Source organism: Primulina eburnea, chromosome 18 (genome assembly GCF_022965805.1).
Source record: "Primulina eburnea isolate SZY01 chromosome 18, ASM2296580v1, whole genome shotgun sequence".
Classification (NCBI taxonomy): Eukaryota; Viridiplantae; Streptophyta; class Magnoliopsida; order Lamiales; family Gesneriaceae; genus Primulina; species Primulina eburnea.
In genome coordinates, this window is record NC_133118.1 from 1,416,363 (window position 1) to 1,488,451 (window position 72,089).

Here is a 72,089-nt window from a genome sequence, read left to right on the forward strand (position 1 = left end):
TCAAAACCACGGCCTCGACCACGACCACGTCCACGTCCACGACCTCGACCTCGACCTCGACCAAAATCTTGTCTATGAATTTGATTTTGGTTCCGAGGTTTAAATTCATTTTTACTTACAGCATTTACTTCGGGAAATGCTGTTGATCCAGTGGGTCGGGAATGGTGATTTCTCATTAATAGCTCCTTGTTCTTTTCCGCCACAAGAAGACAGGCGATGAGCTCAGAATATCTCGCAAATCCACGTACTCTATATTGTTGCTGTAGAGTAATATTTGATGCATGAAATGTGGAAAATGTTTTTTCAAGCATCTCAGATTCTGTGACCTCATGTCCACAAAATTTTAATTGCGAGATTATTCTATACATCGTCGAATTGTAATCACTGACTTTTTTAAAATCTTGGAATCTCAGTGTATTACATTCATCCCGGGCGGTCGGAAGTATAACTTCCCTTATATGTTCAAATCTTTCTTTTAATCCCTTCCACAAAGCCATGGGATTTTTTTCAGTCAGATATTCACATTTCAATCCATCGTCGAGATGTCGACGCAAAAATATCATGGCTCTTGCCTTTTCTTGTGACGTGCATATGCCATTTTCTTTAATGGTCTCGCTTAGACCCAATGACTCAAGATGTTTAAAAATAAACACAACAATGTTTAAATAAAAGAAACTAGATTAAAAATACTAGACGAAACGAAATCTGCGAAGAACGATGCCCGGAAAATCACGAATCTTCAATTCCAAGCTTTTTCTCCACTATTTCTTCTCTTTGGCTGCTGCAATATCTCTCAATATGTCTGAATGAATCTCCAAAACGTCCAAAATCCCCTACCATATCATCCCCCTTTCGAAAATAAGGAATGGAATCACGCAGCATACTTTCCAAAAATACAAACGTGCCCGGGCGGACAAGAGTTTCCGCCCGGGCGGATGGTCTTCGCAGATTCATTTTTCCTTTCTTCTTTGGCGCGCCCGGGCGGACATGAATGTGCGCCCGGGCGGATATGTTTCGCAATAATTATTATTTTTTTCCTCAGACGTTGGCGCGCCCGGGCGGACATGAATGTGCGCCCGGGCGGATGGTCTTCGACTTTTTCTTTAAATTTTTCTTTTTATTCTCACTCACCTGCACTTTCACCAACTAAACTCATAAATAACCAGAAACAAAAAATAATGCTCAAATAACACCAAATGCATGAAATCTAAATGATAAATGCAACAAATGTGACATAACAAGATACGCAAAGACTCGTAAAATCCACCTCTATCAACCCCCCCAATACTAACCTTTTGCTCGCCTTCGAGCAAAACAGGTGACAAGACAGAAACGGACCGTGACACAAAGTAGCTCGACAGTGAATTCATAGCTATCAACTAGCCTCAGTGAAACTCAACATATTCCCTTATTGATCAATACAAAAGCATAGGTCCTCGCACTTCCTTTGGTCTAGAAATGGGTTCAAATAAAGCATGAACGTGTGTGTGTGTTTTGTTAGTCCTAGCAGCGCACATGATAGAGAGATCCATTTTCAACCATTGTAAGAGAATTAAATCAGCCTGTTAGTGTAAATCTTACTCTCCTATATTCCTCTGCAATTGGTATCCATCGGCAACTATTTTTCTATTTTTTTCTGAATTGGAATACAGCAATGAAAGGACTATATTAGAACTTTTCATTTCAGATTCACATTCATGCGTTTTTTCATTTTTAGCCAGGAATAGGATTTCATTCCTTTATTCGGCTCCACAACACCTTACATCTCCAACTTTAACCGGGAATAGGATTTCATTCCTTTATTCGGCTCCCCCTCACCTTACATCTCCAACTTGCTCTTTTTTTTTCTTTTTTTTTCGATTGCTGATAGATACTTCGATTCGAAAGAATATAGTTAAACTCAATCCACACCTTCAAACATCTTTGTTCCCCACTATAGTTTAAAATTTTCACCCTCTTATCATGCATGCGTTTAGTTCTAACATTCGTGGAAAGAAAGTTCAATACTCGAAATAAAACTTCATGTCTCTACCACAGAGAGTGTTAAATAAATGCGAGTGCACGATCAACAGGGCATGTCTCATCACTTCATAATCATCCTTGGCTAGCAAATACTATATCGAATACGGTCGGCTGACACACTAACAAATGCAAAACAACTAAACTACATGCCAACAAATATAACCAACAAAACACCCAAAATGAACAGATAAACCAGCACCCATCCACCCCCCAATACTAAAGTCGAGCATTGTCCCCAATGCAACAGACGATAGAAAAAGAGACAGATAGGCACAACAAAATGAATGGAATATGACATAGACATGCAACAGAAATAGAAATAAACTAAAATAAATAAACTGAACGAAACGAAATGCGATAAAGAAAAGAAGGGATAGAAGTGACTCCCCTCTCACTGATCCTCCTCCTCGTGCTCCTCCGGGGGAGCGATGCCAGCGTCTGGTATCGGTGCATCGGCATAATGAAACTGAAACGGCGGCGGGAAGGCTGGCATGGGTGGTGGGAGAAGGGCTGGATCGACACCAGTGTGGCTCAGGGATAGGCGCAGCATGGCATCAGTGGCTGTCTGATATGTCTGACTCACAGCCTGCCACTGCAACTGATGGTCAGCGAATGCAGCAAACTCATCCATCCTGTCCTGAAGAAGGCGACGTCGAGGTCGCGGGGCCGGTGGTGGGGGTTGCTGTGGCACGGGATCAAAAGTGTAACCGTCCCAGATGGGGCCAAACTGCGGTAAAGTCTTCCGCCGCACTGCTATTTTCTGGAGCCAACTAGCGTCATCGAGGGCCTTAGTCGGAGGCAACCACTCATCGTCATCCTGAAAAAGGACCCCAGCGCCTGCACATAGCTCTGTGATAATGTGGGGGAAGAACAATGCGACATTCGGGTTATGAATACTCAGATGGATCTGCGAATGGATTATCCTTCCCACATTTAGTGGCATCTGAGTGATCAATGCATAAAGTAGTAACCCTCGCTCCCTCTGGACTTCGCTCGTGTGCTCGACTGGCATCAAACGTGTGGCCAGAAATGCGTACCACAACGAAGCCGGGACAAGCAGATATTTCTCGGCAAAACAGGTGTGTGAGCCAGGTGTCTTCCACGGAGACCCCGGGTAACATATTCGCTGCATCATCAGGTCTAAATTCGGTTCTGCCGCCCATGCCACATAAACGGAGTCGTCTACCACCGGTGTCTCAAGCACCCTATTAATCTCCGCTGAACTAAATTCAACCAACTTTCCTCTCACAAACGCCTTACCATCACTCCTCTCAGCTGCATTGACATAGAATTCCCTTACCACTGGTACCACCGCGGCTTGCGGTTGGCTACAAAATTTTCCCCAGCTTCTATTCCGAATCTGATTGATGATATCTATGTATTGCTCAAACTGGAAACCCCTTTCGCGAAGCGGAGCTCTATGTATTTTCGCATTTTCGTAGCGTTCCCTCGCGGTATCATTAACAAATAACTGAGAGTTACGGGATGAAGATGAAGAGGCGGTGCGACTTACCCGAGCCTTTTTTGGTGCCATCGTTGATGATGTTTTCTGAAGCACAATAAGCCCGGAGTAGGAGACGGGTGGTCCGGAACTGGTGGTGGTCGGAAACAGCAGGGGTGGCCGGAGAAGCGGCGGTGGCGGCCTGAAAGTTTCGAAGGGTGCCGGAGATTTGAGTTCTTGACCGGAAAAATTCGCTTCTTGACACTCGGTGAAGGTGGAGGTGCACGATTATACCTGAAAATTGGTGAGAAGAGCTGAATTGAGTGAGATTGAGAGAGTAGGAGTGAAAAATCAAGGGGGGCGGCGGCTAGGGCATGAATGGGGGAAGAAAAAGAAGTCATGCAGGTGTTTATTCTGCGCGATTCGCCCGGGCGGATATAAGTTTCCGCCCGGGCGGAAAGTCTTCGAATTTTTTTTAAAATTTGAAAAAGGAGCGCGCCCGGGCGGATGTAAGTTTCCGCCCGGGCGGAAGGTTCTCGAATTTTTTATTTAAAAAGAGACGCGCCCATGCGGATGTAAGTGTCCGCTCGGGCGGAGACTTCACGGCTCCAAACCCCCCCCCCCCCCCCCCCCCCCTTTTTTTTTGTTAAAAATAAAATAAACTAATAAGAGCACAAACTAACAATTGAATTGAATTTAAGATAACGGAACGAGAAGTAGTTCTCAATTTATAGTCGAAAGCTGGACTGTAGGTCAGTTTTAATTCGGATTGTCTTGGAACCAGGTGATTCCAAGTTTTGGCTCAACTGTGCCACCCATGTAGTGCTTCAGGCGCTGGGCATTGACCGTAAATGTCTCATCCTTTCCGTCTTTCAATTATACAGCTCCCGATGGGTATACTTTCGAAATCACGAATGGACCAGACCATCGTGATTTTAACTTTTACGGAAAAAGTCGCAATCGGGAGTTGTAGAGTAGGACACTTTCACCTTCTTTGAATTCTCTCTCGATGATCCGCTTGTCATGGGCCTTCTTCGTCTTTTCCTTGTAGGTTAGTGCGAGATCATATGCTAGATTTCGGAATTCCTCCAACTGATCTAGTTGAAGCGAACGTCGTTCACCTGCATCAGTGAAGTTAAAGTTTAGTGATTTTGTTGCCCAATATGCCCGATGCTCTAACTCTACAGGTAAATGACATGCTTTACCAAACAACAATTTGTACGGTGTCGTGCCTATTGGTGTTTTGAAAGCAGTCCTATATGCCCAAAGAGCATCATCTAACCTCACCGACCAATCTTTCCTACCGACACCCACCACTTTTTCCAGAATTCGCTTGATCTCTCGATTAGACACCTCAACTTGACCACTCGTTTGGGGGTGATAGGGGGTAGAGATCTTGTGTATGACACCATATTTGCTCAAGAGTTTTTCAAATAATTTATTGCAAAAATGAGTGCCACCATCACTAATAATTGCTCGTGGTGTTCCAAATCGGTTAAAAATATTTTTCTTCAAAAATTTTAAGACCACCTGAGCATCATTAGTAGCGTATGCTTCTGCCTCTACCCACTTAGACACATAATCAACCGCCACCAAAATATACTTTTTCGTGAATGAACTGGGAAACGGTCCCATGAAGTCTATCCCCCACACATCAAAAACCTCACACTCAATGATGTTATTCAATGGCATTTCATGACGGTTAGAGATGTTACCTGTCCGCTGGCATTTATCACATGATAGCACATAAGAGCGGGCATCTTTAAAAAGGGTTGGCCAATAAAAGCCACATTCAAGTACCTCAGACGCCGTCTTTGTTGGTCCAAAATGACCACCTACCTCACGGTCATGGCAATGTTTGAGAATATTCCCAAACTCCTCCTCTGCAACACACCTTCTTATCATGGAATCTGCACATATTTTGAACAAGAAGGGTTCCTCCCAAAAATAATATTTCACGTCCGAAAAGAATTTCTTTCTTTGGTGAAATGTTAAATTTGGGGGGGGGGGGGGGGGGTGGGTGAGCCTGTAACAAGAAAATTTGCAAAATTTGCATACCATGGACAATTTTTCACCTCAAACAGTTGCTCGTCAGGAAACCAATCATTAATAGCCTGATCTACACAGTCATTACTGATAAATTCTAACCTAGACAAATGATCCGCCACCACATTCTCAACACCTTTCTTATCTTTTATTTCCAAATCAAACTTTTGCAACAGTAAAATCCACCGAAGTAGGCGTGGCTTTGCATCTTTTTTAGCAAGTAAATATCTCAGTGCTGAGTGATCTGTGTAAATAACGAATTTGGACAAAACAAGATATGCATGAAATTTGTCAAGCGCAAATACTACTGCAAGTAATTCCTTTTCAGTTGTCGCATAATTTAGTTGAGCCTCATCTAAGGTCTTACTTGCGTAATAAATTGTATGAAATACCTTGTTTTTCCGTTGTCCAAGCACAGCTCCCACCGCAGTATCACTGGCATCACACATGACCTCGAAGGGTAGGTCCCAATCTGGTGCCACCAAGACAGGAGCCGTCACCAAGCGCTCCTTCAACTTCTCGTATGCCTGTAAACAGTCAGAATTAAAATCAAAGGACACATCTTTCATGAGTAAGGAAGATAGAGGTTTGGAAATTTTAGAAAAATCTTTGATAAAACGCAGATAAAAACCGGCGTGGCCTAGAAAGCTTCTAACTCCCTTTATGGATGCCTGAGGTGGTAAGTTCTTGATAACTTCAACTTTCGCCTTATCCACCTCCATTCCATTCCCTGATATCTTGTGCCCCAATACTATTCCTTCTTGTACCATAAAATTGCATTTTTCTCAATTCAGCACCAAATTCGTCTCCTCACATCTATTCAAAACCACCTTCAAATTCTGCAAACAGTCATCAAAAGAAGAGCCAAAAATCGAGAAGTCATTCATAAAAATCTCAAGAAAGGTTTCTATCATGTCATGAAATATGGCGGTCATGCATCGTTGGAAAGTGGCAGGGGCGTTACACAAACCGAAGGGCATTCGTCTAAAAGCAAAAGTTCCATAAAGACAAGTGAACGTGGTTTTCTCTTGGTCCTCGGAAGCAATCATGATTTGGTTATACCCAGAATACCCATCCAAAAAGCAATAAAACTCATGACACGCTAACCTCTCAAGCATTTGATCAATAAAGAGAAGGGGAAAGTGGTCTTTACGGGTGGCATCATTTAATTTCCTATAATCAATGCACACATGCCATCCCGTAACAGTCCTAGTGGGTATTAATTCATTATTTTCATTTGTGATCACAGTAATCCCACCTTTTTTCGGCACACACTGAACAGAACTTACCCATGCACTATCAGATATAGGATAAATAATACCTGCATCAAGGAGTTTGATAGTTTCTGCCTTTACTACCTCTAGCATCTTTGGATTCAATCGTCTTTGAGGTTGCACGAGAGGTGAGTATTTTTCTTCCATCAAGATTTTATGCATGCATATCGATGGACTGATTCCCTTGATGTCTGCCACCTTCCAGGCGAATGCCCTTTTGTGCTCTTTGAGAACTTGCAACAATTTGTCCTCCATAGCATCTGTCGAAGCAGCAGAAATAATGACAGGTAAAGTGTTATTCTTACCTAAGTACACGTACTTGAGGTGTGGAGGCAACGGCTTTAGCTCAAGTGTCGGTGGCTCCTCGATGCTTGACCTTTGAGGGGTCAAATCTCTTCGTTCTCCTAGACCCTCCAGTCGCATCTTCGTTGGCTTTCTCCATGGATGGTTGGCGTTGAAGTGTGCCACTATTTCAGCTTTTTCTTTATCCAATTCATGTTCTCCCAATTCAGTAGTAATAGTGGCCTCCAAAGGGTCCCTAAGAGAAACCTGCACATAGTGAGACACAAGAGAGTCAAAAGTATCAATTCTAAAACAACTATCAGAATGGAGTGTGTGCTTAAGTGCATTAAAAACATCAAAAGTAATCTCTTCCTCGCCCACTCTCAATCTCAACTTCCCTTCTTGCACATCAATCAGTGCCTTGCCAGTCGCAAGGAATGGTCTCCCCAGAATCAAGGGCATCTCCATATCTAGCACCACGAAATCAGCAGGAAAAATAAACTTATCTACTTTCACTAGCACATCCTCAATAACTCCCCGTGGGTACTTGACAGATCTGTCTGCCAGCTGTAAAGACATCCTCGTTGGCTTTGGCTCTCTCAACCCAAGTTTCCTGAATACAGACAGACAAAGGCATAAGATTAATACTTGAACCAAGATCACACAAAGCTTTGTGAAAAACAACATCACCAATCATGCAAGGAATAGAGAAACTCCCTGGATCTTTTAGTTTCGGTGGGATTTTGTTTTGCACCAAAGCGGAGCAATTTTCAGTTAAGTTTACTGTCATGTAATCCTACAACTTCCTCTTATTAGCTAAAATGTCCTTCAAAAATTTAGCATAACTAGGCATTTGCATTAAAGCATCGGCAAAGGGAATATTGATATGCAATTTTTTAAATACCTCAAGAAACTTACCGTATTGTGCATCCAGTTTTGCTTTTTTCAATGCTGCAGGGAAAGGTGGAGGAATAACAATTTTTGATTGTGCAGTGGGTGCTAGTGTAGAGTTAGAAGACTTACCTTTAGATGTCGCAGTCTGTTCATCCGGTACTTGAATTTTTTCTTTTCCTCTTGACTCCAACACCTTCCCACTCTTCAACTCAATGGCCTTCACTTGCTCTTTTGGATTGGTCTCGGTGTTACTTGGCAAGGTGCCTGGCTCTCGACTTGCTATCATCTTCGCTAACTGACCAATCTGATTTTCAAGCCCCTTTATCGATGCATCCTGATTTTGAAGTCTAGTTTCCGTGGATGAAATAAACTTGGACATCATCTGCTCTAGGTTGGATCTTTCTTCTCTAGGAGGGTCAGATCTGTACATCGGTTGTTTGCCATATTGTTGTCCTCCTTGCGGTCGAGTCTGACTGTTTTGACCGCCCCATGAGAAGTTGGGATGTTGCCTCCACCCCGGATTGTATGTGTTCGAATAAGGGTCATTCCTTGGGCGGTTTTGGATCCCTACTTGATTTATTGGTGCCCCTTCTTGCACATAAAATGGATTGTCATCTTGACAGTCCTTCGCATAGTGTTCCCCTCCACATTTTTCACAGAATATCTCTTGAAGACGCATCGTCGTGCCACCCACATTCAAGTTGTCTAGTTTCCTGTTTAAAGCATCAAGTTGTGCAGTAATAGCAGAAAAATCAGTTACCTGGTGAACTCCTGCACTCCTCCGCTGGTTATTTCTCTCAGATTGAGGATGATAGCTGCTAGTAGCCATCTCCTCCAACAGCTCATATCCCTCTTCCGCAGTTTTTCTCAGCAAGTTCCCACAAGCAGCAGCATCTATCATAGTACGATTAGGAGTAAGTAAACCATAATAAAAGGTTTGAACAACTAACCCAAGTGGCAACTCGTGATGTGGGCATCTACGCAACAGGTCTTTGAAACGCTCCCATGCCTCATACAACGACTTCTGCTCGAATTGAGCAAATGTGGTGATTTCTGCCCGAAGCTTCATGGTTTTAGATGGAGGAAAATATTTGATGAGAAACGCTTTCGCCATATCCTCCCATGTGGTGATTGAACCTACAGGTAAACAATTCAACCAAGCTTTAGCTTTATCACGCAAGGAGAAAAGAAACAAACGCAATCTAACAGCATCATCAGAAACTCCATTGAATTTAAACGTATCGCAAATTTCAAGAAAGTCTGTGATGTGAGTATTTGGGTCATCTACTGCAGATCCTCCAAACTGGACTGTGTTCTGAATCATCTGAATTATAGCTGGTTTGATTTTGAACTTGTTTGTCCGCACCATAGGCTTCACAATGCTTGGGCGTGCACCCTCCAAAGAAGGTTGGGCATACTCTAGCATTGGTATGCGGCGCGGCATCTCCATCTGTCTATCTTCACGGCGTTCCTCCTCTTGATCATTCAACTGCCTCTCCATTAGTTCTTTTAGTCTCTGCTGATGTCTTCTCCTGCGGAAAGTTCTTTCAATTTCAGGATCAAACTCAAGCTCCACGTCAAGTGACTTTGGCATGCACTAGACAAGATATCTGTAATAAAATATGGAGTGTTAGCTCAAGAAAAATAAAATAACGCTAAAGAAAATAACTAAAAATAAAATTGTAGATTAACAGTCCCCGGCAGCGGCGCCAAAAACTTGATCGAGCAAAACTTGCACTATAGAATCCCCAATAAAAATATGATTGTGTATGCTCAAAATTAATCGCAAGTGCACGATGTCAAGTAATAGTATAATGTATATGAATACGAGTATCGTTCCACTGAGGACTGTATTTAACAATTATTCTTTTTAGTTATGAGATCTTTAGCGACGAAATTTGATTGGGTGTTTAATACTACTAAGCTCAAATAACTATGCAAACAAAATAATTAAATGAGTAATGAATGAGAATTATATCTAAAATGTTGAGTAAAAATTCAATGAGAAATTGTATTTGTTGGGAATATCGGTTCATCTACCCCTCGTTAATTAATTAATTTGTTTGATACTGATTTCATGCTTCCGACGGGATTTCTTATTCTATTGAACACACTCTATCGAGCTATGTCAAACTAATTCGACTCAATGAAGTTATTAAATGTCTTTAATTATTTATCAAGAGTGAATTGCATTTCTATCGATGAAATCCCCTAGTTTTCGACCCTTAGGACTATGACTATCGGCGCGTATCCAATTTCATATATCTATGCAAATTGTAGATCCACGGATTATACTACTCGTTCCTATCACAAGTTATTCTCTCGAACTCACTCGCGATATACAAACGTTGTTAAAGTTAGCTACGTTCTAACAACACGATAAAACAATAGTATAATCAAGAACAAATCAATAATCGAAATATATATTAACTAAATCAAAGTCTGGGGTAGGCTCCCCTTAAATCCCAACAAAGATTAAATTTTAGCCACTAGAATTCATAGTAAAAATAAACACAACAATGTTTAAATAAAAGAAACTAGATTAGAAATACTAGACGAAACGAAATCTGCGAAGAACGATGCACGGAAAATCACGAATCTTCAATTCCAAGCTTTTTCTCCACGATTTCTTCTCTTTGGCTGCTGCAATATCTCTCAATATGTCTGAATGAATCTCCAAAACGTCCAAAATCCCCTACCATATCATCCCCCTTTCGAAAATAAGGAATGGAATCGCGCAGCATACTTTCCAAAAATACAAACGCGCCCGGGCGGACAAGAGTTTCCGCCCGGGCGGATGGTCTTCGCAGATTCATTTTTCCTTTCTTCTTTGGCGCGCCCGGGCGAACATGAATGTGCGCCCGGGCGGATATGTTTCGCAACAATTATTATTTTTTTCCTCAGACGTTGGCGCGCCCGGGCGGACATGAATGTGCGCCCGGGCGGATGGTCTTCGACTTTTTCTTTAAATTTTTCTTTTTATTCCCACTCACCTGCATTTTCACCAACTAAACTCATAAATAACCAGAAACAAAAAATAATGCTCAAATAACACCAAATGCATGAAATCTAAATGATAAATGCAACAAATGTGACATAACAAGATACGCAAAGACACGTAAAATCCACCTCTATCAGGTCGAGACGTGGCCAAATTCAGTCTAAGATCGGGTCGGGAAATTTCAAACCCTTAGCTAGCCTCTCGTGGCCGATTACAGTTCATGTCACGAAAACGGTGGTTCGGGTCCGGGTCTGATTGATCATTGATTCCGAGTCCGGTTCGACATTTTTAATTTTTTTTAAAAAAAAATATATTTTTTAAAAGAATAAATAATTCATTATTTAAATACTTTGACTAATGTTTAGAAGCGTGATATTAGGTTTATTATATATCAGTGTCATCACTGGTCGATCTCATCTATATGTATAGGGTTATGGTCCGAGTCGAGTAAGATATCCATCTGATAAAATTAACCAATGAGACGGTTTCAAAACTTATAAATTGTTTTTAAAAAAATTTATCAAAAAAAATTTCAGAGTTTATTAACGAAGTCCAACGAACAATTAAAATAAACAAATACACACATTGAAGAAGAAACAATCGGTCACCCTACGCTGACTTCTTGGAACTATTGGGGCCGGATTCAATCCAAGTTCGGGTCGAGATTAATCATTGATTTCGAGTCCGGTTCGACATTTTTAATTTTTTTAAAAAATAATTATTCATTATTTAAGTACTTTGACTAATGTTTAGAAGTGTGATATTAGAGATAGAGAATACTTATCTTTCATTAAAATTTCGACGTGAGACAATGAATATTATTTTCCCATGTTTATGCATTGTCCTGTGTTGAAAACTCTAGAAAAGAAAAAGATTGTAAATCTATAAAAATGAGAAGTCCATCTTTTAAAATCTCAAAATTGCCCTTCCTAATTTTTTGCCTTAATAATAATTTTAAAACTGTTGTAAAAAAGTAAAAATTTATGGTAAAAAGTAAAAATCTCAAACTCTCAAAATTTACCAAACTACACACTTTATAATATTTTTCTCTCTACTCAATTGTGATTTTCTTCACAAATGAGAGATCTATTTATAGAATTTCTTTACAAATAATCCAAAAATAAATTCATCATTACATACATCATCATACACTAATTTTCAATATTCAACACCTAATTTTACCTAATTTTCAACATTCAAATATTCAATACACATATTTTAAATATTATATTTTCAACACTCCCCCTTGTGATGATAATCATGATACGATGATGTCTTCGTTACGTGTTTTTGTACTGCCTCGTTAAAAACCTTACTAGGAAAAACCCATTGGGATAAAAACCATAGTAAGGGAAAAAGAGTGCAGTCACGTAAACTCTCCCTCATGTTGACACGAACAATTCTTCACAAATTTCGTAGATTGCGCATCCCAATATTATATATGTGCTTTCTGAATATTGTCGTAGGAAGTGCCTTTGTGAAGAGATCTAATGAGTTTTCACTTGATTGAATGTGACGAACATCAATACATTTATTTTTCTCAAGCTCCTTGGTGAATACGAAGAACTTAGGAGGAATATGTTTAGTTCTGTCGCTTTTTATGTATCCTTCTTTCATTTGAGCAACACATGCAGCAATATCTTCATATAATATCACAGGCTTCTCGTCGAATGATAATCCGCATGAGATTTGGATATGTTGGGTCATTGATTTTAACCACATGCACTCACGGCTTGCTTCATGTAGTGCAATAATCTCGGCATGATTTGATGAAGTTGTTACGAGTGTTTGTTTCTGTGAACGCCAAGAAATTGCAGTGCCTCCACGAGTAAATACATATCCAGTTTGGGAACGTGCCTTGTGTGGATCAGATAAGTATCCAGCATCGGCATAACCAATTATACTTGGATTAGCATCTTTTGAATACAAAAGTCCCAAGTCTGTCGTTCCTCGTAGATAACGGAATATATGTTTAATTCTGTTCCAGTGTCTCTTTGTTGGATATGTGCTAAATCTTGCCAATAAATTTACGGCGAAAGATATATCAGGCCTTGTACAATTTGTAAGATACATAAGGGCACCGATAGCACTTAGATATGGTACTTCTGGACCAAGAATATCTTCATCATCTTCACATGAACGGAATAGATCCTTTTCTGTGTTTAATGATCTAACAACCATTGGAGTACATAAAGGATTTGATTTATTCATATTAAAACGTTTAAGGATCTTTTCTGTATAATTTTTCTGGTGAACAAACATTCCGCATTCTTTTTGTTCAATTTGTAAACCCAGACAATACTTGGTTTTTCCAAGATCTTTCATTTCAAATTCTTCCTTCAAGTATGACACAACTTCTTGAATTTCCTTATTCGTTCCAATGATGTTTAAATCATCAACATATACAGCAATAATTACGCATCCGGATGTTGTTTTCTTAATGAAAACACAAGGGCATATTGAATTATTTACATATCCCTTTTTCATCAAGTGATCACTTAGCCGATTATACCACATTCGGCCGGATTGCTTTAACCCATATAATGATCTTTGTAATTTCACAGAATAACATTCTCTGGGTTTTGAACTTTGTGCTTCAGGCATCTTAAATCCTTCAGGGATTTTCATATATATATTACTATCAAGTGATCCATATAAGTAAGCTGTAACAACATCTATAAGACGCATTTCTAAATTTTCATATACCGCCAAGCTAATCAAATACCGAAACGTAATTGCATCCATCACGGGAGAATACGTTTCTTCATAATCAATTCCAGACCTTTGAGAAAAACCTTGGGCAAAAAGTCGAGCTTTATATCTTACTATTTCATTTTTCTCATTTCGATTTCGAATACAAACCCATTGTATCCAACAAGTTTTACACCTTCAGGTGTAAGGACTATAGGTCCAAAAACATTACGTTTATTTAGCGAATCCAATTCAACCTGGATGGCATCTTTCCATTTTATCCAATCCTGCTGATTTTTACATTCACCAAAAGATTTTGGTTCATGATCTTCATTATCATTTATGATATCGATTGCCACATTATAAGAAAATATATCATAAATTTCTTCTATATATTTTCGGTTCCATAGTTTTCCAGTATTAATATAATTGATAGAGATTTCACGATTCTCGTCAGTTAGTGGTTCTGACAGAACATTTTCATCATCATGTGTTTCTTCAGGAACATCATTATTTATTTTGTGATCATCATGTGTTTCTTCAGGAACATCATTCTCTATTTTGTGATCATCGTGTTTCTCTATGAATTTTCTTTTTCGAGGATTTTTATCCTTGGAACCAACTGGCCTTCCTCGCTTCAGGCGTTTAATGACATCATTATTATCTTCAATTTGTTTCTTCGGAATTTCAATTCGAGCAGGAGCATTTGCAGCATGTATATATGATTTAGTTACCCCTTTTGTGTCTGCAAATGCATCTGGTATTTGATTTGCTATTCTTTGCAAATGCACAATTTGCTGTACATCTTTTTCACATTGTTTTGTTCTTGGATCCAGATGTAACAATGATGATACATACCATGTAATTTCTTTTTCGGTATGTTTTTGTTCGCCCCCTAACATTGGGAAGATTTCCTCATTAAAATGACAATCAGCAAAACGTGCTGTGAACACGTCGCCTATCTGAGGTTCAAGATATCGAATGATTGATGGACTATCATAACCGATATAAATTCCAACCTTTCTTTGAGGTCCCATTTTCTTTCGTTGCGGTGGCGCAATAGGCACATACACCATACATCCAAAAATTCTCAGATGAGAAACGTCTGGTTCTTTACCAAATGCAAGCTGCAATGGAGAGTATTTATGGTATGCACTTGGTCTGATGCGAATTAATGAAGCAGCATATAAAATTGCATGTCCCCATATAGAAATAGGGAGCTTTGTTTTCATAATCATTGGTCTAGCAATCATTTGCAGACGTTTAATCAATGATTCAGCCAATCCATTCTGTGTATGTACATGAGCAACATGATGCTCAACAATGATTCCCATAGACATACATTAATCATTGAAAGTCTGTGAAGTAAATTCACCAGCATTATCAAGTCTAATTTTCTTGATTGTATAATCGGAAAATTGATTCCTCAATTTTATTATTTGAGCAAGTAATCTTTCAAATGCAACATTTCGAGTTGACAATAAACATACATGTGACCATCTGCTGGAGGCATCAATCAATACCATAAAGTATCTGAATGGTCCACATGGTGGATGGATTGGTCCACAAATATCACCCTGAATACGTTCAAGAAACATTGGTGATTCAGTTTGGATTTTGGCTGGTGATGGTCTCTTATAATAAGTTTTCCAAGAGAACATGCTTTAAATTGAAACTTATTATTCTGAAAGATCTTCTGGTCTTTCAACGGATGACCATGTGTATTTTCTATAATTCTTCGCATCATTGTTGAACCAGGATGTCTTAATCGATCATGCCAATTGATCAGTATTGAAGAATTATCAACTATCATGTTTGATTCAATTGGACTTATATATGTATAATGCAATCCAGTAGGTAGCATTGTTAGTTTTTCAACTACATATTTCTTTCCAGATTTGTATGTTGTAAGACACATATAGTTCTCATTCCCTTCATTCATTGTTTGAGTATCATACCCATGGGAATATATATCATTAAAACTCAACAAATTTCTTTTTGATTGTGGTGAATATAAAGCATCATTGATCAAAAATTTTGTACCATTATGTAACAAAAATTTTGCTTTACCACATCCTTTAATCAAGTCTACAGGACCTGATATTGTATTCACCATTGTTTTTGTTGGTTTTAGTTCCAAGATATATCTTTTATTTCGGAAGATAATGTGCGTTGTACCACTATCAGGTATGCAAGTTTCAGCTTTGTTTGTAGCATTTTCCATATTTGAACTTCAAAAAAATATACAATGAAAAAAAAATTATTGACAATACGTATGCAATAAATTGAAAAATACAACACATATCATAATTGTACAATAAAACATTATTATATGAATACATAAAAAATAAATTATTGTACATTTATATTCCACCATTGTATTGTTCATTTTCAGAAAAATCATTGAGAAAATCTGTAGCATCAATATTTTTCATTTCTATCCCACCAACATATTGATCATTTCCAGAGAAATCATTCATAAAATCAGCAGCATCAAAATGAGTTGAATCACTCAAACGGTCACTGCGTTCAGTGAAGTTGGTCTCTTTTTCTTTCCCCTTTATCGATTTTTTATAGAGCTTGCAAAGGTGCTCGGGGGCTCGACAAATACGAGACCAATGTCCTGGAGTGCCGCATCTGAAACAAGAACTTTCAAATCTTTTTGAGTGATTTTCATTAACGCTCATGTTCTCATGATGCCTTTTCGGTGGTTGGTTCGTGGCGCCCTTTTGAGATGAGTTATAATAATAACTATCTCGATTGTTTTCAAAACCACGGCCGCGACCGCGACCACGACCACTTCCACGTCCACGTCCACGTCCACGACCACGACCTCGACCTCGACCTCGACCAAAACCTTGTCTCTGGATTTGATTTTGGTTTCCAGGTTTAAATTCATTTTTACTCACAGCATTTACTTCTGGAAACGCTGTTGATCCAGTGGGTCGGGACTGATGATTTCTCATTAATAGCTCGTTGTTTTTTTCCGCCACAAGAAGACAGGCGATCAGTTCAGAATATCTCGCAAATCCACGCACTCTATATTGTTGCTGTAAAGTTATATTTGATGCGTGAAATGTGGAAAATGTTTTTTCGAGCATTTCTGATTCCGTAACCTCATGTCCACAAAATTTTAGCTGCGAGATTATTCGATACATCACTGAATTATAATCACTGACTTTCTTAAAGTCTTGGAATCTTAACATATTCCATTCATCACGGGCGGTCGGAAGTATAACTTCCCTTATATGTTCAAATCTTTCTTTCAATCCTTTCCACCGAGCCATGGGATCTTTTTCGATGAGATATTCACATTTTAAACCTTCATCAAGATGTCGACGCAAAAATATTATAGCTTTTGCTTTTTCTTGTGATGAAGATATACCATTTTCTTTAATGGTCTCGCTTAGACCCAATGACTCAAGATGCATTTCTACATCAAGAGTCCATGGCATATAATTTTTTCCCGTGATGTCGAGCGCAATAAATTCGAGCTTTGTCAAGTTTGCCATGGTGGTACTAAAAAAAATTACGATGCATTTTATTAGTTAATGAATATTGCAATACAAAGTAATGGATAAACAACAAGTACAAGAATTCGTAAAAATAAAGAAAACACATGAGGAGGATATTCTCCGATAAATACTAGACTCGTGAGTATGATAACCAAAATAATTAAAAATAACCTTGAAAAAGCCATCTTCTTTTTTCTTCGAAAATTTGATGAAGAATAATTTTTAGAGAAGAAGAGAAAATTGGAGTGATTGAATGTGTTTGTGAGATCATATTTATAGGGCAAAAACTAGCTGTTTTGTTACCGTTTATGACCGTTGGTGTACAAAAGAATAAATGTATGTATTTGTATAATTTTATGTTAATAATATGATGTATATAATATTAGTCATGTTTAAATAATTATGTATATCATATCACATTATTATAACGAGGTGTCAGAAGGTATTTTGTTTAAAAATCTTATAGGCTTTTATACTTGTCGTATCCCTTGCCGGGAGTGTGGGATGTCGTCTTAACATCCTCCCAGGATTTATAACAAGTTTTTGAAAAATTTATTATATAATAACATTATATTATATACACAATAAATAAATAACAGTAAAATAAATATTATTACTTTTGTTACCTTTTTCTTCTGTTTGGAGCTTGGAAAAGTATGGAGGACTTTTAGAGCTTCGTGCTGATAACGTGTTGTGAAAAAGTAAAAATTTCTGATAAAAAGTAAAAATCTCAAACTCTCAAAATTTACCAAACTACACACTTTATAATATTTTTCTCTCTACTCAATTGTGATTTTCTTCACAAATGAGAGATCTATTTATAGAATTTCTTTACAAATAATCCAAAAATAAATTCATCATCACCTACATCATCACACACTAAATTTCAATATTCAACACCTAATTTTACCTAATTTTCAACATTCAAATATTCAACATTCAAATATTCACAATACACATATTTTAAATATTATATTTTCAACAAAAACAGACATTATTTGCACAACAATTGGATCCGCTAGGTCAACTTGGAACGACGTATTTCATTGACTAAGAAATCAAGAAAATTATTATAAGTGTTGAAAAATGATATTTAAAATGTGTGTATTGAATATTTGAATGTTGAAAATAAGAGTTGTAAATATTGAAAATTAGTGTGTGATGTTGTAGGTGATGATGAATTTATTTTTGGATTATTTGTAAAGTTTTTCTATAAATAGATCTCTCATTTGTGAAGAAAATCACAATTGAGTAGAGAGAAAAATATTATAAAGTGTGTAGTTTGGTAAATTTTGAGAGTTTGAGATTTTTACTTTTTACCATAAATTTTTACTTTTTCACAACACGTTATCAGCACGAAGCTCTAAAAGTTCTACATACTTTTCCAAGCTCCAAACAGAAGAAAAAGGTAACAAAAGTAATAATATTTATTTATTGTGTATTTATTTAATATACAATATAATGTTATTATTAGAAATAATAAAAATAAATTTTTCATAAACTTGTTATAAATCCTGGGAGGATGTTAAGACGACATCTCACACTCCCGGTAAGGGATACGACAAGTATAAAAGCTTATAAGATTTTTAAACAAAATAAATTATGACACTCGTTATAATAATATGATATGATATACATAATTATTTAAACATGTCTAATATTATATACATCATATTATTACCATAAAATTATACAAATAAATACATTTATTTTTTTATATACCAACGATCATAAACGGTAACAACACGGCTAGTTTTTGCCCTATAAATATGATCTCACAAACTCTTTCAATCACTCCAACTTTCTCTTCTTCTCTAAAAATTATTCTTCATCAAAATTTTCGAAGAAAAAAGAAGATGGCTTTCTCAAGGTTATTTTTAATTATTTTGGTTATCACACTCACGAGTCTTTTATTTATCGGAGAATATCCTCCTTGTGTGTTTTCTTTATTTTTACAAATGCTTGTACTTGTTGTTTATCCATTACTTTGTATTGCAATATTCATTAACTAATAAAATGCATCGTAATTTTTTTTAGTACCACCATGTCAAATTTAACAAAGCTCGAATTTGTTGCGCTCGACATCACGGGAAAGAATTATATGCCATGGACTCTAGATGTAGAAATGCATCTTGAGTCATTGGGTCTAAGCGAGACCATTAAAGAAAATGGCATATGCACGTCACAAGAAAAGGAGGGAGCCATGATATTTTTGCGTCGACATCTCGACGATGGATTGAAATGTGAATATCTGACTGAAAAAAATCCCATGGCCTTGTGAAAGGGATTAAAAGAAAGATTTGAACATATAAGGGAAGTTATACTTCCGACCGCCCGGGATGAATGGAATACACTGAGATTCCAAGATTTTAAAAAAGTCAGTGATTGTAATTCAGCGATGTATCGAATAATCTCGCAGCTAAAATTTTGTGGACATGAGGTCACAGAATCTGAAATGCTTGAAAAAACATTTTCCACGTTTCATGCATCAAATATTACTCTACAGCAACAATATAGAGTACGTGGATTTGCGAGATATTCTGACCTCATCGCCTGTCTTCTTGTGGCGGAAAAGAACAACGAGCTATTAATGAGAAATCTTTAGTCCCGACCCACTGGATCAACATCATTTCCAGAAGTAAATGCTGTGAGTAAAAATGAATTTAAACCTGGAAACCAAAATCAAATCCAGAAACAAGGTTTTGGTCGAGGTCGAGGTCGAGGTCGAGGTCGAGGTCGTGGACGTGGAAGTGGACGTGGAATTGGTCGTGGTCGTGGACGCGGCCGTGGTTTTGAAAATAATCGAGATAGTTATTTTTATAACTCATCTCAAAAGAACGTCCCAAACCATCCACTGAAAAGGCATCATGAGAATACAAGTGTAAATGAGAATCACTCAAAAAGATATGAAAGTTCTTGTTTCAGATGTGGTACTCCAGGACATTGGTCCAAAATTTGTCGAGCCCCTGAGCACCTTTGTAAACTTTATAAAGAATCATTAAAGGGGAAAGAAAAGGAGACCAACTTCACTGAACGCAGTGACCGTTTGAATGATTCAACTCATTTTGATGCTGGTGATTTTATGAATGATTTCTCTGGAAATGATCAATATGCTGGTGGGATAGAAATGAACAATATTGATGCTGATAATTTTCTCAACGATTTCTCTGAAAATGAACAATATAGTGGTAGAATATAAATGTACAATAATTTATTTTTCATGTATTCATATAATAATTTTTTATTGTATAATTATGATATGTGTTATATTTAAATATATATTGCAAGTAATTTTATTTCATTGCATATTTTTTTGAAGTTCAAATATGGAAAATGCCATGAGCAAAGCTGAAGTTTGCATACCCGATAGTGGTACAACGCACACTATCCTCCGAGATGAAAGATATTTCTTGGAACTAAAACCAACAAAAACAACGGTGAATACAATATCAGGTCCTGTAGACTTGATTAAAGGATGTGGTAAAGCACAATTTTTGTTACCTAATGGTACAAAATTTTTGATCAATGATGCTTTATATTCACCACAATCGAAAAGAAATTTATTGAGTTTTAATGATATATATTCCCATGGGTTTGATACTCAAACAATGAATGAAGGGAATGAGAAATATATGTGTCTTATCACATATAAATCAGGAAAGAAATATGTGATTGAAAAACTACCAATGCTCCCTACTGGATTGCATTATACATATATAAGTCCCATTAAATCAAACATAGTAGTTGATAATTCTTCAATATTAACCAATTGGCACGATCGATTGGGACATCCTGGTTCAACAATGATGCGAAGAATTATTGAAAATACACATGGTCATCCGCTGAAAGACCAGAAGATCTTTCAGAATAATAAGTTTCAATGTAAAGCATGTTCTCTTGGAAAACTTATTATAAGACCATCACCAGTCAAAATCCAAACTGAATCACCAATGTTTCTTGAACGTATTCAGGGTGATATTTGTGGACCAATCCATCCACCATGTGGACCATTCAGATACTTTATGGTATTGATTGATGCCTCCAGCAGATGGTCACATGTATGTTTATTGTCAACTCGAAATGTTGCATTTGCAAGATTACTTGCTCAAATAATAAAATTGAGGAATCAATTTCCCGATTATACAATCAAGAAAATTAGACTTGATAATGCTGGTGAATTTACTTCACAGACTTTCAATGATTATTGTATGTCTATGAGAATCATTGTTGAGCATCATGTTGCTCATGTACATACACAGAATGGATTGGCTGAATCATTGATTAAACGTCTGCAAATTATTGCTAGACCAATGATTATGAAAACAAAGCTCCATATTTCTATATGGGGACATGCAATTTTACATGCTGCTTCATTAATTCGCATCAGACCAAGTGCATATCATAAATACTCTCCATTGCAGCTTGCATTTGGTAAAGAACCAGACATTCCTCATCTGAGAATTTTTGGATGTATGGTGTATGTGCCTATTGCACCACCACAACGAAAGAAAATGAGACCTCAAAGAAAGGTTGGAATTTATATCGGTTATGATAGTCCATCAATCATTCGATATCTTAAACCTCAGACAGGCGACGTGTTCACAGCACGTTTTGCTGATTGTCATTTTAATGAGGAAATCTTCCCAATGTTAGGGGGAGAACAGAAACATACCGAAAAGGAAATTACATGGTATGTATCATCATTGTTACATCTGGATCCAAGAACAAAACAATGTGAAAAAGATGTACAGCAAATTGTGCACTTGCAAAGAATAGCAAATCAAATACCAGATGCATTTGCAGACACAAAAGGGGTAACTAAATCATATATACATGCTGCAAATGCCCCTGCTCGAATTGAAATTCCAAAGAAAAAAATTGAAGATAATCATGATGTCATTAAACGCCTGAAGCGTGGAAGGCCAATCGGTTCCAAGGATAAAAATCCTAGAAAAATAAAATTCATAGAGAAACACGATGATCACAAAATAGAGAATGATGTTCCTGAAAAAACACATGATGATCACAAAATAGAGAATGGTGTTCCTGAAGAAACACATGATGATGAAAATGTTCTGTCAGAACCACAAACTGATGAGAATCATGAAATCTCTATAAATTATATTACTACTGGAAAAATATGGAACCGAAAAGATATAGAAGAAATTGATGATATATTTTCTTATAATGTGGCAATTGACATCATAAATGATAATGAAGATCATGAACCAAAATCTTTTGGTGAATGTAAAAATCGGCAGGATTGGATAAATTGGAAAGAAGCCATCCAGGTTGAATTGGATTCGCTAAATAAACGTAATGTTTTTGGACCTATAGTCCTTACACCTGAAGGTGTAAAACCTGTTGGATACAAATGGGTTTTTATTCGAAAGCGAAATGAGAAAAATGAAATTGTAAGATATAAAGCTCGACTTGTTGCACAAAGTTTTTCTCAAAGGCCTAGAATTGATTATGAAGAAACGTATTCTCCCGTGATGGATGCAATTACGTTTCGGTATTTGATTAGCTTGGCGGTATTTGAAAATTTAGAAATGCGTCTTATGGATGTTGTTACAGCTTACTTATATGGATTACTTGATAGTAATATATATATATGAAAATCTCTGAAGGATTTAAGATGCCTGAAGCACAAAGTTCAAAACCCAGAGAATGTTATTCTGTGAAATTACAAAGATTATTATATGGGTTAAAGCAATCCGGCCGAATGTGGTATAATCGGCTAAGTGATCACTTGATGAAAAAGGGATATGTAAATAATCAATATGCCCTTGTGTTTTCATTAAGAAAACAACATCCGGATGTGTAATTATTTCTGTATATGTTGATGATTTAAACATCATTGGAACGAATAAGGAAATTCAAGAAGTTGTGTCATACTTGAAGGAAGAATTTGAAATGAAGGATCTTGGAAAAACCAAGTATTGTCTGGGTTTACAAATTGAACAAAAAGAATGCGGAATGTTTGTTTGCCAGACAAATTATACAGAAAAGATCCTTAAACGTTTTAATATGGATAAATCAAATCTTTTAAGTACTCCAATGGTTGTTAGATCATTAAACATAGAAAAGGATCCATTCCGTCCATGTGAAGATGATGAAGATATTCTCGGTCCAGAAGTACCATATCTAAGTGCCATCGGTGCCCTTATGTACCTTACAAATTGTACAAGGCCTGATATATCTTTTGCCGTGAATCTGTTGGCAAGATTTAGCATATATCCAACAAAGAGACACTGGAACGGAATTAAACATATATTCCGTTATCTACGAGGAACGACAGACTTGGGACTTTTGTATTCAAAAGATGCTAATCCAAGTATAATTGGTTATGGTGATACTGGATACTTATCTTATCCACACAAGGGACGTTCCCAAACTGGATATGTATTTACTCGTGGAGGCACTGTAATTTCTTGGCGTTCACAGAAACAAACGCTTGTAACAACTTCATCAAATCATGCCGAGATTATTGCACTACATGAAGCAAGTCATGAATGTGTGTGGTTAAAATCAATGACCCAACATATCCAAATCTCATGCGGATTATCATTCGACGAGAAGCCTGTGATACTATATGAAGATAATGCTGCATGTGTTGCTCAAATGAAAGAAGGATACATTAAAAGCGACGGAACTAAACATATTCCTCTTAAGTTCTTCGCATTCACCAAGGAGCTTGAGAAGAATAAATGTATTGATGTTCGTCACATTCAATCAAGTGAAAACTCATCAGATCTCTTCACAAAGGCACTTCCTACGTCAATATTCGGAAATCACATATATAAAATTGGGATGCGCAATCTACGAAATTTGTGAAGAATTGTTCGTGTCAACATGAGGGGGAGTTTACGTGACTGCACTCTTTTTCCCTTACTATGGTTTTTATCCCAATGTGTTTTTCCTGGTAAGGTTTTTAACGAGGCAGTACAAAACACGTAATGAAGACATCATCGTATCATGATCATCATCACAAGGGGGAGTGTTGAAAAATGATATTTAAAATGTGTGTATTGAATATTTGAATGTTGAATATTTGAATGTTGAAAATAAGAGTTGTAAATATTGAAAATTAGTGTGTGATGATGTAAGTGATGATGAATTTATTTTTGGATTATTTGTAAAGTTTTTCTATAAATAGATCTCTCATTTGTGAAGAAAATCACAATTGAGTAGAGAGAAAAATATTATAAAGTGTGTAGTTTGATAAATTTTGAGAGTTTGAGATTTTTACCTTTTACCATAAATTTTAAATTTATTTGTTTACAACAATAAGATTAATTATTATATCATAGTTTATTATTTTTATTAATTTTTGCCTATATTAAAAAGTAATGCTGATACATATGGATGAATTGACTGTGTTGAGGTTCACTTCTCGTTTTTGTGCCTTCCATTTCTTTCCATGCTTCAAACAGCTAAATCTTAGCGAAATGGTATCTGGGTTCTCTTTATTCTGGTCAGTTTCTATCTATTTTGCTCGATTCGATGATGTAACCTTTTTTTCTGGTTCTTTTGATAGTTCTTGATTTTGTTTTTTGTGTGTGCTTTGTGATTCTGAATCTTGAGGTTTAAAATATGCTTAAATTATTGGCGACTAACTAAAGGGTGTGAACCTTGACTGAGTTTCTGAAATTACTTGAAATTTTGTATGGTGTAAAAGGAGGAACTGTGTAAAGTTGGGGAAAGATTGTTGTTTTTTTTTTAATGAGACTTTTGGTTTGTTCTTGGATGTTTTCTTTGTTTCCTGATAATGTGGAAGGAGTTTTAGGATCTTGCATCACATCAGTTCCGATGAATGACTCGGGATTTTGTCTGATTTGTTTCACTTTTTGTGTCATGCCAAGAAGAATTTATTGGGTGTGGCTTGGAGATATGAGTTTTTTTCTTATGAAATTTATGGTCAAACCTAATATCTGAAGTTTCATCATCATCGTCTTTATTATACAGAAATCTGTCCGTGGATAAGTAGGCCTTTCTTGCGGAGGTAGAATCGGTATATCCCCATGAGGGAATAAGTTATAAGCTTTGTTTGTGTTTGGATGGATGTATTTTGTTTAGACGAAGATATTTGATTCAAGAAAAGATTTTTAACTTAGGATATCAAATGATATCCATCGTGAATCCGTTTGGAATCCATCACATAGCACTTACTAATTCAGGATATTAAGTTAGATCGATAATGAATTTGAAATTCACCTAATGTATATCTACCCGAACAAATGATTCCGAAACACATCTTTTGTAAAGGCATGTCAAATTCATTTTGATATTTCTCATGTATGAAGTAGAGAGATGTTCAGTCTCATTTCCTTTCCCACTGAGAATTTTCTTTGAAAATTGTCGCAAAACTTTAGCATTGTGTCATATATGGTTGTAAAGAAAGATTATTAACATTACAAACCTTATGATAACATCAACAAAGCAAATATGATCTTTGTGCTGTCATTTGAATGCTTAGTAGCTAAGTAGCTTAATGTGTGTTGCAAGCTGCTTTCTAATTTAGGTCGACATGTTGTTTCAATTCTTGCTCTGAAATTTTCCTATTTTGGACTAATTTTTTGTGCATTGGAATCGTCCGTTATGTCTGACAGTTTTGATCCCATAGGTTTTGGTAGTTAAGAAAAACATTTACCCAATATGGATCCCGAAAAGAGAATGCTTGCAGATAAATGGACTGAGCCTTCATCAAGCCGTGATACTCACATACCAACAAATAATGAATCTTTTGCTAATTTTGATCCAGCTCAACAGAAGTGGGAAGATCGTCATTTCTTGATTATGGTAGGAGGATTGACTCTCGAAACTCCTTTGCTTTCGACACTAATAACCAAAACAACACAAGTGATCCACAAGGTAATAATACAAGCAAGGCCAGTGAACCAATTAACATTCAGGAGTGGAATCCAAGAGCAATGCTAAACAATCTATGTTTCCCGGAGAAAAAGATTCATCAGCTTCAAGAATTGATACATTCATTCGTGGGACGCAAAGGTCAATCTGGGGTCAACCAGGCGAGCTTTTAATTCAGTAGCAACAGCTTGTGACTGTTGATCTAACCTCGATTATAGTCCAGCTGATTTCAACGGCAGGCAGCCTTCTTCCATCTCTGAATCGTAACCTTTCATCAGTTAATCCTATAAACCAGTTGGCGCACTTTGGTGGTGTCACTAAACCTTCAAATGGAGTTCCAAGAAACATCATTTGCCCAAAGAATACAAATTTAAACAAGGCGGAAGATCACTCAAACCTGATTGATGCTACAGGTCTTTATGGTACCAAACAAAATTCCAACATGGAAGATCAAGAAACAAAAAGTGATGATGATTCTGAGGAAGGGGAGAACCTAACCCCTGGCTCGTACGAAATTCTGCAACTCGAGAAAGAAGAAATCCTCGCACCTCATACCCATTTGTGCACCATATGTGGAAAAGGATTCAAGAGAGATGCTAATTTAAGGATGCACATGAGAGGTCATGGAGACAGATACAAAACTCTGGCTGCTCTCGCAAAGCCCAGTAAGGAATCCACCTTAAATCAAATTCTTGTCAAGAGATACTCGTGCCCGTACATTGGCTGCAAAAGGAACACGGATCACAAGAAGTTCGAGCCTCTTAAAACTATCTTATGTGTGAAAAACCATTACAAGAGAACCCATTGTGACAAGACTTACACTTGTAGCCGGTGCAACGAAAAGAAATTTTCAGTTCTTGCAGACCTCAAAACGCACTGTGGGAGAGACAAATGGTTTTGCTCGTGTGGCACGACCTTTTCAAGGAAAGATAAGCTCTTTGGTCACATTGCTCTTTTCCAAGGCCATACTCCTGCTATTCCAGTGGAGGATTCTAAAGGGTTTTCAATACCAGCTAATGAAGGGCAGAACAATGAAGCCTCTAGCAAGACCCCAGTTTCATTTTAAAACACGGTGGATGTAAAAGGGTTTGCTGGAGAGGATCTTGCCAATTTTTTCTCGCCTTTTGAAACAAACGACATCAGTGGATTCCATGAATTTCCTCGACCCCCATTTGAAGATTCCGAAAGTTCGTTCTCGTTCCTGCTTTTAGATTACACACCGAAGAACCGATGATTTTCTGTTCGAATTATGAGTTGAACTGATATTAGTGATACGATGTTGCCTTGTACTAATATACTTTATCCACACATCAAATAAATCGCTACATTTTCCGGCATATCTTTAGTAGCATTGTATCTTTATTTACTCTACCATGATGCTGTAATTTTTTCTGTTATTAATGAAATTACTAGTAAAATAATGGTAAGACAAATATACCTACCTAATCATATCCACGAATGCATTATTCCAAAAATCAAATCTTTTCTTTTCTTTTTTTCCTTACATTTTTTGTATCTTTCTTATTATTTATTTTTCTCGGTATTGTTGATGTCTTTGCTGACGTATCTATATTTTTATATCGTCAATTTCTTGGTACAGTTTTATATCCATAAAATTTCTTTAAAATAGTAGTATATATTCTTTATATGTTGTAAAATCTTGTATGAGATCCATACAAAAATTGAACTTTTGGAGGGAATGAAAAAGAACTTTGAATGAGAAAATGACATGAAGAAAGGGACGAACTTCTTTTGCTTCATTTGAAAAATAATTTAATAAATTAAACAATGCAAATCCACAAATATATTTTAAAAAATAATGGACCAAGACAATTACATATATAGTATAAATTTTTAATTAATTAAAAATATTGAAGCATGGGCTGAAGCCCACCCAACCTACTTTAGGTGTTGTACAACATGCATAGCTTGCGATAAGACAATACATATTAATTTTGTGAGATGTATCTCTTAATCAATCCAACTCATGAAAAATATTGTTTTTTTATACTGAATGTATTAATTTCCGCTCAATATATTTGTGAGGCCCATTTACTCTAAGGACAATTAATGATCAAACAATAATGGTTTGATTTAAAACTGCAGCGGAAAAAGGTTTAAAATACTTTAAAACGGATCTCAGGGCCTTAAAAATTTCGGCATGACCTCCCCGTAAGTAGGACATCCCGAAAACTCAAGCAGCAGTTTATAACAAAATATACTCCAACTAGAGTCAATAAAACAAAACCAAAGTCAACAACCTATAGCTTCACTGGCCAGGACTAAACAGAATTTAAAACTTACCAAATACTCACCAGATCAAGAATATCACAGAGTCGCCTCATACATAACAAGAACAACCAAATATCACTACAGATACACGGGGCATCTCCCCGGCAAATAAAATACAATACAAGACTGAAACAACTCAAGAAATACATATAGACTAACTGGGAGACTCCACCGAACAGAACCAAGCAATCCAACCTCAATCCCGAGCTCCACTGGCGGAACCCCGGCCTGATGCTGCAAAACGACTCGGGAGATCTACCATGGTGCCCAATAGCAACCACAGCAGCCCCCCAGTAAACAACTGAGGTTAGGATTCTGGTATGAAACAGTTCAACAATAACAACAATAACATAAATCATGCATAATCATATAATGAAATGTGATATGCAATGCATGAAAAGGCTCAACGAATAATCGGAATCACATGAGCCAACAAACGGTACGATAACAAGTGGAATAATGCTCGAGCAACAACAGAGGGGAGCTACATCGTCATGCAGCTAAACCGCCCTGCCAAGTATGCGAGGTATGCCAAGCTGTGCTGAATAACACCCCTGACTCGGCCTCCATACAGCTGATACGCTAAAACAGGATGGCACAACAGAACGAACTAGATGACACACAATCCCAGCGCTCACCTCAAAAGGCTGCACTAACCACGAGATTGTTCAATCACATCTACGGTCTCATGTGTATAGGCCTATCAGCCACACAATGATCCCGAGATAAACAACAGTGCCAGATAACAACAGATATCAACAATGGCTAACAAGAACGATAGGGCTCAACATGAATGTCATAACTGTATGCCCAATGCTAAATGCCAATAATATGTCATAATAATAAACATAGATCACAACGAAGGTATTTAACAATTTATACAATCAACAAGTCATAAACACGATCCATGTAACACAGAATGACAATTAAACATAATTTATATTTTACCGTCGTATGTTACCGAGCTGTAACATACCTATACCAACTTGACAATCCACTAACAACTTCACTTCAAGACCCTTGGCCCCAAAATCGGAAGAATTCGGGCAGAAACAGAGCACCGGAAGAGCAGCTTCGATCTACCCGAATTCTTGCTCAGACTTTGCGATTTCTGACTTGAATCGAAGCTTAGGATGTTAGGAAGACATCCTTCAGACCGATCGAGATTTGGACGCCGGACGGAGGAGATATCGCGATTTTCCCGCAGCTGCTCCAAGTGTTGCGAAAATGGGGTTTAGGGAAATGTTTATCTCTTCTGTCTTTCCTTTCTCTCGATTCTTCCTTCTCTTATTTGGTAAGTTATGTGTATGTATATGTATTTTTATATATTGTGTATTTGGTTACTAAAATAGTAACTCAAGCCCATTTATCTCGGTCTGTATTTATTTTTGCTCTCGTGTATTATTTAAATTCTATATGTATTTTATATCGTTAAATTCTCCGATATTCTAAAATACATATTTTTAACACACTTCTTGAATTTATTTGGCGTAATTAATTATTTTAATTTACAACTCAATAATTATTCTAATTATGCCAAAATTACCGGATAATTAATTACAGGGCCTTACAATATTGATCAGATCAACTCATCTCACAAGAACTACGTATCCTTTATTTGCTATAAGGATTTAGTTAATGTGCATAACCAATCCGAATACGTGAGGGAGCAAAAAAGGCAGCACAAACAAGAAATCAGAATCATATATAATAGTTTTAATATTTTAAAATTTTTCAATAGCAATTATATATATATATATATATATATATATATATATATATATATATATATAGATGCATTGCATGAAAATTAAATTATGACATCACAATGATGTGGCTGGTTTCTATATATTCACCCAAACAAGAAAACATAATTGTCTTTATTGTCAATAATTGTTATTATTTTACTTTAATTAGCTATTTCTAATTGTGTAGGTGGATGCTTTTGGACAATAAAAATAATAACTGGGCTTAAAAGCAATTTAGATTCTGGGTAAAATTGAGTTTTTAATTGCATCATGTACAATTAAGTAATTTACAATAGTTGATGAACCAATTTGTCAATTTACAATTTTAGATTTAGATATATATATTTTCATTATTTTTAAATTTTTTTATTACAAAAATAAAAGATTTATAGATAAAATTATATAATTTTTGAAGGATTTTTTTAAGCCTAATTATCTATACTTCTATACTATATTATTAAGTTTGAGACCCTTAGATTAACTAACTTTTGGTGTCATGGTCTGTTTTAATAATTAAATATATTAATAAAGTATTAAAACTTTAATGTAAGTCACATGTAGCTTAGTAGATAGAGTCTTTGTTTCCTATGCATTAAATTGTAGGTTCAATTCCTACTTTGGTCTTTTTTCTCTTTCTTTTTTATATTTATTTTTTAATTCATATATAAAAATTACAATGCAGTTTCTCATAATTATATTTTGATCATCATTTAAATATAAATCAAATGAATTATAAAAAATATTGTATAAGCACGCAATGCGTGCCTCGGTGCATTAGTTTACAATAACTAGTATTTAACATGTGCGATGCACGAGATGATATTATTAAAAATTAGTGAAAATTGAATATATATTTAAATTGAAAAAAATAAAAATAAAAACTATTTTTTCGCTAATTTTAAAAAATTTTCTTAAATATAACGCATGTTGATTAATTTTTTTGGCTAATAGTCACTATCATATATCAAAATTTTAGATTGTGTTAGCCTAAGGCAATGACATGATGCTTATCGTGTTTAGTGTATTGATGTCGACCACAACCTTAATACATATTTAATTCTTTAATTTTCGAGAAGCTATATATTATTATTCTTTAACATGTGATAAAAAAAATATTTTAAAATCACATTCAATAAAATTAATGAGAAATAATTTTTTAAAAATTCAGTAATTTCGTCTAAATCCACATTCACAAACAATTTTGTGACATGACACGTGTTTGACACATTTGAATGATAACAATAATTGTTTCATCAATATCTTTATCCAAATGAGTTGTGATTTTATCTAAAAAATCTCTTCATAATATACACAACAGCCTATTACTTCGAAAGAAAAATGAAACATGTGATCATAAGTAAATTATGTATAAATTAGAAAAGTAATTTTTATTAACATTACTATGTGTATTTCAAAATAATGTCAATAAATTTTATAAAATGTCTTCTAATAAGATCCATACTTTCTTTAGAATAGGTTTAATCATTTCCATTACAGGACATTTTATACTATCATGTATCCGTGAACTTTGTAATATAGAAGAAAATTATCACATTAGTAATACGTAATAATTAAAATTTTGTACAAATAGAAGAATAATATTTTTTACTTCTCGATCATTAAAGACAGATTTCAAACTTAATGTCTCGTTGTTTTCGTTGTTTCCATATGTAGATAGTTCATAACAACGAACAAATCTAAAGAAAATAAAAAAATATATAATTTATAAATGACATTTAAATTGATTTAAAAATAATAAAATTCAAATTTGAATTAATAAAAGAATTGATATAATCAATGCAAACAATAATTGAAGTTATAATTTATTGCAATACACATATTTCGAGATTCATTATATTTATATCTTTCTTTTTTTAGAAATGACATTTTGGTGGGAAATTACTATTTTTGGCAAAAACTATGCTTTTATATATACTATTATTTCACCCGTGCGATACGCACGAAGTGTTGTTTTTTATAATTAACGATTCAAATTAGTAAGTATTAATGTTTGAATAATTATTTAAAATAATTGATATAATATAATGAATATATTTAAATTTTAAATATTATTATAAAAAGTTATCATATCAAAATATTTATGTCATTTAAGTGTAAGGCCCTGTAATTAATAATCCGGTAATTTTGGCATAATTAGAATAATTATTGAGTTGTAAATTAAAATAATTATTTATGCCAAATAAATTCAAGAAGTGTGTTAAAAATATGTATTTGAGAATATCGGAGAATTTAACGATATAAAATACACATAGAGTTTAAATAACACACGAGAGCAAAATAAATACAGACCGGGATAAATGGGCTTGAGTTACGATTTGAGTAACCAAATACACAAGATATATATACAAATATGCATATACATACACACATAATTTACGTGAAGAGAGAGAAACTTTTCCCCAAACCCATTTCCCTCGACCCCCATTTTCGCAACTCTTGTAGCAGCCGTGGGAAAGTTGCGATATCTCCTCCGTCCGGCGTCCAAATCACGAATGGTTTGAGGGGTTGTCTTCCTTACATCGGTAGCTTCGTTTTGAACCATGAATCGCCACTTTTGATGCTCGTTTCAGCCCCAATCGAGCCCTGTTTCGGGACTGCTCTTTTTCGAATTTCTTGTTCGATTTTAGGTGAGCTATTGCTTGGTTTTTCTTGGTTCTTTGGAGTATATTGAGCAAGGATTTGAAGCTTAAATCTTACCTTGCTGTTCCTGTATTTTTCAGCTAGTTTTCAGTTCGGTTTTTGGTCGTGAATAGTGTTTTCCGGCGTCTTTTCCGGCGAGTAGCAACATTGGACCGCTAGAGACTAGTTTATACTTCGATCTTGGTAATTTTGGATCCAATTCCAGATATTTCGGTGCATAAGTAGGCTGCCCCGAAGTGTAATTTGACTCGCTTCGATTTAATTTCGCCTTGTCGATTTTAATGCATTATATTGACGTATATATTGGGTTTATATTGTAGGTTCGATCGTTGGAGAGCTTTGAGGTATAAATCGAGGAGTTTGTGAATTAGTATCGAGTTAATCGCTTGATTATTTTGGAGAATTACGGTTATTTAGTTGAAATTTCAGAATTGTTGAAATTGATTTGGGAATTAAGTTTTGATAATTAAAAATCAATAAGTTGGATTAATTTAGTTTTATTGGCGAATTGTGAATTATTCAACCTATTTTTATCATTGTTAGGTCGAGGAGATTAAAGTTGAGCTTGTTGTGATTTTAGAGTTGGTTTAGGTATGTTACAGTTCGGTAACATACGACAGTAAAACATAAATTATGTTTAATTGTCATTCTGTGTTACATTGATCGTGTTATGAATTGTTGACTGTTATAAATTGTTAAATGCCTTCGTTATGATCTATGTTTATTATTATGACATATTATTGGCATTTAGAGCATACAATTATAACATTCATGTTGAGCCTATCGTTTTTGTTAGCCCATTGTTGATATCCGTTGTTATCTGGCACTGTTGTTTATCTCGGGATCATTGTGTGGCTGATAGGCCTATACACATGATACTGTAGATGTGATTGAACAATCCCATGGTTAGTGCAGCCTTTTGAGGTGAGCGCTGGGATTGTGTCATCTAGTTCGTTCTGTTGTGCCATCCTGTTATATCGTATCAGCTGTATGGAGGCCGAGTCAGGGGTGTTATTCAGCACAGCTTGGCATACCTCACATACTTGGCAGGGCGGTTTAGCTGCATGACGATGTAGCTCCCCTGTGTTGTTGCTCGAGCATTATTCCAGTTGTTATCGTACCGTTTGTTGGCTCCTGTTATCCCGATTATTCGTTGAGCCTTTCATGCATTGCATATTACATTTCATTATATGATTATGCATGATTTATGTTATTGTTGTTATTGTTGAACTGTTTCATACCAGAATCCTAACCTCAGTTGTTTACTGGGGGGGCTGCTGTGGTTGCTTTTGGGCACCATGGTAGATCTCCCGAGTCGTTTTGCAGCATCAGGCCGAGGTTCCGCCAGTGGAGCTCGGGATTGAGGTTGGATTGCTTGGTTCTGTTCAGTGGAGTCTCCCAGTTAGTCTATATGTATGTCTTGAGTTGTCTCAGTCTTGTATTGTAGTTTATTTGCCGGGGAGATGCCTCGTGTATTTGTATTAATATTTGGTTGTTCTTGTTATGTTCTGAGTCGACTCTGTGATATTCTTGATCTGGTAAGTATTTGGTAAGTTTTAAATTCTGTTTAGTCCTGGCCAGTGCGGCTATAGGTTGTTGACTCTAGTTGGAGTATATTTTAATCTAAACTGCTGTTTGAGTTTTCGGGATGTCCTATTTACGGGGAGGTCATGACGAAATTTTTCTAGGCCCTGAGGTCCGTTTTAAATTATTTTAAACCTTTTTCCGCTGTAGTTTTAAATCAAACCTTTATTGTTTGATCATTAATTGTCGTTAGAGTAAGTGGGCCTCACATGAGAAAACACTCAAATGATGATAAAAATATTCTGTCATTAAATTAACTTATTTATTTTGTTTAAGTGAAACAATTATTAATAAAAATAAAACAAAATATTTAAAAAAATAATATATTATTTGTTTATCAAAATTTTAAATGATAAATAAATATTTTTTAAAAAATCAAATTTTTTGTCACTTATTTAGAGAAATAAAGTTTGATTAAAAATTTATTTATTTTTTGAAAATGTTAAAAATATTTATATTAAATTTTTATTAAGATACATATATTAAAGTTCTATTAAGATATATAATAATAATAACATTTTATAGGCAGTTAATATACCAAAAATTAATGGCATTTTTTAATAAAGTTGAAAATTGCAATCACTTGTATTTTAAATTTATTTATACAGATTTTAATTAAATTGATTGATATAATCAATGCAAAAAATTTAATATAGTTTACATTTTCAATAGAGTTTAGTTTCAATTTGAGTTAAAAAATAAAAAACATATAATACATAAATTACATTTGAATTAATATAAAAATTAATTAAATTCAAAATTGAATTAAATGAATTGATATAATCAATACAAACAATAATTGAAGTGATCATTTATTGCAGTACACATATTTCAATATTCATTATATATCTTTCCTTTTTTAGAAATGTCTTTTTGGCGGAAAATTACTATTTTTGGATAAAATTATGTTTTATATATATATATATATATATATATATATATATATATATATATATATATATATATATATAAGTAAAGAAAATAAAAAACATATAATTTGTAATATATATATATAGATATAGATATAAGTAAAGAAAATAAAAAACATATAATTTGTAAATTACATTTAAATTGATATAAAAATAATAAAATTCAAATTTGAATTAATAAAAGAATTAATATAATCAATGCAATAATTGAAGCTATCATTTATTGCAATATACATATTTCGAGATTCATTATATTTATATAAAAGCAGAATATATATATATATATATATATATAGATTTAAATAAAGAAAATAAAAAACATATAATTTATAAATTACATTTAAATTGATATAAAAATAATAAAATTTGAATTTTAATTAATAAAAGAATTGATATAATCAATGCAAACAATAATTGAAGTTATCATTTATTGCAATACACATATTTCGAGATTCATTGTATTTATATCTTTTTTTTAGAAATCACATTTTGGCGGGAAATTACTATTTTTTGCAAAAACTCTGCTTTTATATGTATGTATATATATATATATATATATATATATATATATATATTAGATAGATATAGATTTAAATAAAGAAAATAAAAAACATATAATTTATAAATTACATTTAAATTGATATAAAAAAAGAATAAAATTCAAATTTGAATTAATAAAAGAATTGATATAATCAATGCAAACAATAATTGAAGTTGTCATTTATTGCAATACACATATTTCGAGATTCATTATATTTATATCTTTCCTTTTGTAGAAATGACATTTTGACGACAAATTACTATTTTTGGCAAAAACTATGCTTTTATATATATATAGATATGGCATGTTTCTATATATTCACCCAGACAAGACACATGATTGTTAATTATTGTGAATAATACTTTTGCTTTCATTAGCTACTTTGTGTTAGGCATGCTTTTGGATAATACATTCTGTTCCTATCAAATATTACAATATCGTTCCAAAAATTGGATGCTAATCAATGCAAACAATAATTGAAGTGATCATTTATTGCAGTACACATATTTCAATATTTATGATATATCTTTCCTTTTTTAGAAATGACTTTTTGGCGGAAAATTACTATTTTTGTCAAAAAATCTATTTAAATATGTATTTTGAATGATTTACCTCATGAGTTGTGAGGCACATTTACTCTACTGACAATTAATGATCAAACAATAATGGTTTGACTTAAAACTGCAACGGAAAAAGGTTTAAAATACTTTAAAACGGACCTCAGGGCCTAGAAAAATTCGGCATGACCTCCCTGTAGATAGGACATCCCGAAAACTCAAGCAGCATATTTCGAGATTCATTATATTTAAATAAAAAAAATAAAAAATATATAATTTATAAATTACATTTAAATTGATATAAAAAGAATAAAATTCAAATTTGAATTAATAAAAGAATTGATATAATCAATGCAAACAATAATTGAAGTTATCATTATTGTAATACACATATTTCGAGATTCATTATATTTATATCTTTCTTTTTGTAGAAATGACATTTTGACGACAAATTATTATTTTTGGCAAAAACTATGCTTTTATATATATATATATATATGACATGTTTCTATATATTCACCCAGACAAGACACGTGATTGTTAATTATTGTGAATAATACTTTTGCTTTCATTAGCTACTTTGTGTTAGGCATGCTTTTGGATAATACATTCCGTTCTTAACAAATATTACAATATCGTTCCAAAAATTGGATGTTAATCAATGCAAACAATAATTGAAGTGATCATTTATTGGAGTACACATATTTCAATATTCATGATATATCTTTTCTTTTTTAGAAATGACTTTTTGGCGAAAAATTACTATTTTTGTCAAAAACTCTATTTAAAAAATGTATTTTTGAATGGTTTACCTCTTGAGTGATACTGAACATTGCAATCATTTGTATTTTAAATTTATTTATACAGTTTTTAATTAAATTGATTGATATAATCAATGCAAAAAATTTAATATAGTTTACGTTTTCAATAGAGTTTAGTTTCAATTTGAGTTAAAAAATAAAAACATATAGTACATAAATTACATTTGAATTAATATAAAAATTAATTAAATTCAAAATTGAATTAAATGAATTGATATAATCAATACAAACAATAATTGAAGTAATCATTTATTGCAGTACACATATTTCAATATTCATATATATCTTTCTTTTTTAGAAATGTCTTTTTGGCGGGAAATTACTATTTTTGGCAAAAACTCTGCATATATATATATATATATATATATATATATATATATATATATATATATATATATATATATATATAGATATAAGTAAAGAAAATAAAAAACATATAATTTATAAATTAAAAATAATAAAATTCAAATTTGAATTAATAAAAGAATTAATATAATCAATACAATAATTGAAGCTATCATTTATTGCAATATACATATTTCGAGATTCATTATATTTATATATATTTTTTAGAAATGACATTTTGACGAGAAATTACTATTTTTGACAAAAATTCTGCTTATATATATATATATATGTGTGTGTATAGATAGATATAGATTTAAATAAAGAAAATAAAAAACATATAATTTATAAATTATATTTAAATTGATATAAAAATAATAAAATTCAAATTTGAATTAATAAAAGAATTGATATAATCAATGCAAACAATAATTGAAGTTATCATTTATTGCAATACACATATTTCGAGATTCATTATATTTATATCTTTCTTTTTTAGAAATGCATATTTTGGCGGGAAATTACTATTTTTTGCAAAAACTCTGCTTTTATATGTATATATAGATATAGATTTAAATAAAGAAAATAAAAAACATATAATTTATAAATTAAATTTAAATTGATATAAAAAGAATAAAATTCAAATTTGAATTAATAAAAGAGTTAATATAATCAATGCAAACAATAATTGAAGTTATCATTTATTGCAATACACATATTTCGAGATTCATTATATTTATATCTTTCCTTTTGTAGAAATGACGTTTTGACGGCAAATTACTATTTTTGACAAAAACTATGTTTATATATATATATATATATATATATATATATATATATATATATATTTATAGATTTAAATAAAGAAAATAAAAACATATAATTTATAAATTACATTTAAATTGATATAAAAATAATAAAATTTGAATTTGAATTAATAAAAGAATTGATATAATCAATGCAAACAATAATTGAAGTTATCATTTATTGCAATACACATATTTCGAGATTCATTGTATTTATATCTTTTTTTTAGAAATCACATTTTGGCGGGAAATTACTATTTTTTGCAAAAACTCTGCTTTTATATGTATGTATATATATATATATATATATATATATATATATAGATTTAAATAAAGAAAATAAAAAACATATAATTTATAAATTACATTTAAATTGATATAAAAAAAGAATAAAATTCAAATTTGAATTAATAAAAGAATTGATATAATCAATGCAAACAATAATTGAAGTTGTCATTTATTGCAATACACATATTTCGAGATTCATTATATTTATATCTTTCCTTTTGTAGAAATGACATTTTGACGACAAATTACTATTTTTGGCAAAAACTATGCTTTTATATATATATAGATATGGCATGTTTCTATATATTCACCCAGACAAGACACATGATTGTTAATTATTGTGAATAATACTTTTGCTTTCATTAGCTATTTTGTGTTAGGCATGCTTTTGGATAATACATTCTGTTCCTATCAAATATTACAATATCGTTCCAAAAATTGGATGCTAATCAATGCAAACAATAATTGAAGTGATCATTTATTGCAGTACACATATTTCAATATTTATGATATATCTTTCCTTTTTTAGAAATGACTTTTTGGCGGAAAATTACTATTTTTGTCAAAAAATCTATTTAAATATGTATTTTGAATGATTTACCTCATGAGTTGTGAGGCACATTTACTCTACTGACAATTAATGATCAAACAATAATGGTTTGACTTAAAACTGCAACGGAAAAAGGTTTAAAATACTTTAAAACGGACCTCAGTGCCTAGAAAAATTCGGCATGACCTCCCTGTAGATAGGACATCCCGAAAACTCAAGCAGCATATTTCGAGATTCATTATATTTAAATAAAAAAAATAAAAAATATATAATTTATAAATTACATTTAAATTGATATAAAAAGAATAAAATTCAAATTTGAATTAATAAAAGAATTGATATAATCAATGCAAACAATAATTGAAGTTATCATTATTGTAATACACATATTTCGAGATTCATTATATTTATATCTTTCTTTTTGTAGAAATGACATTTTGACGACAAATTATTATTTTTGGCAAAAACTATGCTTTTATATATATATATATATATATGACATGTTTCTATATATTCACCCAGACAAGACACGTGATTGTTAATTATTGTGAATAATACTTTTGCTTTCATTAGCTACTTTGTGTTAGGCATGCTTTTGGATAATACATTCCGTTCCTATCAAATATTACAATATCGTTCCAAAAATTGGATGTTAATCAATGCAAACAATAATTGAAGTGATCATTTATTGGAGTACACATATTTCAATATTCATGATATATCTTTTCTTTTTTAGAAATGACTTTTTGACGGAAAATTACTATTTTTGTCAAAAACTCTATTTAAAAAATGTATTTTTGAATGGTTTACCTCTTGAGTGATACTGAACATTGCAATCATTTGTATTTTAAATTTATTTATACAGTTTTTAATTAAATTGATTGATATAATCAATGCAAAAAATTTAATATAGTTTACGTTTTCAATAGAGTTTAGTTTCAATTTGAGTTAAAAAATAAAAACATATAGTACATAAATTACATTTGAATTAATATAAAAATTAATTAAATTCAAAATTGAATTAAATGAATTGATATAATCAATACAAATAATAATTGAAGTAATCATTTATTGCAGTACACATATTTCAATATTCATTATATATCTTTCTTTTTTTAGAAATGTCTTTTTGGCGGGAAATTACTATTTTTATAAGTAAAGAAAATAAAAAACATATAATTTATAAATTAAAAATAATAAAATTCAAATTTGAATTAATAAAAGAATTAATATAATCAATGCAATAATTGAAGCTATCATTTATTGCAATATACATATTTCGAGATTCATTATATTTATATATATTTTTTAGAAATGACATTTTGACGAGAAATTACTATTTTTGACAAAAATTCTGCTTATATATATATATATATGTGTGTGTGTATAGATATAGATATAGATTTAAATAAAGAAAATAAAAAACATATAATTTATAAATTATATTTAAATTGATATAAAAATAATAAAATTCAAATTTGAATTAATAAAAGAATTGATATAATCAATGCAAACAATAATTGAAGTTATCATTTATTGCAATACACATATTTCGAGATTCATTATATTTATATCTTTCTTTTTTAGAAATGATATTTTGGCGGGAAATTACTATTTTTTGCAAAAACTCTGCTTTTATATGTATATATAGATATAGATTTAAATAAAGAAAATAAAAAACATATAATTTATAAATTAAATTTAAATTGATATAAAAAGAATAAAATTCAAATTTGAATTAATAAAAGAGTTAATATAATCAATGCAAACAATAATTGAAGTTATCATTTATTGCAATACACATATTTCGAGATTCATTATATTTATATCTTTCCTTTTGTAGAAATGACGTTTTGACGGCAAATTACTATTTTTGACAAAAACTATGTTTATATATATATATATATATATATATATATATATATATATATAGATATGGCATGTTTCTATACATTCACCAAGGCAAGACACATGATTGTTAATTATTGTGAATAATACTTTTGCTTTCATTAGCTATTTTGTGTTAGGTATGCTTTTGGATAATACATTCTGTTCCTATCAAATATTACAATATCGTTCCAAAAATTGGATGCAATGCAAATTGCATGTCACGCCCCGAAACTCGGGATTGACATCAGCGTTGTTTAACAATCACACAATCGAAACGACAAGCCCTTTGTAGCACAGTGTAAACCGAAACCAGTTTATATATCATAATCTCAAACGAACTTAACAATTGTCTTTACAATTTAAAAACCAATAATGACATAGTTCAAATGCGGAAACGTAAAACTGAATAGTAATAAACTTAAACATAATCTAATTTCTTGAGCATTCACCATCCCCAGAACTGCTCGGATTCTTTCTCCTCAATCTCTTCTTCAAGCTTATCTGGGAAGGGTTGTAAGGGGGGTGAGTATTTGGGAATACTCAGCAAGTGGGGGCATATCAAGCACAATTAAACAACATGCATAAAATTCGAAAGAAAACACATGACCTGCATAATATTTTTCGTATCACATGCATAAACACTTACCAAGCACTGCGACTCATCTACTTTCTATGGTTTACTGACGTCAGTCCTTAATTTTTACTCCTCTAAGGGGGCGAGGCCGTATAGCGGTTATATCCCCCACCGCGTAAGGGTACGTCATGGTTGGGATTCCATCCCATATACAGTCGACTCCTCGCAGTGCTTTAAAAAAACCGTATGACAAATACACGAAAGGACTAGAAGCAAAATTGTACTCGACCGTGTTTTTAAAGAAAAACAAAAAATTTCATATATGCATAAAATCGAGATTTTTATTTCACAAACAAGCCCACTTACAGTATTTGGATTGCTAAAGAAACGTGGATGCTTGGCTTCGGGAAATTTGAATCGCTTCTCGATCTTGCTCGGACGGCGCTTCGGATCCGATTTTTAGGCTAACTTTGGGACGATTTTTGGACAGAGTTTCGGCTATGTAAAAGATGCTGAATTTCGAGAATGTGCAGCAAGGGATTTTCGAAAATCAGTGTAGGAATGCTAGGTGTTTATGGACTATTTATAGGGGAGAGGGATGGGGCTAAGTATGGCATCTAAATCATGCTCAATATTGCCTCAAATCTCACAATATTTGCCTCCAATTCTCCTTGCTAAAATCGAAAATTCAGCTACCAAATTGGTGAGATTTATTCCTTGATCTCCTTGCCCTCCATTGATTCGAAATTTGTGTTGCTAGGTGGGGAGGATTTTTTGAGTGATCTTTGATTATTTGTTTCCAAGTAACCAAGAATCTACCTATCACAATAACTAGTCATATATTATAGGGAAATTTCGAAAATCTCTAGTAAGATTTAACCTTAATTCCTCCACTTGTATGATATTCCAAATCTTGTAAAATTCCTCCCCCAAAATTTCGAAATTAGGCTTGTACAAGTGCATGCAATAATATCTTGATATTAAAGATTTTCCATAAAATATTCTCCAATATACATCCCTTATTTTAACACAATAATCCAAAAAGAATATCCTCTACTCTTAAATTTCCTTACAATTTTTTAATCATATGGGAAAAAAAAATCGGTTCTCACATCCCTCATTCCTTATGAGAAGTTTCGTCCTTGAAACTTGAGTTGGTTTGGTCACCAAACAGGTAGGGATATTCCTTTCGCATCTTCTCTTCGACTTCCCAGGTTGCTTCTCGCTCTGTGTGGTTGGACCACTGTACCTTAACGTAGGGAATGATACGTCGTCTAAGAACTTGTTCCTTGGTGTCTACAATTCTAATAGGGACTTCTTCGTATTTCAGTTCTTCTCCCAAGTTCCCTTCGACCAAGAGCGGTTCTACTTCTAATACGTGACTTGGGTCTGGAATGTACCTCCTCAGTTGGGACACGTGGAACACGTTGTGGATTCTTGACATGTTTGGTGGCAGTGCCAGTCTGCATGCTAGGGTGCCCACTTTTTCCAAGATTTCAAAGGGTCCAACATATCGAGGGTTCAGTTTCCCTGCCTTACTGAATCGGACAACTCCTCTCATAGGCGAGACTTTCACATAAGCCTTCTCGCCCACGCTGAACTCTACAGGCCTTCTTTTCAGATCTGCCCAGCTCTTCTGTCGGTCTTGAGCTGCCTTGAGTTTTTCTCGGACAATCTTAACTTTATCCACGGTCATCTGTACCAGCTCGGGTCCCACCACGGCTTTCTCTCCCACTTCATCCCAATAAAGTGGTGATCGACATTTCCTCCCATAAAGGGCTTTGTACGGAGCCATTCCAATGCTGCTGTGATAGCTGTTGTTGTAAGCGAACTCAATTAAGGGTAGATGAGTGCTCCAGTTGCTATTGAATTCAAGAGCGCGTGCTCTCAGCATATCTTCTAAGGTTTGGATGGTTATCTCCTTTTGCCCATAGGTTTGCGGATGATAGGCCGTACTTAGGGTCACTTTCGTCCCCATTGCTTCTTGAAAGCTCTTCCAAAAGCGCGAGACGAACCTCGGGTCTCAATCAGATAAGATGCTTACTGGCACTCCATGCAGTCTCACAATATTATCAATGTATAGTGAAGCCGACTTGTCGAGATTGTAATTCATGCGGACGGGTAGGAAGTGTGCAGTCTTTGTGAGTCTGTCCACGATCACCCATATACCGTCGTGACTTTGCCTAGACTTTGGCAATCCTACCACAAAGTCCATGGAAATATGCTCTCATTTCCACTCGGGGATTTCCAGAGGTTGCAATAATCCCCCAGGTCGCTGGTGTTCTGCTTTGATTGCTGACATACCTGACATCTGGAGATGAATTCAGCTACATATCTTTTTATGCCATTCCACCAGAAACTATTTTTAGGTACCTGTACATTTTCGTACTGCCTGAATGGACTGAGAATTTTGACTTGTGCGCCTCTGCCATTATCTCTTGGCGAAGGTTATTACTGTCAGGCACACATAGTCTTCCTTTCATCCATAAGATTCATTTCTCATCAACCTGATGATCTTGAGATTTCCCTTCTCTGACTTGATCCTTAAGCTTGATCAGTGCTGGGTCTTGACTTTGGTTTAACTTGACTGTCTCCTGCAGACATGGTTGGGCCGAGAGGGAAGCTAGAGTCACTTTGCCTGAGCTCTTCCGACTTAGCGCATCAGCCACTTTGTTTGCTCTACCCGGATGGTAGTTTATGGTCAAGTCGTAGTCTTTCAGAAGTTCGATCCATCGCCTTTGCCTCATATTAAGTTCCTTCTGGGTGAACAAGTACTTGAGGCTCTGATGGTCTGTGAAGATTTCACATTTAGCACCATAGAGGTAGTGCCTCCAAATCTTTAAAGCGAAGACAACCGCTGCTAATTCCAGATCATGAGTAGGGTAGTTCTGCTCGTGCGGTTTCAACTGCCTTGATGCGTAGGCTGTGAGAACCGAGATTTTCTTTAAACCATATAATCAAACATGTGTAAGGAAATTTTAAGATTTGATTTTTGGTGTATAATAATAATATCGTGCACCTTGGGAAATAATTATTGAGAAATAATTGATATCAAGATAACATCTACACCAAGGCATGATTATTTTCGAAATTGGGAAGAGAATTTGTGGGAGATATATTTCAAGTCAACAATATGCATATTAAGGCATGCAAAATTCGAAATTTAAGAATGAAATAATGCATGATTTGGTGGGATACAACCCTAGGTTTCGAAATTCTCACTAAGACATAGGACTCAATATTGTTATGGATAGATACATAGATAATTGAAAGCAAATCCCTCTAACTAGACACCATATTTTCGAAAATATTGAGGGAGGAAGCAAGGATTTAAATCTCATGGAATTGGAAGATAATCTCACCAATTTAGTAGCTAAATTTTCGATTTTTGGCAAGGAGAATTGAAGGAAAATATTGAGAGATTGAGGCAATATTGAGCATGATTGAGATGCCATACTTAGCCCCAACCCTCTCCCCTATAAATACTACATCAAACCATAGCATTCCTCAAGCCAATTTTCGAGAATCCCTTGCTGAAATTTTCGAATTCAGCAGCCTCCCTATAGCCAAACTCCACTCAAATTCGTCCAAGAAAAATCGTGCCGAAGTGCCGCCGAAGTGAGGATCAAGGAGCGACCTATTTTCTAAGCCAATCATCCACTTTTTTACCATCAAATATAATGTAAGTGGGCTATTTTCAAACTTTGAAAATCTCGAAATTATGCATACATGATTTCAGTTTTATAAGAAAAATAAATAGTCGAGTACAATCTTTCTTCTACCCCATTCTTGTATTGTCATACGGTTTTTAAAGTACTGTGAGGAGTCAACCGTATGTGGGTGGGAATCCCAACCATGACGTACCCTTACGCGGTGGGGGATATAACCGCTATACGGCCTCGCCCCCTTAGAGGAGTAAAAATTAGGGACTGACGTCAGTAAACCATAGAAGGTAGATAAATCATAGTGCTTGGTAAGTATTTATGCATGTGGTACGAAAATTTTTATGCACGTCATGTGGTTATTTCGAAATTTATACATGTTGCTTTATTTTGTGCTCGATATTTCCCCCGTTTGCCGAGTATTCCCCAAATACTCACCCCCTTACGACCCTCCCAGATAAGCCCGAAGAACAGATTGAGGAGGAAAAATCCGAGCAGTTTTGGGGATGGTGAATGCTCGAGAAAATTGATTATGTTTAAGTTATTTTATTTCAGTCTTACGTTTCCGCATAAAAAAGAACTCTGTCGACTTAATTATTTGACAATTGTAAAGACAATGGTTATTTAATTTGATATTATGATGTTTAAACTGGTTCGGTATATACTGTGCTACAAGAGGCTTGTTGTTGCGATTGTGTGATTGTTAAACAACGCCGGTGTCATTCCCGAGTTTCGGGGCGTGACATTTAAGTGGTATCATAGCCGCCAGGTTCATAATCCGGTTGGAAGAAAAAAATCGATTTTCAAAAAAAAAAAAGAGCGAAAATTTTTCGGTGGAATTTTAGCTCGGGGCCGATGCTATCCCCTCCGAAACGGCCCAACGATCAAGGCTCACCACCCTAAAGTCGTGAGCACCACGCTGAAATCGCAAAATTCCTCCGTTTAGGCCTCCGAAACGTCGTTTTTGCCGTTTTAGGAAAGTTTTGTAACCCTTATAACTTTTCATAAGAAACTCCGAATTCGATTCCGTCAACTGTTCTGGAATCCTCTCAACATATGCTTCGAACCCATATGTCTAATTCCAAACTTTCCATTTTTAGAAAAAAAAATATATTTATTTAAATTTCGAAAATTTCATATATATTGCATATTATCTCTTATTATATGTTGTCTCTATCCGATTCTGAACATTTCCATTTTTTTTGATTTCAGGAGATGGTTCCATCTACTCCCATGCGACCCCGTACTCGTGTCCAAGCTGCCCTTCGTCTGAAGGAGCTTGCCCTTCACTACCAGTCACGCCAGATTCGACGACTTAGAGCCCGATTGAGCGAGAGGAGGAGTGAGGTCGAAACCTTAACCGCCGAGAAAGAAGAGATTCAGGTCCACCTTAATCAGTCTATCTATCAGGGGGAACTAGTTAGGGGAGATAACATGGACCTACGGGACGTCATAGAGCAGTGAAAATATCAAAATGGGAATTTGCGAGAGGATGTGGAGCGCTATCGCAAAGAATTGGAGGAAGAAAAACAGCTAAATGCCAGGAGCAAAAAGAGACTAGAAAATTTGAGTGAGGCTATAAGCTGCATTGCCAAGGTGAACCATCAGCTGACTCAACAGGGTGAAGCGCTGAAGAACAAGATCAAGGAGAATAAGAAGGGATACGAACTGCGCCACCAGTGTACCGTAGATATGTTGGACGAGGCAGAGGCAGATGTTCAGGAGTGGAAGACAAAGGTGGCCCAGCTTAATGCAGAGAATGCCCAGCTAAATGCAGAGAATGCCCAGCTTAATGCGGAGAATGCCCAGCTCACCCACATGGTGGAGATACTGCAAGAGGAAGAGCTGGAGGAGGAGCCGGAAGAAGAAGCGCCTGTTGAGATAGATGAGCCTATAGCTGCCATAGGAGATGGAGAGATAGATGATTAGAGTTTCTTAGTTACCCTTTTCTTAGTATTAGGGGTTTATCTTTCCATTGTTGCTATTTTATTCCAGTCAGTATGATTTATTTCCATTCAGTACGCTTTTTTCATTCAGTTGTTTCTTTAAATTCGAAAATTAATAAAGTATGATTATTATTTATCTCAGTTGTGCATCTATATTCAAATTATGTTTATTTACTCAGTTGTTCCAGCATAACTCATCTATTCAATCTTGTCGATTTATACAAAAAATTCTTAGAAGCGTTTAACTTGTAGGAAATGGTCGGTAGACCACCAAGACAAAACCGCAACCCCCGTTATGCTAACAACAACAACAACAACAACACTACTAATGAAGAAGGCAACGGGCCTCCACCTCAGTTCAACCTCAATCAAGCAGACCTAATGGCTATAGCCACGATCGTGGCGACGACACTTCAGGGGTTAGTGAACCCCAATGCTAATCAACAGCCCCCACCTCCACCACAGCATGGGGTCAAGTTTCATTACGAGTCACTGCGCAAGAACAGGTGCCCAACTTTCAGTGGCGCTGCCGACCCCAAAGTTAGCCAGAGCTGGCTCAAAAGCGTGGAAACTCAGTTAAGACTGTTGGAAGTCCCGGATGCACTAAAAGTGGACGTGATAGTGCCCTTCCTGGAAGACAAGGCAGCTAAATGGTGGGAAGCAGTCTCGCCAGCCATGACCGCTGCTGGACCAATCACATGGCGAATCTTCCGGGAAACATTTATGAAACAGTACTATCCGGCAGAGGTCAGACTGCAGAAGCTAAGTGAGTTTGAAAATCTCAGTCAGGCCCCAGTATGTCAGTAGTGGAATATACCTCTCAGTTCAATGCCCTTGGATCATATGCTCCAGCGATTATGGCGGATGAAGTTCTGAAATTGCACCGCTTTAAGAAGGGGTTGAACAGCAGGATCCAATCAGCTCTAGCGGTCTACCAACCTGCCAACTTTTCAGATTTGATGGGTGCGGCTATCCGAGCCGAAGCTGATATTCGTCGAAGAGAAGGGGAAAACATGAACAAGCGACCCCCTGTCAACCAGCCTTCTCAGGGCAGACCAATGTTCAAGAGGCCCAATCAGTCGGGTGGACCTCCCTCAGGGAAATTCCCCGCCAATAACCATCAAGGACTTAAGCCATGCTCAACATGTGGCTTCCAGCACTCCGGGGAATGCCGAAAGGCCAGCGGTGTATGCTTTGGATGTGGGAAAGCGGGGCACCGAATTGCAGAATGTCCTATCGCTGCCAACCGACCAGCAGGGCCAAACAGAGGAACTGGGCCAAATACGGGAGCAGGCCCTAGTAAACCAAAGGAGGACAAACCCAATGCTAGGGTCTTTGCCATGACTCAGGAAGAGGCTGACGACGCAACTGAAGTCGTGTCAGGTACCATTCTAATTCAATCAGTGCCTGCTTACGCATTATTTGACTGTGGTGCTACCCATTCCTTTATGTCTGAGAGATTTGCTAAGAAGTTAGGATGTAAGCCTGCGAAACTAAATGAGCCCTTCCGAATAGCCACACCTACTAGTAGAGCCATTGAAACCGACGAGCTTTACAGAGATTGTGAAGTCAATATCAATAACCAGACTTTTAGCGCCGATTTGATACAGTTGATCATGGTCGATTTCGACGTAATCTTAGGAATGGATTGGTTAGCAAGAAACAGTGCGGTGGTAGATTGTAAAGGAAAGAGAGTTAAACTCCTAACCGCAGAACAGAAGGAAGTCGTGTTTCATAGTAAATCCAAGGAACGAAAGTTGCTACTTTCCGCAGCTCAAGCCTGGAAGGCCATGAGATCAGGAGAGGACATCTACCTGGCTATGGTCAGTGAAATAAAAGAAGAAGTCGAGCTGAAACTGGAAGACATCCCGATAGTGAGAGAGTTCCCAGATGTTTTTCCAGAAGAACTCTCAGGGACGGTCCCTGACCGCGAAGTGGAATTCGAGATCAACCTGGTTCCCGGTGCGGCACCAATCTCTAAAGCACCTTACAGAATGGCACCAGCCGAGCTCAAGGAGCTAAAGGAACATCTCCAAGAATTGCTAGACAAGAGGCAAATTCGACCGAGTGTGTCCCCATGGGGAGCTCCAGTGCTCTTCGTAAAGAAAAAAGATGGGAGTATGAGATTATGCATCGACTACAGAGAGTTGAACAAGATCACAATCAAGAACAGGTACCCTCTACCTCGGATAGACGATCTGTTCGATCAGCTTAAAGGAGCCGCCGTCTTTTCTAAACTGGATCTCAGGACAGGATATCACCAGTTGAAGGTCAGGACTGGAGATATTCCCAAGACAGCCTTTCGAACCAGATATGGGCACTATGAATTCACAGTGATGCCTTTTGGACTGACAAACGCACCGGCAGCGTTCATGGATCTGATGAACAGGGTATTTTAGCCATTTCTGGATCAGTTCATAGTGGTATTCATCGATGATATCCTCGCCTATTGTCCTGACGAGACTAGCCATGAAGAGCACCTTCACCTTGCTCTGCAGACCTTAAGAGAGAATAAGCTCTATGCTAAGTTCAGCAAGTGTGAATTCCGGCTAAGGAGTGTGTCATTTCTAGGACACGTAATCTCGAGAGAAGGAGTGTCAGTGGATCCAAGAAAAGTAGAGGCAATTACCGAGTGGCCGAGACCTAAGAACGCCACCGACATCAGAAGCTTTCTTGGATTGGCAGGGTATTACCGAAAATTCGTCGAAGGGTTCTCCTAGATAGCCGTGCCACTGACAAGACTCACACAGAAGAATTCTAAATTCACCTGGAGTGAGGATTGCGAGAAGAGTTTCCAGACACTGAAGGGGAAACTCGCGTCCACACCAGTGCTGATCTTGCCAGCAGAGAATAAAGATTTCACTATCTACAGTGACGCCTCTAAGGACGGTCTAGGGTGCGTGCTCATGCAAGAAGGAAGAGTGATTGCCTATGCGTCAAGACAGCTGAAACCGAACGAGCAGAATTATCCTACTCATGACCTGGAACTAGCAGCGGTTGTCTTCGCCTTAAAAATTTGGAGGCACTACCTCTATGGTGCTAAATGTGAAATCTTCACAGACCATCAGAGCCTCAAGTACTTGTTCACCCAGAAGGAACTTAACATGAGGCAAAGGCGATGGATCGAACTTCTGAAGGACTATGACTTGACCATAAGCTACCATCCGGGTAAAGCAAACAAAGTGGCTGATGCGCTAAGTCGGAAGGGCCCAGGCAAGGTAACTCTAGCTTCCCTCTCGGCCCAACCATGTCTGCAGGAGACCGTCAAGTTAAACCAAGATCGAGACCCGGCACTGACTAAACTCAAGTTGCAAGTCAGAGAAGGGAAGTCTCAGGATCATCAGATTGACGACAAGGGAGTCTTGTGGATGAAGGGACGACTGTGTGTGCCCGACAGTGACAACCTTCGCCAAGAGATAATGGCAGAGGCGCACAAGTCAAAATTTTCAGTCCATCCAGGCAGTACGAAAATGTACAGGGATCTCAAGAATAGTTTCTGGTGGAATGGCTTGAAGAGAGATGTGGCTGAATTCGTCTCCAAATGTCAGGTATGTCAGCAGGTCAAAGCCGAACACCAGCAACCTGGAGGATTACTGCAACCTCTGGAAATTCCCGAGTGGAAATGGGAGCATATTTCCATGGACTTTGTGGTAGGATTGCCAAAGTCTAGGCAAAGCCACGACGGTATATGGGTGATCGTGGACAGACTCACAAAGACTGCGCACTTCCTACCCGTCCGCATGAATTACAATCTCGATAAGTTGGCTTCTCTGTACATGGACAACATTGTGAGGCTGCATGGAGTGCCAGTGAGCATCCTATCCGATAGTGATCCGAGGTTCGTCTCGCGCTTTTGGAAGAGCTTTCAAGAGGCCATGGGAACGAAAGTGACAGTCAGTACTGCCTATCATCCTCAAACCGATTGGCAAATGGAGAGAACCATACAGACCCTAGAAGATATGTTGTGAGCGTGCGCTCTTGAATTCAGTAGCAACTGGAGCACTCATCTACCCTTAATTGAGTTTGCTTATAACAACAGCTATCACAGCAGCATCGGAATGGCTCCGTACAAAGCCCTTTATGGACGGAAATGTCGGTCACCACTTTACTGGGATGAAGTGGGAGAGAAAGCCTTGGTGGGACCCGAGCTAGTACAGATGACAGTGGACAAGGTTAAAATTGTCCGAGAAAAGCTCAAGGCAGCTCAAGACCGACAGAAGAGCTGGGCAGATCTTAAGAGAAGGCCTGTAGAGTTCAACGTGGGCGAGAAAGCTTATGTGAAAGTCTCGCCTATGAGAGGAGTTGTCCGATTCAGTAAGGCCGGAAAACTGAACCCCCGATATGTTGGACCCTTTGAAATCTTGGAAAAAGTGGGCACGCTAGCATGCAGGCTGGCACTGCCACCAAGCATGTCAAGAATCCACAACGTATTCCATGTGTCCCAATTAAGAAGGTACGTTCCAGACCCGAGTCACGTGTTGGAGGTAGAACCACTCTTGATCGAAGGGAACTTGGGAGAAGAACTGAAATACGAAGAAGTTCCTATCAAAATCGTGGACACCAAAGAACAAGTTCTTAGACGACGTATCATTCCCTACGTCAAAGTGCAGTGGTCCAACCACACAGAGCGAGAAGCAACTTGGGAAATTGAAGAAAAGATGCGAAAGGAATATCCCTACCTATTTGGAGACCAAGCCAACTAGAGTTTCGAGGACGAAACTTCCCATAAGGAGGGAGGGATGTGAGAACCGAGATTTTCTTTAAACCATATAATCAAACATGTGTAAGGAAATTTTAAGATTTGATTTTTGGTGTATAATAATAATATCGTGCACCTTGGGAAATAATTATTGGGAAATAATTGATATCAAGATAACATCTACACCAAGGCATGATTATTTTCGAAATTGGGAAGAGAATTTGTGGGAGATATATTTCAAGTCAACAATATGCATATTAAGGCATGCAAAATTCGAAATTTAGGAATGAAATAATGCATGATTTGGTGGGATACAACCCTAGGTTTCGAAATTCTCACTAAGACATATGACTCAATATTGTTATGGATAGATACATAGATAATTGAAAGCAAATCCCTCCAACTAGACACCATATTTTCAAAAATATTGAGGGAGGAAGCAAGGATTTAAATCTCATGGAATTGGAAGATAATCTCACCAATTTAGTAGCTAAAATTTTCGATTTTTGGCAAGGAGAATTGAAGGCAAATATTGAGAGATTGAGGCAATATTGAGCATGATTGAGATGCCATACTTAGCCCCAACCCTCTCCCCTATAAATACTACATCAAACCATAGCATTCCTCAAGCCAATTTTCGAGAATCCCTTGCTGAAATTTTCGAATTCAGCAGCCTCCCTATAGCCAAACTCCACTCAAATTCGTCCAAGAAAAATCGCGCCGAAGTGCCGCCGAAGTGAGGATCAAGGAGCGACCTATTTTCTAAGCCAATCATCCACGTTTTTACCATCAAATATACTGTAAGTGGGCTATTTTCAAACTTTGAAAATCTCGAAATTATGCATACATGCTTTCAATTTTATAAGAAAAATAAATAGTCGAGTACAATCTTTTTTCTACCCCATTCTTGTATTGTCATACGGTTTTTAAAGCACTGTGAGGAGTCAACCGTATGTGGGTGGGAATCCCAACCATGACGTACCCTTACACGGTGGGGGATATAACCACTATACGGCCTCGCCCCCTTAGAGGAGTAAAAATTAGGGACTGACGTCAGTAAATCATAGAAGGTAGATAAATCACAGTGCTTGGTAAGTATTTATGCATGTGGTACGAAAATTTTTATGCAAGTCATGTGGTTATTTCGAAATTTATACATGTTGCTTTATTTTGTGCTCGATATTTCCCCCGTTTGCCGAGTATTCCCCAAATACTCACCCCCTTACAACCCTCCCCAGATAAGCCCGAAGAACAGATTGAGGAGGAAAAATCCGAGCAGTTTTGGGGATGGTGAATGCTCGAGAAAATTGATTATGTTTAAGTTATTTTATTTCAGTCTTACGTTTCCGCATAAAAAAAAAACTCTGTCGACTTAATTATTTGACAATTGTAAAGACAATGGTTATTTAAATTGAGATTATGATGTTTAAACTGGTTCGGTATATACGGTGCTACAAGAGGCTTGTTGTTGCGATTGTGTGATTGTTAAACAAAGCCGGTGTCATTCCCGAGTTTCGGGGCGTGACATAGGCGATCACTCTTCCTTCTTGCATGAGTACGCACCAATGGCCTTCCTTAGATGCACCATAGGCGATCACTCTTCCTTTATGCGGTCTTGGTCGACAATTGGGAGGCTGATAATTCGAAGATTATTACGTGGATTAACAATTCTGTTACTCACTCCATTGGTGTTCAGTTGGCTAAGTATGAGACGGCTAAAGAGGTATGGGATCATCTGGCTAGATTGTATACGCAGTCTAATTTCACCAAACAGTATCAATTGGAGTCAGATATTCGCGCACTTCAGCCGAATGATATGAGTATTCAAGAGTTTTATTCTGCCATGACTAATCTCTGGGATCAGTTGGCTATCACTGAGTCTGCAGAGCTGCGAGCATTTGAACCGTATATTTCTCGTAGAGAAGCACAACGTCTGGTACAGTTTTTGATTGCCCTTTGGAATGATTTCGAAGGATTGCGTGGGACAATTCTGCATCGTTCTCCTCTTCCATCTGTTGATTCAGTGGTTAATGAACTATTAGCAGAGGAGATTCGGCTTAAGTCTAACGTAGATAAGGTGTCTGTCACACCTACGACTCCATCCGTCTTTGCTGCTCCTCAACAGTCTCCGCCTAGCAACCAAAACAGACCAGCTCCTAAGGTCTCTCCGGATGAATGTGCTTTCTGTAAAGGGAAAGCATTGGAAGGCTCAGTGTCCAAAATTGCTTAATAAAGTCAAGCAACAGCAGCAACAACGACCACCGCAACAACAACGCCCGTCGCAGACTACTCCATGGTTGTATCGCCCACCTCAGTCCAACAATGCAGTTGCTGCCCCGTCTTTGGATCCATATATGTTTGAGCAGTTTCAGCAGTTTCTTACTTCACAGTCTCATGCCATGTCAGCCTCCTCTCCTAAAGGTTTGTCTTTGTTGCTAATTCAGGTAAATTGTCTCCCTTATGGATCTTAGATTCAGGCGCTTCTCATCATATGTCTCCTGATATTGATTCTTTTACGTCTGTTAATTCTGCTCCCTCGTTGTCTGTCATGACCGCCGATGGTACTCCAATGCCATTGGTAGGAATTGGCTCTGTTAGCACATCTCGTGTATCTTTATCAGATGTATACCATATTCCTAGTCTAACCTTAAATCTTGCATCTGTTGGTCAATTGTGTGATTCTGACCTCTCAGTTCTTTTTACTTCTACCAATTGTTCTGTTCAGGACCCGCAATCTCAGAAGGTGATTGGGACAAGCCGTAGGGAAGGGGGACTCTATGTTTTGGATGAGCTCCAAATATCAGATATTGCTGCTTCTAGTGTGGATTTGTCGTCTTTTCGTTTGAGTTGTTCGTCTTATGATTTTTATCTTTGGCATTCTCGTTTGGGTCATGTTTCTGCGTCTCGTTTAAAGTTTTTGTTGTCAACTGGAGTTTTAGGTAATTTATCCAGTCATGATATTTCTGATTGTCGTGGTTGTAAACTGGCTAAATTTTCAGCCTTGCCTTTTTATAAAAGTATTTCTTTTTCCATTGCGCCATTTGATCTTGTGCATTCTGATGTGTGGGGACCCTCTCCTGTATCCACCAAAGGGGGTTCCAGATATTATGTTTCGTTCATTGATGATTTCACTCGTTATACTTGGGTTTATCTTATGAAACACAGGTCTGATTTTCTTACTATATTCAGTGACTTTAGAGCCCTTGTGAAAACCTAACATTCCTCTGTCATTAAACTTTTTCGGTGTGATTTGGGAGGTGAAGACACTTCTAACAATTTTTCTCAATTACTTGCTTCTAATGGGATTATCCACCAAACCTCGTGCACAGACACTCCTCAACAAAATGGTGTTGCTGAAAGGAAAAATCGCCATCTTGTTGAAACAGCTCGTTCGTTCTTGTTGTCAGCCGAGGTTCCAAGTGAGTTTTGGGGGGAGGCAGTACCTATAGCTGCTCATGTGATCAACAGAATTCCAATATCTCATAATTCCGGTTTTTCCCCTTTTGAAAAGTTATATAGTCATTCACCTGATTATTCATCGTTGCGCGTCTTCGGCTGTACTTGCTTTGTTCTCCGACCATATGTTGAGTGTAATAAATTGTCTCCTCGGTCCGCCTTATGTGTCTTTTTGGGTTATGGTCTTTGTCAAAAAGGATATCGTTGTTTTGATCCAGTTAGTCAAAAACTGTATGTCTCGCGTCATGTTGTGTTTTTGGAGCATATTCCCTTCTTTTCTGTTCCTGCTAGTTCTCATCACATGACACAGTCAGATTTAGTTCGTATTGATCCCTTCGATATCGACCCCGACGAAGTTCTATCTGATACTTTGGTTCACGAGGCATCCACCTCTCATGCCCCTGCTCCTACGACCACCCAGTTGTCGGATGAGATTGCGGACGATCCTCCTTTGCGTCAGTCTACTCGTACTCGTAAGTCTACTAAACTCCCTGATTTTGAGTACTCTTCTTATTCTACTTCATTTGCTTCTTTTGTTGCCTCTGTTCATCGTCTTTCTGAGCCTTTGTCCTATAGAGAGGCAGTTCGTGATCCTCTTTGGCAGGCTGCTATGGCTGAGGAACTTACTGCTCTACACGAGACTCATACATGGGATTTGGTTTCGCTGCCATCCGGAAAACATACCATTGGTTTTCGTTGGGTCTACAAGATTAAAACCAAATCCGATGGATCTATTGAACGATACAAGGCCCGACTTGTTGCTAAAGGCTATTCCAAGGAGTATGGCATGGATTATGAAGAAACTTTTGCCCCTGTTACAAAAATGACGACTGTTCGAACTCTGATTGCAGTTGCTTCTGTTTGCCAATGGAAAATATCTCAGATGGATGTCAAGAATGCCTTCTTGAATGGCGATCTTCATGAGGAAGTTTATATGACGCCTCCTCCAGGTGTAGCTCATCAACCTGGTAAAGTTTGCAAACTTCGCAAAGATCTTTATGGTCTCAAACAAGCACCACGTGCCTGGTTTGAGAAGTTTTCCACAGTGATCACTTCGTTTGGCTTTCTTCCTAGTCACCACGATTCGGCATTATTTGTCAAGCATACAACGGCAGGTCGTATTCTATTATCTTTGTATGTTGATGACATGATAATTACTGGTGATGATTATGATGGTATTGAGTGTTTGAAGTCTGAGTTGGCACGTTGCTTCGCTATGAAAGATTTGGGTGTGATACGTTATTTTTTGGGAATTGAGGTTGCCTATTCTCCAAAAAGCTATCTCTTATCTCAATCAAAGTATATAGCTGATTTGTTTGAGCGTACTCGACTCACTGACAACAAGATTGTTGATACTCCCCTTGAGACTAATGCTAGATACTCTCCGTCGGATGGCACTCCTTTGACAGATTTCAGTCTCTATCGTACCATTGTAGGCAGTTTGGTTTATCTTACTGTGACTCGCCTCGACATTGCGCATGCTGTTCATGTGGTTAGTCAGTTTGTCACTGCTCCTACTACAGTTCATTGGGCTGCCGTTCTTCGTATTCTCAGGTATCTTCGGGGTACTCAGTTTCATAGTCTCTTGTTCCCTTCTATGTCTTCGTTAGAGCTGCGTGCTTATTTTGATGCGGATTGGGCTGGTGATCCTACGGATCGCAAATCGACCACTGGATTTTGTATTTTCCTCGGTGACTCGCCTATTTCGTGGAAGAGCAAGAAACAAGATGTCATAGCTCGCTCTTCTACAGAAGCAGAGTAACGTGCCATGGCCTCGACTACCTGTGAAATCGTTTGGTTACGCCGGTTGCTTGCTGATATGGGTATTTCTCTTTGTCACCCTACTCCGTTACATTGTGATAATCAGAGTGCTATTCAGATTGCACACAATCCAGGTTTTCATGAGCGAACCAAATATATCGAGATTGATTGTTATGTCACTCGCCACCACCTACATATCGGCACCATCACATTGCCATTCGTTTCTTCTCATCTGCAAATTGCTGATATGTTTACAAAAGCACTATCGGCTTCGCGCTTCCGTTTCTTGTCTGACAAACTCTCAATGCTTATCGCTGTAGCATCGTGAGTTTGAGGGGGAATATTAGTTATATTATATTTATTAGTGCCTAAGGATATTTTAGTCTATTTACTTTTATTGTAAACCTTAACTATATAAACTCTTTATGTTGTTTTTACGGTTCAATAAGAAACCTTATTCTCCTTTTCTCTATGTTATCACCCAGACCGTTTCGTCTGTAAGATTAACGTCGATGGAGTTGAGATTGGTGAGATCAATCATGACAAAAGGGGACTTGGAGTGGACAGAGAGGCCTTCATAATCATGGCCACCACTCTTGACCCTAATTTGGATACCAAGATTTTTGCTGCAGCGAATGGCAGCCTGAATATCAGTTTCTTCGAGGGGTGCCATGATTAGAAATGGTCTTTCTCTAGTCTCATTGAACCATCTTGGATTTTGCGACGCCAATTCCAGGAGCGATATGTATTTAGAAGACTCTGGGGTGTAAATATTTTGCATAATCTCAGCACGACCTGTTGATTGGAGTGACAAGCATTTGAGAAAGACTCTTCTCTCTTCGACTTGGAATGTAGCTCTCCATGAAACTGAAAAGAAAAGAACGGAAGACATAAAGATTGCGATGCTTCTCATTTTCACTTTGATATGAAGATTCACAACACTTTACACAATTTCAAAGATTTGAGTGAAAATGGTTACTATTTGTAATTTCCATGAAACCATTAATCGACACCATTAATAGTAACTGCGGTTAAAGAATCAGTAACAGAACTAAAACTTTTATGTTATTGTTATAAGAATAATGCTAAAGGTACAACCAAAATATCGTACAACGATATTTAAACAATTAAATCGTGAGATTTTATTATTATATCGTGAGATTTTGCATTGAATCTATCACGAGATATTGATAAATGAGATTTTTGTATTGAATTTTTTGTGCGGTAAGAATTGTTGTACAAATTTGGTTGTACATGTAGCATTACTCTTGTTATAATCCACATGAAATCTAAAATTTATCATCGAATAATCTTCACTATAAATTTGGATGTGAAACTTTTATGTTCATTTCGATTATGTTCGGCGAAATCTTTCCTCTGACAAACAACATGTTCAAGCAGGGAACAGATGGATTCAATAACTTGCAGATAATGCAAATGGGATGTTTTCATGAATCAACTTCTTACAAAACTGACTTCGATTCTGTGTTATATCAAAGCTGCATACAACTTCGATTCTTATTCGAATCTACCAAGTTGTTTATTTGTAAACTGCCAAAGTACCTTATGTTTTTATTTCCGAAACTTTAATCAACATACATTAATCATGAAGGTATATAATACCGATCAAAGGGGTCTAAAAAACTAGTCCTCGGGTCGGGAGCATGGCCAGAACCATATGAAAGAGAGCTCTTGCCCAGAAATTTCATTTTGAATCATCAAAAATTTCTACTCTATACTCACTGTTGCAGAAGCTGGAACAGGCTCAATCAAGAAAATAGAAGAAACTATATATATCCGAGGAAATTTTGTGATATTATTGGCGAAGAAATGATGATAAAGAAGTTGATGTTGGGTTGTGCATATCTTGGTTTGGCCTATGCTACATGAGGTGTAGCGCTTCTGGTGTGATTTTATACGAGCACGTTAATTGATGTTCTGAATTCAAATAAAAATATTGTAAGGATCCACATGACGTTTTTCCATAAAATCATATCAGGTGTAGCATAAGTCAAACTCACGCATCTCCTTCACAGGTTACTTAACTAAAATCAAATATTATGATCAGTATAATATAAATGAATGAAAAATGTATAAAAAAATTAATATTTATCATGTCCTTTTCTTCCTAGAAGAGCAAAATTAGATAGTTGATGGGTTGTGAGGGTAACCCGTAGCTCAGTTCAATCTATGCTACACTAGATGTGCTTAGCAAGAACATTAAATTGATGTTATGTATAAACAATCAGCTATGGAACTTTGTTGCATAAATATAACATTTGTGAAGCTCGTCACATCATAGATACTAGTAAAAGAAGCACATGTGTTGCATGTATTATTATTATTATTATTATTATTATTATTATTATTATTATTATTTTCAATCTGATCAAATAATACTAAACAATTAAAACGAAATTATTTTCAATTTAGAAGAGTTGTCCGATTTAAAAAAGAAGTTTTGTTTAAATTTTTTTCGATTTAAAACGTTTTGTTGCTACACAAATTTCAACTTAGAGGGTGTTTGACAAAACATATTTAAAACAATTTATAAGCTCAATGATAATAAATTTTGTAGTTAATTATAATAATAGTTATATGATAATAATAGTAATAATTATTAATTAATTTGATATAATTAATATGATAATAATAAACTTGTACACAAGCATGACCTCGAATCTTTGTTATTTTAAACCAATTCATACAATAGGGAACGAGAAATCTAAAGAATTAATTTTTTTTTTTTTGACAAAAAATTTGATACGAACTTCTCGATTCTTACTATGGTTATACGATTAGGAATGTTTATACGATCTTTTCAAATTTAAAATATATTGATTTTAAGATTATATGCTTATTGTAAATGAAAAGAATATTAATTTGCAAATAAATAATATGTCATACATTATTATTATTATTATTATTATTATTTTATCAAAGTCTTGCAGCTAGCTGAACACCCAAAACTTATATTAGTTTCAAAAAAAGAAAAAGTAAGAGTATTTTTTAAAAACTAAAAGTAAGAGTATTTATCTAGAGTAGATATCTTGTTAGACGGTCTCACGGATTTTTAATCATGAGACGAGTCAACCTTACTCATATTTACATTAGAAAGTAATACTTTAGCATAAAATTTATATTTTTTCATGAGTGACTCAAATTAAATATGCATCTCACAAAATTGACCAGTGAGACCGTGTCACATGAGTTTTTGTGATTTATTATAGGGTATATCTATCTATATCTATATCTATACTAATAATACTAATAATAATAATACTAATCTAAATATATGAATTTGAATTGTGAATTTACATAAATGTCCTTACCTTTCATCTATTCATTAATACATATTTATTTTTTGTTTGTTTTTCATCTATTCATTTAATAATAATCATTAATCATTAATACATTTATTTTTGTTTTTTGAATAAAATTTAATCTATCTTCTATTCTATTCTATCTATCTATCTATCTTATTATTAATACATTTTTATTTTATTTTTTTTGTTTTCTTTTCATCTATTAATTAATGGAATCTAAAATATACATGTTTATTTTTTTTGTTTACTTTTCATCTGTTAATTAATAGAATGTAAAATATCTATCTATCTATTATTTATATAATATAAATATATGAATTTGAATCTATCTTCTATTCTATTCTATCTATATATCTATCTTATTATTAATACATTTTTATTTTTTTGTTTTCTTTTCATCTATTAATTAATGAAATTTAAAATATACATGTTTATTTATTCTAATATATGAATTTGAATTGTGAATTTACATAAATGTCCTTACCTTTCATCTATTCATTAATACATGTTTATTTTTTGTTTGTTTTTCATCTATTCATTTAATAATAATCATTAATTATTAATACATTTTATTTTTGTTTTTTTAATAAAATTTAATCTATCTTCTATTCTATTCTATCTATCTATCTATCTATCTATCTTATTATTAATACATTTTTATTTTTTTTTTTTGTTTTCTTTTCATCTATTAATTAATGGAATTTAAAATATACATGTTTATTTTTTTTGTTTACTTTTCATCTGTTAATTAATAGAATGTAAAATATCTATCTATCTATTATTTATATAATATAAATATATGAATTTGAATCTATCATCTATTCTATTCTATCTATCTATCTATCTTATTATTAATACATTTTTATTTATTTTTTTTTCTTTTCATCTATTAATTAATGGAATTTAAAATATACATGTTTATTTATTTTTGTTTACTTTTCATCTGTTAATTAATAGAATGTAAAATATCTATCTATCTATTATAATATAAATATATGAATTTGAATGAAATTCAAAAATATATTATTAAATATTTTTTGTTTGTTTTCTTTCAGCTATTAATGACTTCTAAAATAAATTGAAAAAAAATGAAATTTAGCCACCATATTTTGGAATAAAATTTAAAATTATTTTCTATTTTTTGGAATGAAATTTATACTACGCTTTTTTTTAAAAAAAAAAAACTATCTTTAATGAAATTTAAATTAATAATAATAATAAATATATGTTTTTTGTTTGTTTGTTATCAGCTATTAATTAATTATAAAATAAATTGAAAAAAATGAAATTTAGTCACCATTTTTGGAATGAAATTTACACTCTATTTTTAATACATATATATATATATATATATATATATATATATATATATATATATATATATATTTAATGAAATTTAAATTAAATAAAAGAATAATGAAATTTACATTTTTGTTTGATTTTTATTTTTCCATTAATTAATGAATTTTAAATAAATAGAATAAAAATGAGGTTTACACTATTGTTCAAAATTTTATAGTTCTCCAATTTTTTAGTAGGTCTTCTGTGAGACAGTTTCATGATTATATAGCCCTGAGAGGGGTTGACCCAGTCATTTTCGTAGTGAAAAACAATATTTTTTTTATGATTTAGGTCGGATATGAGACATGTTTCACAAAATTGACTCGCGAAACAACCTCATAGGAGTTTCTAGAATGAAATTGAAGAAAAATAAAATTTAGTCACCAGTTTTTGGAATGATATTTAAATCAAGCCTTCATTTTTTGAGATGAAATTTACACTTCATTTTTTTTAAAAAAAATTATATCTTTAATGAAATTTAAAATAATAATAATAATAATAATAAGAGTTTTATTGTTTCTTTTTTCCCAACTATTAATAATTTTAAAATAAATTGGAAAAGAAAAAAGGAATTTAGCAACAATTTTTTGAAATGGAATTTATAGTCTATTTTTTAAAAAAACTATAACTTTAATAGAATTTAAAATGAATAATAAAATTTACAATCTATTTTCAAAAATTGAATTATATCCTTATTTTAAAAATAATTCTTTTTGTTTGACTACTCTCTTTTTTTTTTTTTGAATTATGAATTATATCTTTATTTTTTTTATTTCCCTTTATTTTATTTTTTTTACATTATTTAATAAATTAAAAAAAAAAATCGAATGAAAATGAAGTATACATACACCTTTATTCAAAATTTTATAGTTCTCTAATTTTTGAATATTTCTTCTGTGAACCGGTCTCATGGATATATTCTTCGGATGGGCCAATCCAGTCAATTTTCGAAGTGAAAAAAATGATTTTTCATGATTAGGGTCGAATATGAGACATGTTTCATGAAAGCCTCATAGGAGTTTTTGTGGCAATTTTTATTTTTAACTTGAGTAAATTAACATCCATTAATAACGTAAATAATACACGACTAATAAATTTTAAAACTCTAATAAAATTGTGTGATTTTACAAATATGTTCTTATCTTCGTTAAATAATATTAATAAATACATATATTTTTTTGTTCATTTTAAAGAATTAGTGAATTTTATAATAAATGAAGAAAAATGAAATTTTATTTGTGGAATGAAATTTATAGTCTTTTTTTTTAAAAAAAAAAACTATATTTTTAATGAAAGTTATAATAAGCGATACAATGTCAGCAGCTTAACTCACGAGAACTTCTCAGTAGTTCACTCATCCCAGTACTATATCTTTTATTTTTTTTTGTTTTCTTTTCATCTATTAATTAATGGAATTTAAAATATACATGTTTATTTTTTTTGTTTACTTTTCATCTGTTAATTAATAGAATGTAAAATATCTATCTATCTATTATTTATATAATATAAATATATGAATTTGAATCTATCTTCTATTCTATCTATCTATCTATCTATCTATCTTATTATTAATACATTTTTTTTTTGTTTTCTTTTCATCTATTAATTAATGGAATTTAAAATATACATGTTTATTTATTTTTGTTTACTTTTCATCTGTTAATTAATAGAATGTAAAATATCTATCTATCTATTATAATATAAATATATGAATTTGAATGAAATTCAAAAATATATTATTAAATATTTTTTGTTTGTTTTCTTTCAGCTATTAATGACTTCTAAAATAAATTGAAGAAAAATGAAATTTAGCCACCATTTTTTGGAATGAAATTTAAAATTATCTTCTATTTTTTGGAATGAAATTTATACTACGTTTTTTAAAAAAAAAAAACTATCTTTAATGAAATTTAAAATAATAATAATAATAACTATATGTTTTTTTTTTTTGTTATCAGCTATTAATTAATTATAAAATAAATTGAAAAAAATGAAATTTAGTCACCATTTTTGGAATGAAATTTACACTCTATTTTTAATATATATATATATATATATATATATATATATATATATATATATTTATATATTTAATGAAATTTAAATTAAATAAAAGAATAATGAAATTTACATTTTTTTTATTTTTATTTTTCCATTAATTAATGAATTTTAAATAAATAGAATAAAAATGAGGTTTACACTATTGTTCAAAATTTTATAGTTCTCCAATTTTTTAGTAGGTCTTCTGTGAGACAGTTTCATGATTATATAGCCCTGAGAGGGGTTGACCCAGTCATTTTCGTAGTGAAAAACAATGTTTTTTTTATGATTTAAGTCGGATATGAGACATGTTTCACAAAATTGACTCCGAAACAACCTCATAGGAGTTTCTGGAATGAAATTGAAGAAAAATAAAATTTAGTCACCAGTTTTTGGAATGATATTTAAATCAAGCATTCATTTTTTTGAGATGAAATTTACACTTCATTTTTAAAAAAAAATTATATCTTTAATGAAATTTAAAAAAAAAAAATAATAATAATAATAATAATAAATGTTTTATTGTTTGTTTTTTCCCAACTATTAATAATTTTAAAATAAATTGGAAAAGAAAAAAGGAATTTAGCAACAATTTTTTGAAATGGAATTTATAGTCTATTTTTTAAAAAAAACTATAACTTTAATAGAATTTAAAATGAATAATAAAATTTACAATCTATTTTCAAAAATTGAATTATATCCTTATTTTAAAAATAATTCTTTTTGTTTGACTGCTCTCTTTTTTTTTTTTTTGAATTATGAATTATATCTTTATTTTTTTTATTTCCCTTTATTTGATTTTTTTACATTAATTAATGAATTTAAAAAAATCCAATGAAAATGAAGTATACATACACCTTTATTCAAAATTTTATAGTTCTCTAATTTTTGAATATTTCTTCTGTGAACCGGTCTCATGGATATATTCTTCGGATGGGCCAATCCAGTCAATTTTCGAAGTGAAAAAAATGATTTTTCATGATTAGGGTCGAATATGAGACATGTTTCATGAAAGCCTCATAGGAGTTTTTGTGGCAATTTTTATTTTTAACTTGAGTAAATTAACATCCATTAATAACGTAAATAATACACGACTAATAAATTTTAAAACTCTAATAAAATTGAGTGATTTTACAAATATGTTCTTATCTTCGTTAAATAATATTAATAAATACATATATTTTTTTGTTCATTTTAAAGAATTAGTGAATTTTATAATAAATGAAGAAAAATGAAATTTTATTTGTGGAATGAAATTTATAGTCTTTTTTTTAAAAAAAAAAAAAACTATATCTTTAATGAAAGTTATAATAAGCGATACAATGTCAGCAGCTTAACTCACGAGAACTTCTCAGTAGTTCACTCATCCCAGTACTATATCTTTTATTTTTTTTGTTTTCTTTTCATCTATTAATTAATGGAATTTAAAATATACATGTTTATTTTTTTTTGTTTACTTTTCATCTGTTAATTAATAGAATGTAAAATATCTATCTATCTATTATTTATATAATATAAATATATGAATTTGAATCTATCTTCTATTCTATTCTATCTATCTATCTATCTATCTTATTATTAATACATTTTTTTTTGTTTTCTTTTCATCTATTAATTAATGGAATTTAAAATATACATGTTTATTTATTTTTGTTTACTTTTCATCTGTTAATTAATAGAATGTAAAATATCTATCTATCTATTATAATATAAATATATGAATTTGAATGAAATTCAAAAATATATTATTAAATATTTTTTGTTTGTTTTCTTTCAGCTATTAATGACTTCTAAAATAAATTGAAGAAAAATGAAATTTAGCCACCATTTTTTGGAATGAAATTTAAAATTATCTTCTATTTTTTGGAATGAAATTTATACTACGTTTTTTTAAAAAAAAAAACTATCTTTAATGAAATTTAAAATAATAATAATAATAACTATATGTTTTTTTTTTTTGTTATCAGCTATTAATTAATTATAAAATAAATTGAAAAAAATGAAATTTAGTCACCATTTTTGGAATGAAATTTACACTCTATTTTTATATATATATATATATATATATATATATATATATATATTTATATATTTATATATTTAATGAAATTTAAATTAAATAAAAGAATAATGAAATTTACATTTTTTTTATTTTTATTTTTCCATTAATTAATGAATTTTAAATAAATAGAATAAAAATGAGGTTTACACTATTGTTCAAAATTTTATAGTTCTCCAATTTTTTAGTAGGTCTTCTGTGAGACAGTTTCATGATTATATAGCCCTGAGAGGGGTTGACCCAGTCATTTTCGTAGTGAAAAACAATATTTTTTTTATGATTTAGGTCGGATATGAGACATGTTTCACAAAATTGACTCGCGAAACAACCTCATAGGAGTTTCTAGAATGAAATTGAAGAAAAATAAAATTTAGTCACCAGTTTTTGGAATGATATTTAAATCAAGCCTTCATTTTTTGAGATGAAATTTACACTTCATTTTTTTTAAAAAAAATTATATCTTTAATGAAATTTAAAATAATAATAATAATAATAATAAGAGTTTTATTGTTTCTTTTTTCCCAACTATTAATAATTTTAAAATAAATTGGAAAAGAAAAAAGGAATTTAGCAACAATTTTTTGAAATGGAATTTATAGTCTATTTTTTAAAAAAAACTATAACTTTAATAGAATTTAAAATGAATAATAAAATTTACAATCTATTTTCAAAAATTGAATTATATCTTTATTTTAAAAATAATTCTTTTTGTTTGACTACTCTCTTTTTTTTTTTTTGAATTATGAATTATATCTTTATTTTTTTTATTTCCCTTTATTTTATTTTTTTTACATTATTTAATAAATTAAAAAAAAAAATCGAATGAAAATGAAGTATACATACACCTTTATTCAAAATTTTATAGTTCTCTAATTTTTGAATATTTCTTCTGTGAACCGGTCTCATGGATATATTCTTCGGATGGGCCAATCCAGTCAATTTTCGAAGTGAAAAAAATGATTTTTCATGATTAGGGTCGAATATGAGACATGTTTCATGAAAGCCTCATAGGAGTTTTTGTGGCAATTTTTATTTTTAACTTGAGTAAATTAACATCCATTAATAACGTAAATAATACACGACTAATAAATTTTAAAACTCTAATAAAATTGTGTGATTTTACAAATATGTTCTTATCTTCGTTAAATAATATTAATAAATACATATATTTTTTTGTTCATTTTAAAGAATTAGTGAATTTTATAATAAATGAAGAAAAATGAAATTTTATTTGTGGAATGAAATTTATAGTCTTTTTTTTTTAAAAAAAAAAACTATATCTTTAATGAAAGTTATAATAAGCGATACAATGTCAGCAGCTTAACTCACGAGAACTTCTCAGTAGTTCACTCATCCCAGTACTATATCTTTTATTTTTTTTTTGTTTTCTTTTCATCTATTAATTAATGGAATTTAAAATATACATGTTTATTTTTTTTGTTTACTTTTCATCTGTTAATTAATAGAATGTAAAATATCTATCTATCTATTATTTATATAATATAAATATATGAATTTGAATCTATCTTCTATTCTATTCTATCTATCTATCTATCTATCTTATTATTAATACATTTTTTTTTTTGTTTTCTTTTCATCTATTAATTAATGGAATTTAAAATATACATGTTTATTTATTTTTGTTTACTTTTCATATGTTAATTAATAGAATGTAAAATATCTATCTATCTATTATAATATAAATATATGAATTTGAATGAAATTCAAAAATATATTATTAAATATTTTTTGTTTGTTTTCTTTCAGCTATTAATGACTTCTAAAATAAATTGAAGAAAAATGAAATTTAGCCACCATTTTTTGGAATGAAATTTAAAATTATCTTCTATTTTTTGGAATGAAATTTATACTACGTTTTTAAAAAAAAAAAAAAAACTATCTTTAATGAAATTTAAAATAATAATAATAATAACTATATGTTTTTTTTTTTTTTGTTATCAGCTATTAATTAATTATAAAATAAATTGAAAAAAATGAAATTTAGTCACCATTTTTGGAATGAAATTTACACTCTATTTTTAATATATATATATATATATATATATATATATATATATATATATATTTAATGAAATTTAAATTAAATAAAAGAATAATGAAATTTACATTTTTTTTATTTTTATTTTTCCATTAATTAATGAATTTTAAATAAATAGAATAAAAATGAGGTTTACACTATTGTTCAAAATTTTATAGTTCTCCAATTTTTTAGTAGGTCTTCTGTGAGACAGTTTCATGATTATATAGCCCTGAGAGGGGTTGACCCAGTCATTTTTGTAGTGAAAAACAATGTTTTTTTTATGATTTAAGTCGGATATGAGACATGTTTCACAAAATTGACTCCGAAACAACCTCATAGGAGTTTCTGGAATGAAATTGAAGAAAAATAAAATTTAGTCACCAGTTTTTGGAATGATATTTAAATCAAGCCTTCATTTTTTTGAGATGAAATTTACACTTCATTTTTAAAAAAAAAATTATATCTTTAATGAAATTTAAAAAAAAAAAAAAAAAAAAAATAATAATAATAATAATAATAATAATAATAATAATAATAATAAATGTTTTATTGTTTGTTTTTTCCCAACTATTAATAATTTTAAAATAAATTGGAAAAGAAAAAAGGAATTTAGCAACAATTTTTTGAAATGGAATTTATAGTCTATTTTTTAAAAAAAACTATAACTTTAATAGAATTTAAAATGAATAATAAAATTTACAATCTATTTTCAAAATTGAATTATATCCTTATTTTAAAAATAATTCTTTTTGTTTGACTGCTCTCTTTTTTTTTTTTTGAATTATGAATTATATCTTTATTTTTTTTATTTCCCTTTATTTGATTTTTTTTACATTAATTAATGAATTTAAAAAAATCGAATGAAAATGAAGTATACATACACCTTTATTCAAAATTTTATAGTTCTCTAATTTTTGAATATTTCTTCTGTGAACCGGTCTCATGGATATATTCTTCGGATGGGCCAATCCAGTCAATTTTCGAAGTGAAAAAAATGATTTTTCATGATTAGGGTCGAATATGAGACATGTTTCATGAAAGCCTCATAGGAGTTTTTGTGGCAATTTTTATTTTTAACTTGAGTAAATTAGCATCCATTAATAACGTAAATAATACACGACTAATAATTTTAAAACTCTAATAAAATTGAGTGATTTTACAAATATGTTCTTATCTTCGTTAAATAATATTATAAATACATATATTTTTTTGTTCATTTTAATGAATTAGTGAATTTTATAATAATTGAAGAAAAATGAAATTTTATTTGTGGAATGAAATTTATAGTCTTTTAAAAAAAAAAACTATATCTTTAATGAAAGTTATAATAAGCGACACAATGTCAGCAGCTTAACTCACGAGAACTTCTCAGTAGTTCACTCATCCCAGTACTACCATCACCCATGCACGCTTAACCCAACTAAACTGGATGATAGGGAAAGATTTATCTTTTAGTTCGAACGTTTCTTAATCTTCAGGTCAAAAGTTATATTTGTTACCCAAGACACGTTTTTGTTTTCTTATAATTGTGATTTATCTAGATTAAGAAAAATCCTTATTCGTTCCGGGTAATCCATCGATGTGGAGTTTCTATTTCTTGTTTAATTTCTGGAATTGAATCATGATTTCAAAATAATTTTTGTTCGTGTGGTTGGGGTTGTCTCTATTTTTCAAATTTTGTACCGAGTCAACATTTGTAAAGACTAATTTCTGATACTTTGTTCATACATAGTCTATCATTCTTTATGAATCAAAAGATAAATTAACTTTTACAAAATGAGGATTTTAAAACCGAAGTGCATCTATTTATTTTAGTCATCGATGTTCATGAAGAAGAATGTAACTCAATAAATTGGAGTTGGGTAAGTTGGTGCTTGTTATATATTTATAGTTTTATGTAAGGGTTGCATTTCTAGCTATTCCTTGCATTTCTAGCTATTCCTTGTTTGGGTAAATTTTGTTTTAGTTTTCATTTATAAATTTTAATCATATTACTTGTTATATGTTATGATTATATGATATTTGTTGTTTGTAGATATCCTCATGTACGAGGAAAAATAATGTATCATCCTCAAGTATAAGCTCCAATGGCTTCATAGTGGAAGAATAACTCGTTGATTTGGTGTTTTAATCATTAAATGATACAATAACTTGATATGTTATTTTTTGTTTTGGATTTGATTGGTTTAACCAAGAAGTTGTTTTAATTTATTTGCAATATACTAAGAATATGTTTTAGTTTTTAATGATTATAAACGAAAAAGTTATTTTAATTTATTTGTAATGCACCAAGAAGTTGTTTGAGTCTCCATAAATTATAAACAAAATATTTATCGAGATATTTTTTCCTGACCCGACGGGATCCCGAACATCAGGTCTCGAAACTTTTCGAGTACGAGATCGGAAGGAAAAAAAATTCTCAATTTTTATCGGGATGAGAATTAGGTATGAAGGTTATGGGACGGGTCCTGACCCGATCCCAACCCTAAATAAGATCATAGAAGAAAAGCATGAAGTTTCACTATTTTATTATTATTAATATTTTTTGTAATAGATTTTTTCATCCATTTAAAATAAAAATAATTATACAATATGAGATTTTTTACTCCAAACACTGTAAAATATCAAAAATGCACATTTCTCCACTGTGAAAATTAAATAAGCATCTTAGACTTTAATTTTTTATAAAAATTGCACGAACACTCTATGCACCAACTGGAAATATGACGAGCTGAAGTATTTTAATGATATTTCATAGATCAATGATCAAAATGACCTGCAAGCAAAACAGCTAGAAAGAAATCTCAAATTTCTACAATTTATATTTCAGGTCGTTAACTAGTTCAGATGTTATCTATGATAATTGGACGTCGCAAGATCGACCTAGATGACACGATACAACAACCGGCAACCTCCGAGCCAGTCTAATTGACCTGAAATATGATTTTTATTAAATTTGAGTTTTCTGTCTAACAATTTTATCCTCTAGTTTTGTTGGGACCACCAAGTGTCCATTTTCTAAATTTTTTTTTCTAAAACACACCATCGGGTTTTTTAAAACACGCCACCGAGTTTATGAACTATATCCTTATTTTCAAAAAGCCTTTTCCCCTTTCTCAATGTTGTGTCCTTGTTGGAATTTTAGGGTTCATAACTCTAATTATAAATGTTTAAATGTCATCAATTAAATAGGTCATAAATTGATGTGGTCCGATTTAGAATAAGAATTTATTTAAGGGCTTAATTGTCATGATATTATTGTGTGGATACCATATATGATATTTCTGGTTTGTTGAGGGGCCAAATTCGAAATAACCTGTGAGGCCCGGGGCCGAAGAGGGCGGGGGGTGAACGCCGGTGCCATCAGTTGCACGGACAATGAGCGGCTTCTGGCAGGCTTCTAGGTGAAGGGAACATGAATGAACCGACCCACACGGGAATGAGAGGGATTCCGAGACTGGGCAATGTAATGGACTGAACAGTTGAAGAGGGCTTAAAAGATTTGATTGGTACTACTCATATCACGAAGGTGCATCTTCTTTTCGGTAGCTCATCACATAAGAACTCTAAAGTTAAGCGTGCTTGACTTGGGGCAATTTTGGGATGGGTGACCTCCTGGGAATTTTCTCAGGGTGCGTGTGAGTGAGGACATAAGCACGCTGGAAAGACCCGTCTTGATACTGTGAGGACAGTCGTCAAATCTGGGGCGTTACAAGTGGTATCAGAGCCGACCTCTCTTAGTACGGTGTGGTTCGGGGACGAACCAAGCGGAAGCTGGTGGGCATGTGAGGCCCGGGGCCGAAGAGGGCGGGGGGTGAACGCCGGTGCCATCAGTTGCACGGACAATGAGCGGCTTCTGGCAGGCTTCTAGGTGAAGGGAACATGAATGAACCGACCCACACGGGAATGAGAGGGATTCCGAGACTGGGCAATGTAATGGACTGAACAGTTGAAGAGGGCTTAAAAGATTTGATTGGTACTACTCATATCACGAAGGTGCATCTTCTTTTCGGTAGCTCATCACATAAGAACTCTAAAGTTAAGCGTGCTTGACTTGGGGCAATTTTGGGATGGGTGACCTCCTGGGAATTTTCTCAGGGTGCGTGTGAGTGAGGACATAAGCACGCTGGAAAGA

The 72,089-nt window shown here is 33.7% G+C and overlaps 1 protein-coding gene, 1 long non-coding RNA gene and 1 other non-coding gene across 3 annotated transcripts; all 3 read left to right on the forward strand.

The window, feature by feature from the left end:
* Positions 1-8,918: 8,918 nt before the first annotated feature.
* LOC140820348 (small nucleolar RNA R71) lies at positions 8,919-9,024 on the forward strand. Its single transcript, XR_012115424.1, has one exon. It is a non-coding gene; the product is annotated as a small nucleolar RNA R71 (small nucleolar RNA).
* Positions 9,025-24,535: 15,511 nt separating this feature from the next.
* LOC140820222 (protein SENSITIVE TO PROTON RHIZOTOXICITY 1-like) lies at positions 24,536-27,470 on the forward strand. Its single transcript, XM_073180559.1, is given in 3 exon segments — positions 24,536-24,643; positions 25,931-26,192; positions 26,195-27,470. Coding segments are annotated over 3 exon segments (1,197 nt in total). The 5' UTR covers positions 24,536-24,617; the 3' UTR covers positions 27,104-27,470.
* A 4,723-nt stretch (positions 27,471-32,193) lies between these two features.
* LOC140820198 (uncharacterized) lies at positions 32,194-34,380 on the forward strand. Its single transcript, XR_012115369.1, has 5 exons — positions 32,194-32,725; positions 32,819-32,921; positions 33,059-33,082; positions 33,282-33,329; positions 34,044-34,380. It is a non-coding gene; the product is annotated as an uncharacterized lncRNA (long non-coding RNA).
* Positions 34,381-72,089: the final 37,709 nt, after the last annotated feature.